The sequence below is a fragment of the Protopterus annectens genome, chromosome 2.part0 (assembly GCF_019279795.1).
Source record: "Protopterus annectens isolate FY-2018-M chromosome 2.part0, PAN1.0, whole genome shotgun sequence".
Lineage (NCBI taxonomy): Eukaryota > Metazoa > Chordata > Ceratodontiformes > Protopteridae > Protopterus > Protopterus annectens.
In genome coordinates, this window is record NC_056728.1 from 550374495 (window position 1) to 550446583 (window position 72089).

Consider the following 72089-nt stretch of genomic DNA (forward strand, 5'->3'; position numbering starts at 1 on the left):
CTTTGCCAATATCTGAAAGCCCAGGGGTGACAGGTGCAGGCCGTCCCTAGCGAAGCAGGTAGTTCAACAGAAGATGAATATGTGAAGGTGTAGTGCCTGTGATTAGTTAGCAGTAGCATATATGACTGCACACGTGGACACATGCCAGGTAAGTCATATGCACTGTGTCACAGGCAATGTACATGTGAACAGGACAAACAGTGACATCCTGTCAAGTGGGACATGGACATACATATAGTAAGCTATGCAGATGGCACTAGGAGTCCACAGAAGCTCTATAACTATGCATTGCAGGTGTGATCAGTATTCCAGGGTAATTGCAAGCAAACATGCATGCAAACAAAGCTACAGTAAACAGGGCTGCATGTAGTCCATTGTACAACAAACAAGCTGTACCAGTTCCAGTAGGTAACACTGCAAATATGCAGGCACTATGCACATGTACATGGAAATACACGGGTCAGATGGCTAGGGTCCAGTCTCAGTGCACACAAGTGTACAGACCATGTACTGTCAGGATGTACAATAACTGGATGGAAACCCATGTGCTCATACCTGCAGTAATACACATGTCAAATAACAGACACTGAGCCTTCACTCAGTGGTTCCATACTTAGTAGGATGTATGCTACCTGGCCTGCCACCACAGTATTCCTGACATATATGGGGACTCTCCCTCCTGTGACAGTTAGTTATGTGTGTTGGGGCTGTCTAGCATGGTATGAGATGTGAGCATGCAGTGCTAGGGTGCTCCTGTGTGTCCTGTACCAGTCGTGTAGTACTGCACACATATCAACATCCTCAAACATCTGCATTGCAGAGTCCAGTGTGGGCAACATGCCACTTGCAATTTACATGTCCATCATTGTGTATTACTACATTCATTACCTTATCCCCTGTGCTACCTATGTATGTAGCCTTCTGTTGACATCATTAACACCAGTATGCCAACATGTGCAGATGATACACTATGGTACTTACCATGGGTGTAGACAACAGGACATGACAATCACACACTTACTGCATCAGGCATGCTGTGATATACCCACAATTAATTCAGCACACAGTACTGTTAACAACATGATACTGTTACTACACATCTATGTGGTCACCCTGTGCATCAGCAACATGTTAACCTGTACCTGCACAGTTGTTACAGATTGCAGGAGGTGGCACAGTTTCATCATATGCACAGGGTGTGAACTTGGTATGCCTGAGTCAGCCACCGATACCACCAATTGACATGTATGTGTATGTGTGTTGGTGAGGGAAAGCAGTAGAAGGTGGGGCAATGTTGATGCAGTGTGTGCGTGTATGCGGTAGCCCTAGGTGTTGTCAATTTGCATGTGTGTATGGATGCACACAGTTCCACCTCATGGCTGCCATATACTGGTGTTTGTGGACAGCCACAGACTGTACCTGCCAGGTCATACAGATCAGTGTCTCTGGCCACGGACACGGTACCTGTGCCTTGCAGGGGTGCTACGGACCGTATCCAGTACCAACCCAGACTGGGTACTGTCATCAAAAGCAGGTGTTCGTTGACTGGACACAGATCCCTGTCGGGCCTGGCCAGAGCCACGTGCACGTGGTCTCCTGGGGCGGTCTGATGACAGCACAGACCCAGCATTGCTGGGGCTGCTGCTGGCACTATGGGGCGGCGGCCCTGTTGTCGTCATAGCGACTGCCAGCTGCTGCTGTTGCTGGCATACGGCCACGTCAACGCCTCAACCGCCCACCATCGCCCTGGCCCATGGACATGTAGTTGTGGAACCGGTCTAATATGTCCCCACAACGTCTGTCTATGACATCGGTGAAATCACGGATGGCAGCCGCAATATCACGCATACTGTCAGTCATGGCTGTGCGACATGCTGTCAGCTCCCTCAGACCCTGTCTGGTGTACCGTTCCATACGTGACTGTGCCTGCATGACAGCCCGAAACATAGCTGAGGTTGTAAGACCTCTGTGGGCACGTCTGACAGGGGCAGTACGCCCACGGATGCTCCCGAGAACCCTGGACATCTGTCTGTGTGGTACCATCTCTGGGCCATGCCCATGGCTGCTGTGTGGGGAGGCATGTGCCACAGATACCACATTACCCTGGTCAATGCCCACTGTATGCTGTCCATCACCTAGGGACATTGGTGACAAAGGGTGTATTGGCAGGACAACTGTGCGCATTGATGGGGTCCACAGCTGTGTACTGTCAATCAGCTGACCAATGGCGGACCCTGGCATACTTTCCTGTGCCATTACACAGATGTCATCATTATCAGTACCCACGGCACCTGATTCAGGTTCCCTGCTACATGACACCAGAGCAGCAACAGAACCTGTGGGAAGGAAACAGGAAACACAGTTTACAATGTCTACACATTACCAGTGATGCACACATGCACACATGCACACGTGCACACATGCACAGGTGCACACATGCACACGTGCACACATGCACAGGTGCACACATGCACACATGCACAGGTGCACACATGCACACATGCACACATGCACAGGTGCACACATGCACACATGCACACGTGCACACGTGCACACATGCACAGGTGCACACATGCACACATGCACAGGTGCACACATGCACACATGCACACATGCACACGTGCACAGGTGCACACATGCACACATGCACACAGTTTCACACAATTGTACAGTACTCAGTATGCGTGATATCAACACACAGACACAGACACACCTACATGCATACAAAGAGCACTACTAAGTGAGCCAAATAGTACTATTACTATCAACACTATTACAGGAATTGTTAATACACACTCACCAGCATGGATAGGCTGCATTGCTGTTATACCAGAGGGTCCTGCAGACGTGAAGAAACTAATGTCAGTGAGCACAACTGTGCCATTGTTACTGAGTATGATACAGGTCAGTAGTACAACAGTCGCCTTTCACAGGTCAGCTGCTAATATTGAGGATATCACACTTGCACATTAAATACTATGGTGACAGCTACAAACCAAGGACACACCTCACACATGCATTAACTACCAGTGTACACAACAGTCAACTATACATATGGCATATTACCTGCACGTTCACTGTCTTGCTGCTGCATGGCTCCAGCCTCCATCAGAATGCATGTCTGCTGCTGTTGTTGTTGCTGGCGGACTGGAGCCACTACACTCATGAGTAGTCCCTCCAGTCTGGTGAGTGGGGGATGTGTAGCCACCCCACCACCTGTGGCGACCTGTTGCCTGTGGATATCCGACGCATGCTGACGGACATGTCTGATTAAATCACTGCAGTGGTGTCGTACCTGCTCATATGTCCTATTATGCGTGCCTATGTCATTTACCCAACGGACAAGGTCTTGCCACAGTGCAGCCCTCTCCTGCTGATTCTGGCTGGTGCGGGAAAAGAGTATTGCATAATCCGCACCAGGCTCTGGTGTATCTCCTCATCCTCAGCTGTGGAGTAGGTGGGATTCATGTGGGCCATGTACCTGAGAAAGAAAATAACCTGGTATCAGCAATATATGTCAGCAGAATTTGGCACACATACTACACATGCTACTCGACTGTTATGATACAACATATCTCACATATGTAGCATCTGTCTGTCTATTGGTGGATACACATGTAGATGGCCAGGTATCAGTGCTCAGCCAGCAACTGTGCAACAGTACCTGGCACACTCCATACGACATACTACCAAACCCCAGCAGTCAGAACACTGATTCAGGTCAAGAGCACCTCCTCATTCTGGGGGTTTGTATCTAGGTACTGTATGGCCTACATCATCAACTACTGTGAGCTGACCACACACTGATTGCCCTGGATATGCATATCCCACCTCCACCACCAGCACAAACGACTATAGTGCATAACATTACAGATACAAACTTTACACTTTGTAACAGTGACATGGTATCCTTTCAGCCCACTGGGCCAGTGGCAGATACAACCCACAATGCTGACCCCTACACAATTGCTTTCTACAGACATCTCCAAGAATGCATAGATCATGCAATCCCATATATGACCAAGACACTCTCCACAAAGGGACAGCATCCTGTCTGGTGGACCCCAGCCATAGACAGATTGTATTACAGAAGATGGAAGCTACTGCAAGACAGAGCATAATTCCATAAAGGGAGGGCATGTCTGAGCAGCACTAGTAAGGATCTATTTTCCATCATACAAAATCCATGGGCAACTTTGAGAGGGAAATCAAGAGGGACACTACAGATAACCAGAAGGCCTTCTTCAGTTATGTTAGCAACCTGGTCAGGATCCATCCTCTATGCCCATAGTTAGTACACAACAACAAATATTTCACTGACACCACAGATATCGACAACATTGTGGCAGACAGGTTCAGTGCAGGTGTCACCCGCCCTCTCCCCAAAATAAGACATAGTTATCCCAGCTGACTGTAACCTCCCTGTCATCACAGATGTCCAGGTGAGAGCCACCCTCAGGACAGCAGAATACACAACATGAATGGGACCTGATGGTAGCCCCAGTTGCATGCTACATAAACTCTGACAGGAGCTAAACACACATATAGAAGTGCTATGTAACACTAGCCTGACTACAGGATATGTACCTGTACACTGGCGCACAGCAGCAGTGGTTCCACTCCACGAAGGAGGCACCTCAACATACCAATACAATACAACACAATACATTACATTACATTACAATACTATACAATATGCTATTGCCCCTGAGACTACATCAGCGTACTGTTCTGCTACCCTGACCATTGTGACACATGTGGTGTGATGGTATCTGCTGCTGTCACACAGTTACACAGGGTGACTCATATGGAATATTACCTATCTGACTAACATTCAGCAGGGGTATGTGTGACATATACTCATGGGGAGTCTTGCTTCTTAACACTGTGTGGTTTATTGCAGGGTATGTCTTATCTGTGGGTAGGAACTCTTACCTCCACATGTGCACTCTATTGCAGTGGCACGGACAACACACAGCAGACATTTAGGTTGTGGATGGTGTGAGGTGTTACTATGGTTGTTGGACATCTGTCATGGGTGTGACTTACATATGTAAATCCGGGAGTGGTAACCTCTATGTGGGTAGCATATGTGTACTCTGTGGTGTTGTCAGTCACTGTGCATTGGTAATGTGTTTGAGTGCATTGTCACAGTGTTGTACATGTCACTGTGTCCTTCTCCATATCTGTAGCTGTCATGTGAGGTCCATACCATGGCATCCATTATGTGGTGTGGAGGGGTACACCGACCTACATGTCCATAGCTGACACACCATGTCCGCTGACACATACCATGTGCAGGTATTCCAGGGGTAGTGTGCAACTGTGAATATCATTGGGGCCACTATTGTACACATTTATGACCCTGTTGACCCCTGGCACATGCAGTGGTGGGCAGCCAATCACATATCTGGTGGTTACTGGTATAGGTGATCTGGAATGTGGTATGGTACTCCGGTTTTGACACTGGTGTTCACTCCATGCCTTTGTCACCAGGCACCTGTTGCAATACATCTGTACACATGTGCCTCACTCAGAATTTATATACATCTCTCTCTCTCTATATATATATATATATATATGTATATAGATATATCTATATGTATATATATACATATATATATGTCCGTATACATATACACATATATATATATTGCTGTACATATATTGCTATAGATGTGGAGTGGGGGGGAACAGAGGGGGTGTGAGTGACAGAGGGGGTGGGACAGGCTGTGTTCCAGGTCGTCATATACAGTCATACCTGTAGGTAGTCAGATCAGTCTGTCTATGTATATGTATCTACATATATCTATATCTGTATGTGTGCATTACATAGATATGTTTGTACAATATTCTATCTACATCTGTCTATGTATTCCTACATCTCTCTCTCTATGTATGTATACATATATGCATATCATATATATATATATATATATATATATATATATATATATATATATATATATATACACACATACATATGTTGACATACATACGTATCCATATGTTAGACAGGCATATCAACATATTTGTCTACCATACTGTATACACACACTAACATACTGCTAAACATACATAACTGTGAAGCCTACTTTGTACATGGCACTACAACCTACAATCAACCAACATTGATATGTGCACATAGATGCTCTCACATACAAATGTATGTACAGCCTTCACTGATAGTTGCTGTATGTCCCCTGCCCTTTACACATCTTCATATACATATGGATACAGACCAATGACACATATGGAGGGTTCACAGTATGTAAACCTTTATAGTATTACTTTACATTACCTGTGTTTGTCACAGCTGCTTGTGTTGCCATCTGGTTCTCTGTCCTGCTGCTCTACTTCCTAGTTGTCAGCTTTCAGGTAGCTGTTGCTGAACAATTTGTTTGTCTGCTTAATTGCAGTTTTCTCTGTCTCTGTCTCTGTCTCTGTCTCTCTCTCTCTCTCTCTGTCTGTCTCTCACGTCCTTCTCAGGGTGCAATGAAAGTATTGCATGTGTGGACTGGGAGTACAGCATACTTTTGTAGGTATCTGCATATGCCCATGTGATGGCCTCTGCACCAATTGTTAGCCAGCATTTGCTAACTGCATGCAGCCAGTTGTGTACTGATTGCAGTTCTCACTGTGATTTCAGAACAGTGCTATAAAAGGTATGTGAGATAGGCGTAGCCCTTTCAGATTTTAAGGGCAGGGACCATGCTGTTATGCTGTGGACAATGTTCTGTGAGTGTAAAGGTTGGTATCTCTCTCATATTTCCAGGTGTGTTGTAGATTAACATTCCTCCATTCATTTCTCCAGTTTCCTGTACTAACTGTGTATGTACACTGACACCTACAACTACTACTACTGTTAATGTGTGTGTGTGTGCTTTCCTTTCACTTTTGCTTGCACTTTGTTGCTAAGGCTTCAATAGTTACCCTTTACAGTCACTACTTGTATGCCTGCTAGGTGTCTTGACTGTAGTGTGCTGCTGTAGCTTTCCTATTTTCCATGTACATTCACACCTTGGAATGCTTGCTATATCTGCTAGGGTGTTACAGCATGCAGTGTGGTCTGGCCATGGTGTGGGCCTTGACATCTATTAGGGTATTTGAGTATGCTGCTGAGCAGGCCCCAGAGACTTTCAGGTTCATCTGTTATGTGCCTCATGGAATGGTACATATCAGTGGGGTACACCCATTAAAATGTCTGGTATGCTGCAGTTGTGACTGTGGGTTAGCATGAGCATATGTATTACTACACTTTTTCTGCCATGCAAGTGATGAATACTTTCAGGACTCCATAGTTACCATTGCATGTGTTACACCTTTCTGCCTACTGTTTGTACATTTCACATGGGGTCTGTGGGGCATCCCTGTAAGTCATTCACTGTTGCTATGTCTAGGCTCTTAACTATTCAAATATGGTGGTGTCAGACCCGTCATGTGTACAGATATTTGCAGGTTGTCCACATTTCTGCCTCATATTTTGGTCAATATCTCATGCACACCTTTTTCTGGCAAGTCACTCTGGGCTCAAGTCAGAATATGGTGACAAACATTTAAGTTTCAGACTGCATACCCTTCCAAACATCCCACAAAGTGCAGACCCTGTTACTCTCTGAACTGTCTGCGTTTGTTGTAACATTATTTGTAATGTGTCCCTGGTTTGGGGCCTTTGCTCCACATATTTTATTACTTGGTCCAGATGTGTTCCTGTAAGAAGTTGTGGGGTATGGGCAGTGCTTATCCTGCTGTGAGTATGTGTGTGGCTTGCAGGGTGCTATAGTGACATTATTACCTACTAGCTTCCAACTAGCATGGCTGTTTCTGTTCACACACTACTATTATGGAAATCCACTAGTTTTGATAGTAATTCTAAATGGCATGCTTTGTGTACTACACATCTATATTCCCTTTACATTCATTCCTACTATTACATGATATATTTACTTTAGCACAATGTTTTTGTATAAGAGTCATGGCTTAGTGGTAAGTCATGCAGACTACTGTTTCCAAGGTCCTGGGTTCGGGACTCACAGTGGGATTTTATTTTGCTTTTGAACTGAGTACAGGACCTGTCAATCAAAGTGACTAATGCACTTTTAAGCAGTTGTAACCAGGTTAGCACTGGTTTGCGCGGAGCTCATGCATGCGCACTGGCGGTTAGCTCCGCGCACACCCGCTTACAACCGCTTAAACGTGCTTACTCTTGCGCACACCCGCGCTATTTTCTTTGAAAGAAAAGAAAATGGGGAGACAGGAAAGTGGTGAAAAAGGGGTCACAAAGAGGGTAAGACAGTAGGGAAACAAGCTTGGGATGTGCAGGAGGGATGTAGGTAAGACCCATAGCTGCCCATTTCTTCATCAGCAACAGCTGTGCATATGTATGTAATTTGGTGTGACATTTGAAACCTTCCACCCCTGAGAGAGGTGTCAGGAAAACAATAATACTTGTTGTACAGCCAATTGTAATTGATAGGTTCCATGTCCAGTAGACATGTGTGTGGAATGGGCAGCTATGTATGGGGCGTAATTTTTTTGTGGGTACAGAGTGCCCTTTTTTTTTTTTTTTTCAGGTGAGAGTGGTATGTCAGGTGAAGGAAGTCGGTACAGCTGGGGAGTTAGGTTGGGTAGGTAAACAGACAAGACAAACAAGACGCATACAGGGGCGGTGTATGACACGTGTGTTGTGGTTACGCAATTGACGGGGACGGAGGTTTGGATATCCAGAGCCCATGAGCCCACAGATGGCAACAGTGGAACTGATATCCCCACCCATAGGCAGTTGCCACTGTTCCTTCACTGCCCAGGACGAGGCTGTGCTGGGGGCTGTGTAGGCGGGGCAACAAGCATGCCCGTTAGTTGCGCCACCCATGCCTCGAGCTGGCGTAGGGGCTCGAGAACAGAGTCCCAAATCTCCCTACGCACCACAGTCCAGACGCTACGGAGGGTGAGTGGTGGTTCTCCTCCGGCCACACTTGCAGAGGCGAGCCCCAACCACTGCAGCGCTTCCACCCGCAGGTGGCACAGGGCCACCGGAGGAGGGTCCGGACTCGGCACTAGTGCCAGGTGCACTCGCCAGCTGAGGTGGGAGAGGTGGGTCCGCTGGAACCCGCCTTCCCTGTCGTACTATGTTTTGCATTATGTCATGACAGTTTGGGTTAGTGACATATAATACCATTCACAATTAGTTGTAACAGCATGCATTAGTATTCCCATTAACCAAACACCCAGATATTCACACCATTGAACAGCGTGCATAACACATGCATAATTTGAACAGAAATACACAGTCCAACAACATGCAGGGTTAATTGATGGCAACAGGCCATCAGGTGTGGATGTATGAACAGGGCAGATGCATCAACAGACATGCAAATATATATGACCCAACAGGACAAACGTCCAGGGGTGTTAATTGTGATTGCACATACCATTTTCACATGGAATGGGTTATATGTGGTTATAGGGTGGGGTGAAGAAAGTAATATTAACACCCTTGAATAACAATACATATGCTGTACATTTCTAATAGCTACAGTTATATACACACTACTGTTCTAACTACAGTTTCCTATATGATAACTATTTCAACTTGGTGATAGGACTGTTACTGCAACATCAATATACATTTTATGGTTCTTCATACACATTCATATCTAGCTTTGTTCAGCTACATCATCTTGCTACATTTGCTTTATATAGCTGTAGACAAGTGTGGATGTTTGGTATATCAGACAAACATCCTATCTGCATATTGCAGACTGAGAGCAACATATCCAGATTTTGGGATACACATTCCAGATGCAGCAACACTTTGAACAGATTTTGCTGTTTGGTTTTGAATCTCACATGCATTTCATTCTGTCTTGACTGCAGTATACTTTATTCAGGGGTTATTACTACTGTATTGCTGGATTCATGACACTTTCTCACACTCTCTCACTTGCTTTCATTTTACTATTCAGGATGGTACTTCTAGGCTTTATTGACATGTTTTACCAGTAGTTATTACAATCCTTTCCAGCAGTCTCACTTCTGTCATGTTTCAGTATTTCCACAGGGATATATTTCACACATGTGATTTCATCATCTTCTGCAGCTATACTTTTCAGCCTGCTGCAGGTTGTGTACTATTTTCTTACAGGCAGGGCATTTTTATTTCAGAATATATGTCGGACAGTTTCATGTTTAGGTTAAACTTATAGGCTGAAACACACTTTTGTAATCCAGCAATACTTGCATACACTTTCACACTGTTACTTGCAGATTTTATTCCTTACTGACTACACTGCACTCTTTTGCTGACTGTCATACTTTTATATTTCTTTACAGTTACTGGTAGTGGATTACTGACCTGCCTGGTGGCGCACCAGCCTATCGCCATAGGCTCTGCAGTTCGCAGAACGGACACTTGCAGCTGTAATATAAATGAAGTAATATTGGAATACACATTTCCATAATATCAGCTAGTTTAATTTCTTACATACATAATTAAATGTTACTTACTCAGTAGTGGGGCGTTGGGTGTTTGCCGGGCCTCCTGGATCCAAAGGTTCAGTTGGTCCTGCTTGCGTCTTTTCAGGTCCGCATGGTGGTGACGGACCTGCTCACCAGTCCTTGGAATCCCTGTGGCACTGGTGAGATCATGAGCCAACCGGTCCCACGCCTCAGCCCTGTATGCTCCCCAGAGGACCTGGCCCTGCATGAGTCGGGCCTCATGGTTATGGACTAGGAGCCAGACCATGTACCTGGACTCCTCAACACCCCACCTCTGTGCTCGAAAGCGACTATCCTCTCCTACTCCTGTCATTCTGCCTGCAGGTCAGTTCTACAATCGTTTATGCTGTGTATTCCCGCCTATGGGGCTTATATAGTCCGTTTTTCCACATATCTGTGATTGGCCATTTTGGAATTGTATCAACTTCAGTAAACCTGCATTGTCATGCTCTAGTTTGTATTCATTCCTATATATTAGCTATTATTGCATTTACAGGTACTGCTGTCATGGCTTAGTGGTTCTGTACCTTGACTATGGTGTATAGTATCCTGGGTTCGAACCTGGCCACTGCTTTTTATTTTTCATGACTGTCTAGACATGCTGAGGGGTGTGTCTGTGTAAAGGCAGTTTTGATACGGCTTGCTCAACGTTGCCCATCAGTTAGCTTGTTTGTGCGGCGCAGCTCGCGCAAATGAAATGCGCTGCTTTAAGCCTCATTTGGCTATTGGCACACATATTACGCTCAGCTCAGTTAGGGGCACATAGATTTAGCGTGTTAAACCACTGCTCAGCTATGGGCACTCATTTTGCACCAGTTAAACCACTGCTCATCTACGGGCACATGCACTCACTCTGTTAAACTGTAGCTCAGCTATGGGCACATCTGGCATTTTTTCTTCTTTTGTTACCTCACATGTCTTCAATATAAATGGGCTATTTCATTACATTTTACATAACTTGTGGTTTTATGTGTACATATTTGTCAGGGACTTGTTTCCTGCTTATTTTGCAAAAAAAAAAAAAAATTGGAGTTGTGAGGGCTCGAACCATGAATGCCTGCTCTTCAGCCAACATCTCTACCGCTACGCGATTGCTTCCTGGCTTATTTTGCATATTTAGTTCTTATATGCTTTCCCGCTGACTGCTAACTGTAGCTGCGCTACGGGCACGCCAGCATAACGAGCGCACTCACGGTTAAACATCTTTACAATTTAAAAAAATATATAACATGTTCATTTATATATATTTTATGTTCATAGTCTGTGGGGGCATGTGTTGTGTTGTGTTTATTCACATTTCCGTGGACTCTGTTGTGGGTGTTTACTTTGGGCACTTTTACACTTCTGGGGGCGTGTCCGCTTGCAGGGCTCGGCCTACGGACACGCCTCCTACTGTCTTACATGGACCTTGTTAGACTTAGGTGTGATTCAGCATGCTCTCATGAATATGCAAAGCATGCTGACATCACTCCGTTTAACTGCAGCCTCCGTGTAAGAGTTATAACTCTTACACGGAGGCTTCGTAAATCCTGGGGAATATCTATCTTACGTTAAAGCATAATACAAAGATTTGTAAGAATTACAAAAAAAGTTAGAGACTATACACTCTGTTATTGAACTTATGACTGTCTGGGATTTTTAAAATGTGCTGGGAAAGTGAGTTCCAGGTTTTGGCTATTTTGTTATATTATTATGTTATATGAAAAGAGGACATAGAAGGCTTTGATTTATTTCTTACTTTATTTCTGTGTGTGTGTGTGTGTGTGTGTGTGTGTGTGTGCATCTGTATGTGTGCAACATGGTTTTTGTGTGTGTGTGTGTGTGTGATTGTGAGTGTGTGTGTGTGTGTGTGTGTGTGTGTGTGTGTGTGTGTGTGTGTGTGTGTACTTCAAGCTTTGCTAAACTTTCAGTAATGGAGCACAATTTGTACATAACATTTATGGTTTCTATTTATTATTGCATTTTTTATTGATAAAGAGTATTGCTTGAAATACATTAGTTTAAAATATTGTATGGTTCCAATGTAATACTCTTTTTAGAATACATTTGCATATTTAATTGAGTTACTCAGATTATGTGATCACTGGTTTCAATATATAATAGAGATCTGACTGATTTTATTTTGATGAAGCCTTTGTATTAAACAGACAAAAGTCCTTACAATTTTTGCACCTAACATTCTGTGACATTATCCAAAATATTGTTTTATTAGGTGTTCTTCTTTTCAGATCTGCTCTAAGCTCAGTTTTGGTGGAGTTTTTAGTAGTCAGACATGACAAACAGACAAATAGAGAGTCAAACAATACAAATTAGTGTATACATAGTATAAACTAAGGTGCCCCAAGTAAGTAATTTGGGGGAGTTATAGCTTGTTCCCCTTTTCAATTTCTCCAAGTCTTTTGGGTTTCTATTACAATGACAGGAATGGACCCAATTCCAAAGTCAAAGTATGATTGAAGCTCATGAAATTAGTATTGTTTCATTCTTTGATGTCAGCCAGACGTGCTCTTCACAGCACCCACAATGTGCCCAGTAATGGCTCCTTTTACAATTCGTATGGAGTTACATGAATTGGTAACATATCTAAATATGATTGTAGATTCTTTTTTATAAGCTTGTTGCTCATACTAGTATTGGAACTGTCTGGGTGGATCTATGTCATATAAGCGAATCACACAAATTGCGAACACTCATAATATAGAACGTACCAGACCTTAAAGTGCTTTTTCTGAGATCGCGGTACAGTGAAGAATGGGATATTTGCCCTTTCCTCACTGTAGTGCGATCTCAGATTAGGAAGTTCAAGGTCCGGTACGGTCGATATTATGAGCGTTCACAATTTGTGCGATTCGCTCGTATGATACAGACCCTGTCTGGGTATCTTTCTTCCACATTGCTCTCATTTCTGCCTGCAAATCCTGATATTTTATGACTTTGTGTCTCTCTGTATGCAAGACACTGGTAGTCACTGGGTGTAGCGATTTCAATGATCAATGCTACTTTTGTCTTCTTTTCATGGACCACTATATCTGGTTTTCTCGCATCTATCTTTTGAACTGTTGATAAAGGGTGATCCCATGTGATGTAGACTTCACTTTTTATAATGCTTTCTGGCTCATTTTTCCAGTGTTTTTCATCTGCTTCAGTACCATAATGTTTACACAATCCCCAGTGCAACAGTCTTGCCACATTATAATGCCTTTCACTATACAGTTCTTCTGCCATTAGTATGTCACAACCAGCAACAAGGTGTGTGACTCTTTCCAGTTCTATTTAAAAAAAAACTACATTTGTCTGTTTCTCCCACATGTTAAATGGACTTGTAAACCAATGTGGATGTAGTTCACTATCTTGGGCCACCAATATTAACCTTTCATCTTTTGGTTTGAATTTGCTTCTCCTTAACCATTCCTGTGTTTGATCCTGATCAACATGAGGTTCTTCCAGAAGTTTTTTATACTTGCAGCTATCATCATCATCATCATCAGCAGCAGCATCATCATCTTCATCTTCATCAGCCCCCTTTTTCCCATTTTTCTACATGGGGTTGGGTACCATGTTAACTGTCGCCAACTCTCTCGATTCAGTGCCACACTCCTGCCTTCTTCAACACTCATGCCTGACTATCGCACATCTTCTTTCACACAATCCAGCCACGTCTTTGCTGGACATCCTCGTTTCCTCTTACCTTCTTCCTGTCTGTCCCAAATCCTCCTCACTAGATTGTCTTCTGCTTTTCTACACATGTGCCCAAACCACCGTAATCTGTTCTCTTTGATCTTTTCTGCAATTGGAGCTACTTTGGCTTCTGCTCTTATGTCCTTATTTCTTCATCTGTCCCACAGTGTGCATCCTACCACCTTTCTCAGGCATGTCATCTCCATCACCTCAAGCTTCTTCAACTGTTCTGCCTTTACTGCCCAGGTTTCTGTACCATACAGTAGTACTAGTCACACCACTGTCTTGTACACCTTACTTTTCAGCTTCTTTGGCATTCTTCTGTCATAGACTACACCTGATACACTATGCCAGTTGGCTGCAGCCCCCCCTGATTCTAGCTTTGACCTCTTCATTCAGACTACCCTTCTCCTCAACCACCCCTCCCAGATACTTGAAGCTGTTTACCTGTTCCACTATCTTACCTTCTATCTCTATTCTCAGCTTCTTCTGATTTCTCTAATTTGCTGCCATTGCCACCATCTCATCTGTGCTTAGTTTCATCCCATGTGCCTTCAGATTTGCATTCCATTCTCCTATCCTTTGCTGAAGTTCTGTCTCAGAGTCTGTCTGTACTGCCACATTGTCTGCATACAGCAGCTTTGTTGATCTTTCCCCTCCAACCTGTGCTAATGTAGTCCATCACCAGTATGAACAGCAGTGGGCTCAGATCTGGAGCTTGGTGTATGCCCACTCCCACTGGGAACTCCTCTGTGAGGCCAAACACTGTCCATGCTTGAGTCATTGGGTCCTTGTACATAGCCTGTATTAATTCTACCAATGTTTCTGGGACTTCAAACCACCACAGTACTGTCCAGATCAGCTTTCTTGGGACCTTGTCATATGCTTTCTCCAAGTCTAAGAAGGGCCAGTTGGACTCTCTCCTCATCTCTAGTTTCTTCTCAAGTATCTGTCTCAATGCAAACATTGGGTCAGTTGTGCTGCATTATGATCTGAATCCGAACTGCTCATCTCCCATCTTACATTGTACTACTATGCGTATCCGTTTATCAATCACCCTCTCCAGAACTTTCACGCAATGTGGTAGGAGTTTGATGCATCTGTACTGCCCACAGTTGTGGATGTCCCCTTTGTTCTTGTACACTGGCATGAGTATACTTATTCTCCAGTCATCTGGGATACGACTTTCTCTCCACACTGCTATTAGTACCCTCAGGGGCCATTTCTCCCCTATCTCACCCAGCATCTTTATCATATCTGCCGTGACCTCATCTGAGCCTGCTGCTTTCCTTGACTTCATCTTCCTTAGTGCTGTTCTTACTTCTACTTTCAACTCTATTTATGCATTTTCCAGATTTCTTGCCTTCTCATCTGATCCTTCACTTTATACTCTTTCTTTTATTTTTTGGCACATTCAGTTGCCGTTTTTTTTTTTTATCTACTTCCGGTTTGATTTCCAGTCCTGCTTCACATCAATATATTTCTGCTAGACTAATCAGGAAAGTTGTCTTAGATTTATTCTCCTCATGTTTCAAAACTTTCACTATGTTTTGGTCATGTGAGGTCAGCAGATATGCGTGCAGTCCCACGATTGCAGATCTATACATGTAATCAATTTCTAGGAGGCCCATACCTCCTCCAGAATGGGGAATACATAATCTTGGCTTGCACTAATTTTTTATAAATCATTTAGTAAGTATGAAGCTTCCTTCTTGTTTTCCCATGTAATCTATCCAACACATTTTGGGGCCAGTCAATGGCTCCAAAGCTGTAAGTTAGGACAGGAAAAGCAAATTGGTTTATAGCTTGAATTTTGTTCCTAGATGTAAACACTGTTTCAGGATTAATTTAAGTCTTCTAAAATATCCCTTACTAAGTTTTATTCACATTTATTCATGTTTAATTGCTGATCCTTCATCAGTTCCCAAATATTTATATACTCCCTCTTGCTCAAGTTCTTTTATATCACATTCCTATCCTAAACTGATGTTTTCTTGGTGCTGCAGTTTTCCTGCTTTAAAGGTTGCTTTTGCACACTTATCAAGACCAAATGACATTCTTATATCATCTGAAAAAGTTTTGACTATTTGCAGTTGTGCTTTCAGTTCCTCATCTGATGAGCTATACAATTTTAAATCATCGACAAAGCGAAGAAGTCTTTACACTTTGTTGTTTTCTAGGAGCCAAATTATAGCCATGGCCTAATCTGTTAAGTAGACAGCTTAATGAGTTAAGGGCAAGACAGAATAGCAGAAGTGACAGGGAGCCACCCTGGAATATCCCCCTTGGGATTTTTATCCTTAGAATAATAATTTGACCTTTATCATGGCTTAATTACAAAGTGGTCTGCTACTGTTTCATGGTCACTGTAATGTAGTTGATCAGTGTAGGATGCATCTTATACATTTTAAGCACTCTTTTATCTATGAATGTGGGATACTATCAAATGCTTTTTTGCCGTCAGTCCATGCCATACTTAAATTCTTCACCTTTTTACAGTTCTCCTTTATGACTTTATTTAGCAACATATGATCCTTTGTTCCATATGACTTTTATTGTCCTTTTGTTTTATTGCCATGATTGAGCTTTCTTCTAAACGACTATAAACTCTGTCAGCATCAATTCCCATGTATAGTTTATATGTAGTTGGAAGGCAAGTTATTGGTCTATAATTTTTAGGGTAGCTTGCAGGTTCACTCTTAAGTAGGAGCATTGTTTTTCCTGTTGTTAGCCAGGTTATTGTCTGTTCAGGGTGTGCATATAAATAGTTCTTACTCATGGCTAAATCTTCATGCAAAGATGTTGATACTTTTAACCAGAAGTTAGGCACTGCATCTGGGCCTGGTTTTTTCCAGTTAGTGGCTTTTCTTAACTTTATTTCAATCTCTCTGGCTGTTTCTTCATCCTATTTCATATTCTGTACCTTTGAACTTCTTATACTTTCTTTTGCTTCTTCTATCCCTTTAGCATCTTTATGTTCCACATGATCTTCATAAATACTTCTCCAAAATGTATCTCTTTTTTTTTTGGGTGGTCTTTCAATTCATTTTACCTTGTTTCCCAATTCTTTATAAAACTTTTTGGGTCATCAATAAGTTGCTTATTTTATACTTTTCCTTTATATTTATCTGGGCATCTTCTACGTTTTTCTGCCTGTGATGATATTTTTAGATTATTATTAGCAATAGTGCATGGTAGATACTGATCCGTTATAATATTGTGCATTACTTTTATTACATCTATCTTTCTAAGTAATTTTGTTGATCTGTTCACTCATCTATACTCCTCTAACAGTGACAGTTCTTGTCTTAACTGCTTTATAGTTTTCTGTATTCAATATTTCCATGATGATATTTGATTTCTCCCCTTCCTTTCCCTCACTATCCTGTGTTCTTGTGGTAAAACTTTATCAGTTATTAATTTAGCTGCACAGTAATATATCCTGTTTACTTCTGTTATAGCACATGGATCTCTATGGACAGTCCTAATTACTCTGTTCATTAGTTTTATCAAAATTCTGACTTTTTGGGTTTTATTGACCTTCTGCAGTCTATTTCTTTCATTGATCTTAATATGTCTATCTATCTCTATTAAATCAAGCAACTCTTCTGTTAGCTCATTTTCTTCTAAACTGAGGGCACGTTTTTTGTTCTCCATTTTCTGCGGGCATTCTATAGAAAGTTCTATAGCATCTTCCTGTGACAAATTCTCTTCAATTTCATCCTGTGTCATCCATTGCTGTGTCATATGGGGACTCACTGGCCTATCACTCCTCAATATTGACTGCTCCAGAGTTGCCACAGTTTTCTGTTCCTTGCCTTACTGTCCAGCTTCGAGTGAACATTTATACAGGTTTCCTGTGGAAGACTCCAAAATATCTTCATATGTCAATTGACCAGTTGCTTCCTGTTCCACTAGTTTCTCCTTAATTTGGATGTCTATTGCTCTGTCCTGCTGTGCTCCCCACCGGGGCTTCAGTAACAATACCAACTGAAAGTTGTTCCAGGATTAGTTAATATCTTGTTCTGCTTATTTTCAATTGGATTGATTTTAAATACTTTTCCTGTTGGATCTTGTTTTATTTATTCTCTGGTGGGCTCAGATGAGATGCCAGGAGATATTCTAAGTGATGTTTTAGTATATTTTGTATGCAATTAAATGTCATTGCCATTTTGCTATTTTACAACACCAGTGGCATTTATAATGTACAAAAAGGAATCTAGAGTCTTAGTATAAGTACAAAAAAGCATGTATTTCCTAAAAGGATTTAACTAAAGATAGGAGGATGGTTGAAACATTATTCAAATACTTAGAACTAGTATGATTTTAGTCTGTTTTAAACTTTGGCATGCTAGATATGTCATAAATAACTGCCTTTTTGATAGGTTTCCTGTTACAATAGATAAGTGCCCAAAGAGTCGTATGTTACATGAAGACCTAGTATATATGATAAGGCCAAAGCCACTGCCAAGCTCTGACAAAGAGTAGCCTACCATCTTGAATCTATGAATGAAAAAACAGTATTTTAATTTCAGAAACATGCATATATGCCTGGGAGTATCTCTTCTGAATTATTCAGGCAGTGTATTAAAATTTGGGCATAAGTGACATAATGGTTAAGGGTACAGTGTTTAGTTCTGGCCACCAGCTAATGCCTGCATGGAATTTCCATGTTCTCTCTCTGTGTCTCAGTGGGCTTCCTCCCACCTTCCAAAAAACACGGTGGGTGTTTCCTCCTCAAACTCACCAAAAAAACTGAAAGTGGTGCCCATCAGGGAAGAGTTGTATAGCCCAACCACTTTAGGCATCAGCATTGATGTTAAATATCCTCTAGATAGGAGAACATGGATCACAGACTGTGCTCTGGGTTTGGGCTAGACACTCAACAGTGTAAAAGTTGGCTGTAGGTGAGCTGGTCACACTGACTAATGTTGCCAAATGGACATGGATATTTGCCAGTGATAAGTGGGTTGAGAACCCGGCCTACTCTGACCTACACCAGAGACCCATAGTAATAATAGGAGGGATCTACATGCCCCTATTGGCCATTGTGTGCCTGCACTAAAGCCCACCAGCCATGGGTCAATAAAGTACTGGATGGCTAATATTTGGGTGACCATCTTGGATTACCTGGGATTGTTCTGTTGAGCAAAAGCAGGACATAAAGCTATTCAACCATCAAACATGAACTAAGGATTGCTACACTTAGTAAAGGTTCACTGACAGGGCACAGCTTGGAAGTGGATGACATGATGGTACAGATGAGGTTGTACATCCTTTGTATTCAAGAGACAAGATAGATAGTCAGTACAGTGAAACCACTTAGCTTGGGATCCGGAGTATACTACTCATGGGGGAGGACAGACTAGAAATGATGAAGAAATTGTGGTGAGGGAGAGACTTAAGAAGACACTGCAGTGTGCATTTTCTTTCATCTTACCTTTAAGCATCCCTGTGACTAGCACTTGCTCTAATACCTGCTGGAAAGCACTAGGAAGTCTTAAACTGAAACAAGCACTCAACTCTCCTTGTTAATAAGGAGAAATTATTCGTAGGCACTAAACAGCCTATAATTGCAAAGTACCTTGCTAAGGTAAGGGAAAACAGCTCCTATACTTTACAAAAAACAAAACAAAAACAAAACAAAAAGCACCAAACCAGGCATGTCCAAGGGTCAGCTTCTGGTGATTTCTCCTGTCCACCTGGTGAATCTGGGCATACTGGGGCAATGCAAAAATTGCCTCACATACACAGACAACCCTCTCCTCTTACCACCCAACACTACAACCTGTGAGAGATGCACTTACATAGCCAAAATGGAAGCAAAGCTCACTCCACCCAAGATTGTGCTAGACAGTCAAGAGGAGAAGGTTAACACCCACACTACACCTCAAGCAACACATAGCCCTTCTAAACCCACACCACCAACACCCACATATAGCAACACTAAATATACATATGCAGAGGCCCTTAACTGTAACCTGCCCAAGCAACAAGGACCTCTGAAGCTGAAATGCAAACAAACACCAATCACAACCAAAGTGTCACATAGCTTACAACACCAGTGTGCCACTCAGCAACAGCCCCTAAGGCAAGACAACATACCTAACACTTTAGTCATAGGTGACTCTATAGTCCGGCACACTGATGTCCCACTCACCAGGTTGAACAAGGAGAAAATTACAGTCAGCTGCCTGTGCCAGAATCCGCCACATAACACATGCACTCAAGTCACTCCACAACAAGTACAAATATGACTCTGTCATTGTCCATGTTGAAGTGAATGACTTAAGACGTACCTCCCTGGACTACATGAAAAGAGACATGGAAGAGCTCTCGGATCATGTGGCCCAGGCAGGTATGACCCTAGCCCTGAGCCTTCGCCCAGAATGATACCACAATATAAGGACAAAATGATTGACTTCAACAATTGGCTAAGCTTCTGATGTCATTCAAAGGGGATTCAATATCTGTCTGCCTGGGACGACATGATCGGCAGACCACGATGCTTTGCCAGAGATGGTCTGCACCTGTCGCCCCTGGGATTCACGTTACTGGCTAAGGCTCTTGCCACCCCTATAGTGCCTTTTTTAGGTAAAGTTCAAAGGACAAAACCACCACCGTAACAGGTACAAGCATGCAACATCTGAAGGTAATGCTACTCAATGCTAGAAGTCTAAACCTCAAAATGCACTCTCTCGAGGCACTCTTAAAAATGGAGAACATCGATATCTGTGTAGTAACTGCGACCTGGTTCAAGGCTCCAGAGAGCACCCCTGCAATACCAGGCTACAACTCTTACCACACTATTCAGCCACCAAACCAGGACCGAAACACTAAAGATGGAGGAGTGTCAATATTCACTAAGGATATTCACACCACCAGGCTAGTTGCCCAACACAACGAGTCTGAAATTCTCCAGGTGCAACTAACACTAGGTAAGACTGCAATCCAAATTGTAGCTTGCTACACATCCCCCACCATGCCCCAAGATTCTCACTACACCTTTCTAAACATACTGGAAAATATTAAGATAGAACCAAGCACCCTAATACTGGGTGATTTTAACTACCTGCCATTAACTGGGAAAACTACTTGTGTACCAACACCTTTGCCCAACGGTTCTTGGAATTCATAAATTCCAATGCCTTGGATCAACTAATCCATAGTCCCACCAGGGGCTCCAATATCCTAGACCTGGTCATTACCAACATGGGAAATCGATACTCCACACCTATGGTCACCCCCTCATTAGTCAGGTCTGACCATAAGCTAATCACCCTTAATATCCACATCCCAACCCCCCCAGTAAGGAAACATCCATAAAAAACTTCTCCAAAGCCAACTTCATGCTACTCAAGTCAGAAGTGACAAACTTCATGACACCCATGCAGACGGGAACTGAAAGTTCAACTGCTGAGTCCTACACTAAGGCACTGTACGAGCACATCCACTCACGCATGAATTGTGCCATCCCAAATAGAACAAAGATACTCTCATCCAAAAAAAGGAAGCCAATCTGGTGGTCCCCTGCCATAAACAAACTTTACAACAAAAGGAAGAAACTGTTGTAGAAAAGAGGAAAATCCTAGGATGCAAAAATCTCCCTTACCAGCCTCAGTAAGAAACTGAGATCCCTCATAAAATCCTCCAAAGCTAGTTACGAAAATAAAATTCCAAAGACAACCACAAGGCATTCTATAACTATGTCAAGAATCTAAATGGCAATGCTCAGATTTGCTCTGAGCTAAAACAGAATGGCATTAAATATACTGATCCCAAGGATATTGCCAATACCCTGGCAGATCGATTCAGTGTCAACTTCACTCCCCTCTCACCCCCTAAATGTCCCATCTCAATACCGGAAGATTGCCAAATTCTGGTAATAATGGCCACACAGGTAAAAAACGCACTCTCCAAAGCTAAGAATACAGCATCCATGGGACCAGATGACATCCCAGGCTGTGTACTACATGAACTACAATATGAACTGGCACCTCACCTAAGTGTCATGTTTAATCATAGCCTCACCTCAGGTTTCATGCCCACTGAGTGGCTCAGAGCTAGAGTTATCCCACTCCACAAGGGGAGATCCATCTTGGATCCTAAAAACTACCGTCCCATCAGTCTGATGAGCCTTATCTGCAAGGCCATGGAGCGTATTATCATGGAACTTATAAACAAAGACATTGGCAACCTTAAAACACTGGACCCCACCCAGTTTGGATTCGAGAAGGGCCGATCTTGTCTCCTGAACCTGATTGACTTCTTTGAATCAGTCTCCAGAGCCATGGACAAGGGTAAGGTGGTTCACACAGCCTATCTAGACCTTGCCAAGGCCTTTGACATCACCCCCCCACTCTGGAATCATAGATAAACTTACTACGCTGGGCATTAATCCCTATGTCACCCAATGGGTTGCTAACTGACTTACTGATAGAACCCACACTGTAAAAGTAGCCAACTCCAAATCCAGCTCCAGACAAGTGACAAGTGGAGTACCTCAGGGTTCAGTCTTGGGACCGCTCTTGTTTGGCATCTACTTCTCTGAAGTACAGGTCAACACTAAGGGACTCTGGCTAACAAAGTCCACAGATGACTGCAAACTGGGAGCCATTATTGAATCCACAAATGATGTGGATACTCTACAAAAGGGCCTTACAGAAACAGATGCTTGGTGCCAGAGCCATGGGCTCAAGCTCAATGCCAAGAAATGTATAGTTATCCCCTCTGGAAGGGTTTTTATCCCGAAAGCGCTAACCTTGGATATCTGTATTTTAATAAAAGAATTAGGTTTCGTAGCAGTGTCCTGCCTCACTTATTTCATTTACTGGAAAAAACATGTACCCGTGAATTACCATATAGGTGGCAGTACACTAAACACCGAAAGTGTGATAAGAGACTTAGGGACACAGGTGGACAGTGGTCTCACCTTCGATAACCACATCGCCACAACAGTCAGTCAGGAAATCCTTCTATGTGGCACACCTCATCACTAAGGGCTTTTCATCCAGAAAAAAGGAGTTTGTGTCCCACTGTACTCATCCCTCATTAGACCCATTATAGAATGCAATGCCTCGTTTGGTATGTACCTCTCAAGACATCTGCAACAACTGGAAAGGCCGCAGAAAAACCTCACTAAAAGAATCACAGGCCTAAAGCAGATGCCCTATGCTGACTGCCTTAAAAAACTCCAGCTATACTCTGCCGCATATCGTCTACTCAGAGGCGATCTCTGCTTAACATACAAGGCCATGTCAAACCCAGAGCTGTTGGACATGCTACACTTAAAGAAATCCCAATCCCTCAGAGCCACACGCTCCAGGGATATAAACCTTGTCATCACAATAAACAAAACATGCTGGAAGGATAGGTTCCTGACCCAGAGACTCCCCAGACTCTGGAATAGATTGCCTCTTTGGCCCTCTTCAAAAGGAACCTTGACGATTGGATGTGAGAAAGGAAATTCACCCCGGGGATCACTTCAGTCGCCCTGCTAGACAGGGGTCCAGGGAAGTAAATAGTGTGGGAAGAAATAGCCAGGGAATTGTTATGGCTAGGCTTGTAAAGGCCCTAGGGCTGATAGCCTAGTACCAGCCTATGAACCTATGACAGCGTGGGATGTCATCAGAATTAATGATAGACTCATGGTAATTAGACTCCAGTGTAAAGATAAGGCAATATTCGTGTTCTCAGCCTATGCTCTAAAGTAAGGTTGTGATAGTGAAGAAAACATTCAGGCAGCAGTTGCAGGGCCTAATAAAGCAGGACAACATGACTTGGTGTTGATAATGGGTGACCTGAATACTCATATATGGACTGAGAGAACAGGATATAAGGACTACCTGGCTCCACATGGGAGCGGCAACAGGAATAAAGAAGCAGACTCTATTCTAGACTTCTTTTTGGCAAATGGTTTGATGGTCGCTAATACATGGTTCAGCAAGAGAGATAGTCAGAAGATCACATATGAAAGTGGCCAACATGCAATTCAGGTAGACCCACCTATTAAGAAAAGGGTATCAAGGTAAAGTCGGAGATTGCAAAGTCATCTCCAGTGAAGCAATCAGTCTACAGCATAAACCACTGGCAGCCACAATCATCTGCAAGCAGTGATCATAGAATGCTCTAAGGTCAACAGCGACTAGTCTGAAGACCTGGAAGGTGATTGGAATGAAAGCATAGCACAAGAATTCAAGGAAACACTCAGGTCTGTAGCACATCAGGAAGAAGAAGAAATAGGTGGAGTAGAAGAAGAATAGCAGCATCTCAGAAAAGCATGTGTGGGAACCATAAAATAGATAAGTGAGAGAGCCAGATATGGAAATAGGGTACATAAGGAAAACTGGTGTTGGAATGCAGAAGTCCAGGAAGTTATCAAAAGAAAGAAGGAGTGCAGGAAAAAGTGGGGGATAGGAAACACAGACCAGGATAAGAAGAAATAGTGATTGGCTAACAAAGAGGCTAACAGGGCAGCTGCAACAGACAAAACAAGTCATCAGAGGCACTTTACCAGCTTCTAGAAAGTGACACAGCAGATGACACAAAGAAACTAATTTCAGGTTGCAAGCAAGCACAGAAAGATAAGATAGTCATCAGGTGCTGACTGGGGGTTCTTTTTTGGGGATAAACACTTGGCTAGGCTTGTAGGGGCCCCAGGGCCATTAGCCTAGTAACCTACTATGATCCTATAATCCTATGATCAGATGCCATTCATAAGGGACGCCAGCAGCAACCTGCTTACCAGCCAACAGGACATCAAAGGCAGATGTAAGGAATACTTGCAGCAGCTTCTCAATGAAGCAAACCCACAGAAGCTGCACTGACCCAAACACAGCCTATGATAAAAGACGAAGAAGAGCCCACCCTAGAAGAAGTAAGAACCACACTAAGGAAAAAGGATCCACGGAAAGTAGCAATCTCAGATGAGGTCATGGCAGATATTTATTTATTTATTCTTTGCTGATCTTGATATGATCAAGCTGTTGGGTGATTTAAAGGAGAAATGACTCCAGAAGGTACTCATGGCAGTATGGGGAGAAAGGTGCATCTCATATGACTGGAGAATAATCATTCTGCTGCCAGTGTACAAGAACAAAGGGATGCAGTATTTTCAATAGTCTCAGACACCTGTCACACTGCATGAAAGTTCTGAAAAGGATGATTGATAAATGAATACATGAAGTAGTGCAGAGTAAGGTGGGAGATTCATATCCCAACATATTCCATGGCTCTGGAACATACTTACACTATATATTAAACAGAGTAAGACCCTTGTCACCTTGAAGGTCGACCTAGATAATTGCATGGGCAGTCTCAAATTCTCCCCCGGTCTATGTTGTTTTGCCCTCACTCTGTCCTTGAGGCTAGGAGAGATTCTTTCGGCTAAGCATGTAATGGTCTGCAGACTGATTGCCTAGTACTTACTTAAAAACCTATGAACCTATGACTAGCTTGGGTCTATATTATAATCTTGAATGTTTAATCGTTCAAATGCATAAACATCGAACTTTATGCATCGAACTATGAAACAATCGAAACACAATAAAAATATTTGTAGAACAAAAAAAAAATAATGAGTGTAGGCAGCGGGGGCAAGCCCCCCTGCACACCCCACACCCCCCGCTACTTAAATATACCAACTCTGAGATTGCACTACAGTGTAGGAAAGGGAAAGTATTTGATGTTTAAAAATTTTTTTATTTTATTTTCGAAGTTACGGAACTTCGATAATATCATGTCAACCATATTGTATTCAATGTTCCGTAACTTCGAGATTATAATATAGACCTGAATAGCTCAGATTCAGAGCAGGATGCCACACATCTGGCCTAATGTTTGCAGTGAGACAAATAGTTGAGAGGAAGTTAGAGATGAAGAAAGGGTCCAACTGGACCTTCCTAGACTTGAAAAAAGCATATGAAAATTTCCAAGAAAGCTGATTTGAGCAGTTCTGCAATGACTCAAAGTCACTGAAATAATGACAGAATTAGTGCAGGCTATACAAAGACCCACTGACACAAGTACAAGCAATGTTTGCACTCAGAGATGGGTTTCCCAGTAGGAGTGGATGTGCATCAAGTTTCAGAGCTGACCCTACCTCTGTTCATAGTTGTGATAAGACTATATTAACAAACAGGTTATAGGGAACACATTAACAAAGCTCACCCACACTCTGCCTCAACTTGCTGTGATGGAAAGGTTAGTTTGTTTTAGCTTTCTTGTATTTTGTATTACTTTACTGCCATTTTCTATTATGTATACTGTGATTTGTTTTCTTTACACTAAGTTTTACTTGAATTCTGCTTTTAATTGCATATTTAAACTAAGAAAAAGACCACATGTGTGTCTCTTGTAAGTCCCACAGAAATTAAGTTTTTCCCATCATCCCAACCTGGTCATGTTGTGTTTTTAAACTCAACTGCCTTATGTTAATTTGACTACACGTCTCCTTTCCTTCCTGTTCCCCTTTCATTGACTGTTGTGAGTACGCACAACATTATCATTTTGTGAAATCACTCTTATTGCCCATCCCATTGTATTCCATAGCACCAGGATACAAAGTGCCCACCCCGTTCCAATTTATCTTGCTCTTTTAAAATTAGTGTCTCTTCACTTACAATAGATAGCTAAAGCATATGTTACACCCTAACATATCTAACTGCTTAGTGAACTCTGCAGGTCTTGGGATATTAACCATCTTTTTCCATCTTATCTTTAAAATCTGTAACATCTACTCCAAGACCACCGATTAGTGGAGAACCCACATTCTGCCTCTCAGTAGTAGTAGTCATCCTCAGATTAGTGCCTCTGTTTTCTCCTGGTTTAAGAAGGAGCACATGGACATTATTTCCTGGGGACTGCTGATCACTGGAAAGCCTAATATTGCTTCATAGTTGTCAGCTTGGAATTTGTGCTTATGTTTTGCTTCTGGTGAGTGAAGGAGTGGAGTGCATTGATTCCTTACTGTTTCTGGTTGGCCAGTAAGTGTCTGTGCTTAACATTCCTGATTGGTCTGGTTGCTATACAAAGCATCTACCAGAAAAAGGCTACAACAAGCCTACAGACCCTTGCATCATTTGGGACAAGACTGTGGATCACCATAAAGGCTGAAGCCTGCTTCTCATCTCAAGATTGATGTGTTACTTCTGTTGAGAGAAGATGCAGGGGAGCATTGTATCCCAGCAGAGAGAAGCTGTGATGAGACAAGCACTAGTAGTAGCCAGGCAGTAGCCATTAATGCGACTTCCCACTTTTCATCATTCTTGACAAGCTAATTATTTATTTTCAGTAAGTACAACTTGATTTGTTTCTAACTTTAGAATATATGCCTAAATACCTCATCCTTAAATTTTCAGGGTCCACTTATTAGTTTCATCTTGAGTGTATGGCAGTGCCCTGTATAGACACAGACATGATGAGTGAGATTTTTCCTGTAAAAGCGCAACTGAAATTTTACCAATACCTAGTTGCACACACGACAACTAATTTGCATTGACAAGCATTGCACCCCCCCCCCCGAGTTGCAAACCGGATACTCTTGACATTGCTTTATATTCTCACTCCACCTGTCTAATCAATAAAAGAGGGTCTGTTGACATGGATATGAACATTTACACAATCTCCGTTACCAACTTGGTGGATATGGACACCCTGAAACAATGTAGAAATTGCCTCATGTTTACTGACAACCAGTTAATTCTCAAACAAACTGATACGGTATGTGAGAGATGTATTTACACAATGTCACTGGAGGCAATGCTCTCACATAAAAGTACTCCTAATGTCAATAAGGTTGTCAGTAGTACACACTCTGCACCCATCACACACAATTCAAAGCAGACATACAGACCAGCATATGCTGAGGCACTTAAATGTAACCTTTCTAACCCCCAAAGACCTCCTAGATGAAGTACATGTAATAAATATCCTCAGCAGCCCCGAATGCACTTTTTAAAAACAACACCCACATCAGCACATACAGCCACATCTCATGGAGCCTCTACTTTTAAGCCCATAAGGTACTCCACCACACAATCCAACATTATAGTCACTGGAGACATCATTGTGAGACACACTGATGTCCCACTCACCAGGCTGAGTAAGATGAAAGTCATCTTAAAGAAAAACGCTGTAAAGTACTAATAAAGGCTGTCCTCCTTATCGAACATATATAATCCAAAATGCGATAACCAAGTTACATACACAAGCTTTTATTACAAACCAAGCAAAATAAAAACAGATTTAGCTCTTTCATCTCCTAGTAAATCAAAAACTATACATATAAAATTGTAAATATTATATATATATATATATATATATATATATATATATATATATATATATATATATATATATATATATATATATATATATATATATCATTGTACAAAAATTACTACAATGCATATTACCATTACACCAGCTTTAAAGTTACTTTCATTAGACCCAAAGAAATGCAAATAAAATATAAAATATAAAATATATGTATACTATTCCCAGGGTGTTACACAACAAATAATTCCATTGTATATTATCATAGACTGATTTATATTTAACTACTCAACATGAATAGGTGGTTTTATTTATGACTTTTATGAATTTAACAATGTATTTAATTATTAATTCATTCATATATATATATATATATATATATATATATATATATATATATATATCTAGATGGATTTTTAAATATGAATTTTAGGAAAAGAAATGCAATGCACTGTAGTATTTTTTGTACAATGAAATATATATATAATATTTACAATTTTATATGTATAGTTTTTGATTTACTATTATTGGAAAACGTGAACCTGTGCTTTATTTTTATGCTTGGTGTTACAGAATTTAGTGCATTTAGAAACTGTAGTAGGGTGTTTTTATTGTGTGTGAAATAATTTACTATTTATTGATCTGCATTTATTTATGTACTTAATGTTATATTTAGCTATTTATATCACAAAATACCAATAGTAATATGAACTTTATATATTATAACCTATTGGACCCTCAGGGGTTAAAAGTAGTTCATTAATTGACCAACCAATGGAATGTATTTCAATATTATTTAAACGATGGAAGTATGGTAAAGCAGATGATTCTGATGAAGTCTCCGCCTTAGGAGATGAAAGCGCTAAATCTGTTTTTATTTTTCCTTGGTTCGTAATAAAAGCTTGTGTATGTAACTTGGTTATCGCATTTTGGATTATATATATTCGATAAGGAGGACAGCCTTTATTGGTACCTTACAGCGTTTTTCTTTAAAGTGGTTGGTGGTGACTAAAACTAAGATGAAAATCATGGTCAGTTGCTTATCAGGGGCTAGGATGCACCACATTACACACGTACTCAGGTCATTGAACCACGAGTACCAGTATGACTCAGTCATAGTCCATGTGGGTGCAAATGACCTGAGACGTACCTCCCTAGACTATATGAAGAGAGACATCATGAAGCTCTCGGAATATGTGTTCCAGACTGGTATGAGCCTAGCACTGAGCAGCATTTTACCTTCTCCAAGGATGATGCCACAGTATGAACAAATGATGACTGACTTTAATAATTGACTTAGTTTCTGGTGTCATTCTAAGCTGGTGCAATATTTGTTAGCATGGAAGGAGATGGTCAACAGACCACACTGCTTTGCCAGGGATGATCTGCACCCGTCCCTGCTAGGTTTTCAAATAATAGCTAAAAGATTGTCATCCTCCATAGTACCTTTTTTAGGCAATGTCAACTGAAAGTTCTTCCGACATAGCAAATCAAAACCAAGAAAATCTAAAGTATTACTGCTCAATGCTAGGAGTCTAAACAAAAAACACCACTCCCTAGAAGCTTTCTTCACCCTAGAGAATGCTGACATTTGTGTGGTCACTGAGATATGGTTTAAAGCTGCAGAGAGCACACCAACAGTGAAAAATTGTAATACCTTCCACACATTTAGACCAGCTACTACACAGGCAGGGACTAAAGGTAGAGGTAGCTTGATTTACATCAAAAATAAATATACTTCAAGGCTGGTCAAACAGGACAATGCACTTGAGCTTCTCCATGTTCAAATTACCATAGGCAAAATTCAATACCACTTCCTTGCAAGTTATAGGTTCCTCTCTATGACCCAGGAAACCCATAACATCTATTTAACCTTAATAGAAACACTCACCATCCAACCCAATACCATATTCATAGACAACTTTAATTACCCCACTATTAAGTGGGAATCACATATGCCACCAAATGTATTGGTACAGAGATTCTGGGATTTTGTAAACACAAACTCACTAGACCAGATCATCAATACACCAACCAAGGGTGCAAACGTACCAAATCAGGTCCTAACAAATATGTGAGAGTGCTGCACATCCCCTAGTGTAATGTCTTCCCTGGTAAGGTCAGACCACAAAATGGTCTCCTTTGAAGTAAACATAAAACCTAGGCCTCCAGATAACCCTGGAATATTCAGGAACTACTCTAAGGCTAACTTCCTGCTATTAAGTGATAATCTGGAAAAATTTCAAGCCTCCATAAACCCTGGGAACACTGCTGCCTATGCAGAACAGTTTATAGAAACCCTATATAAGCATGTTAATATAGAGGCAGCTGAACCCACCAGGAAGAAGTACAAAACTAACTCATAAAACAAGCTGCCATGGTGGAATCACAAAATAAATAGGCTCTATAACAGAAGGAAGAAAATCATTGCAACAGTTAGGAGGTACAGCACCCAACTGGATAAAAGCACTCTCGTTAAACTAAACAAACAACCCAGAGGACAAATAAAGGCTACCAAAGCCAAATTTGAGGTAAATTTGGCCTCCCAGGACAGGGAAAACCACAAGGTATTCTTTAATTATATCTGCAACCTCAAAGGCAATACACAATTGTGTGCAGAGCTCATTGTAAATGGAGCCACCTATACTGAGCCAGAAGATATAGCAAACCTACTGGCTGACAAATTCTGCTCCAAATTTACCCCTCACCCCTCCACTCAACCTTCCCTCAGGAAATACCATCAAATATAACTCCCCCTGCTAATACTATGGAACAGGTCCTTAATGCTCTCGCTAAGGCCAAGAACACTGCATCAATGGGCCCAAACAATATCCAAGTACTAAATAGCATAAAACATGGCCTATCAGGCCTTCTGGAATCACTTTTTAACTGTAGCCTCCAAACAGGCTTCATGCCTCATGAATGGAGAAGTGCAACAGTCGCCCCTCTGCACAAAGGTGGGCCATCTACATAGCCTGGAAACTACAGACCCATAAGTCTCACTAGTCTCATATGCAAAGCCATGAAAAGAATTATCATGGAAATGATCAATAATGATATAGTAAACTTCCAGACATTGGACCCAACCCAAACTGGGTTCGTCAAGGGCAGGTCACACCTACTAATCCTGGTGGACTTCTTTGAAAAGGTCACCAAAGGAATGGATGAGGGCAAAATAGTTCATATTGCCTACCATGACTTGGCCAAGGCATTTGACACAATATCCCACTCGAGCATTGTTGACAAACTCAAGAAGTTAGGTACAAACCTTTATGTCACCCGGTGGATAGCCAACTGGCTCACAGACAGAACTGGGGAATTCACCTCTACAAAGAGGCCAGTCACAAGTGGAGTTCTTCAGGGATCAGTCCTGAGACCACTCCTTTTTGGTATTTACTTCTATGAAGTCAAGGCCAATGTCAATGGCCACTTGCTGACTAAACTTGGAGATGATTGCAAATTAGGAGCTGTCACTGAATCCAGCACTGACACAAATGTTTTCCAGGAAGGGCTGACACAGACATACAGCTGGTGTCAGAGCCATGGACTAAAATTAAATGCCAAGAAATGCATAATAGTATCCTTTGGGAAGTCATCCACCCCCTGGTAACCATCATATTGACAACACACCCCTTAGAGTTGATCCAGTAGTCAGGGACTTAGGAAGATACATAAGACAGTAATCAAGCCTTTGACCATCATGTGTCTACAGTAGTGAGGAAATCATTCCATGTTGTGCAACATATAAACAAAGGTATGGCATCATAGGTCCAAGGAAGTCATTGTTCCACTGTATTTGACATTGATCAGACCTATCATTGAATACAATGTCCCCTTTGGTATGTATCTAACCAGGCATATCCAACAATTGGAACATCCGCAGAGGTTCTTCACTAAAAGAATGCAGGGCACAAGTAACATATCCTATGCACACCACTTCAAGGCAGTATCCCTGTATTCTATCTCCTACAGGCTGTGAGGGGGGGTATATGCCTGGCATACAGGGCATTGTCAGACCCCACTCTGATGGACCTCCTGTATAGCCACAAAACAAACAGCACCAGAATTATAGGTTCATAGGGTTCATAGGTTCATAGGTTGGTACTAGGCTATCATTCCTAGGGCCTATCCAAGCCTAGCCATAACAATTCCCTGGCTATTTCTTCCCACACTATTTACTTCCCTGGACCCCTGTCTAGCAGGGCGACTGATCTGATCCCCGGGGTGAATTTCCTTTCACCCATCCAGTTGTCAAGGTTCCTTTTGAAGATGGCCAAAGAGGCACTCTGCTTGACATGTATGGGCAATCTATTCCAGAGTCTGGGGAGTCTCTGGGTCAGGAACCTATCCCTCCAGCATGTTTTGTTTATTGTGATGACAAGGTTTAGATCCCTGGAGCGTGTGGCTCTGAGGGATTGGGATTTCTTAAAGTGTAGCATGTCCAACAGCACTGGGTTTGACATGGCCTTGTATGTTAAGCAGAGATTGCCTCTGAGTAGACGATATATGACAGAGTATAGCTGGAGTTTTTTAAGGTGGTCAGCGTAAGGCATCTGCTTTAGGCCTGTGATTCTTTTAGTGCGGTATTTCTGCTGCCTTTCCAGTTGTATTCTGCAGCATTTCCAGATGTCTGTTATCTGTTCTAAAGACTTAGATCTTGCATGTAATATAAATATGACCTGCTGGAGATACAGGTATGTATCCCAGAGACTGCTCTGTCTCTGGAACAGGCTCTCTATCCATGTGAAGCAGAGTGCCTCCCTAACCCAATTCAAGTGTAACTTGGACAACTGGATGGGGAACAGGAAACTCATGCCTGATTTGACACCTATGTCTCTAATGGACATAGTAGGCCTGTAAATGGTTCATCTCCCAGGCCCCTGCTCATAAATGTTTCATCTGTCAAGTCCCTGCTTACACTTATCAAGGATACCAGAACTTGTCAGAGATGTGGGATGCATGGCTAGGCTTAAAAAAGGCCCTTGTGTTTGTTAGCCTAGTAAACACCTATGAACCTATGGAGATGATGTGGCACTACATGCAGACTCTGAACAACAACTTCAGCAAATGCTAGGGGAGTGGAATGCACAACTAAAGGCACATTGGCAGAAACTGCGTACAGACAAGACAGTTGTCATGTCAGCAAATGGCAGAAATTAGAAGAAACTGAAAACTGAGATAGAAGGGAAATATTGGAACTGGTGAACAGATTCAAGTATCTGGGAGTGGTGGTGGAGTAGAATGGAGACTGAATGAGGTGGTTAAAGCTAATATACGGGGGCTACAGTGTAGGGATATTGTGACAGAAGAATCCCAAAGAAGCTGAAAAGTAAGGTGTACAAAACAATGCTGCAAACAATATTATTAGATGGTACAGATACCTGGGCAGTGAATGCAGAGCAGTTGTGGAAGCTGAGGTGATGGAGATGAAGTGCCTGAGAAGGGTGGCGGGATGCACACTGTGGGACAGATGAAGAAATGAGGACATCAGAGCAAAAACCAAAGTAGCTCCAATTGTAGAGAAGGTAAAAGAGAGCAGATTACGGTGGTTTGGGCACATGTGCAGAAAAGCAAAGGACAAGCTGGTGAAGAAGATTTGGGAGAAACAGGTGGAAGGCAAGAGGAAGTGAGGGCATCCAGAAAAGAGTTGGATGGACTGTATGACAAAAGACTTGTGACAGTAAGGCATCACGATGGAAGAAGGTAGAAGGGTGGCACTAAATCAGGAAAGATGACGACAGCTGGTGCGGCGCCCTAATCCCATGTAGAAAGAAGGGGGTTGATGATGATGAAGATAATGATGGTGATGTGCAAAAAATGTATGGAGTATCACAGAGTCAGTGCTGATGGCTACACATACAGTAAGTGGATGGGCAGTATGACTGCATCATATAAAATGTGTAGAAATGAAATTATGAATAACTGTGAGGGCACTCATTTCATGTGAGAAAAATACTGGAAGAAACTAGGTAGCGCTACCTTTTGAGATTGATTCTTGGCTGTTTTTTTCAGCAAACCAGAGTCCCTAATTGGCCCAAGGACATTCTCTCATCTAAAGGTTGTATGTAGCTTTACTGTACACAGTACACAGATGGGCAAGACTGACAGCTGAGGATAGTGGCCTGTGGCTTCGAATTTGTAATGTGGGATAATTAATTATTATGTCAGAGTATAGGTGTGACAGAGGGGCTTTTTTGTATTTTGCAGAAAACCAAATAAATCCACCATCACTGAATCTCCTACTGTCCTGCAACTTCCTTCTTCATTGCTTCTCCCCCACTAACTGACATCTATAAAATACAGATTTATGTACTTAATTACTGTACTCTACACCTTGTCCTCTATTCTTCTCCTCCTACTGTCCCATTCTTCTTCCTACCATGAATCAATAATATCTTGCAACATCTCTCCAACTCTGTCCACCTAGCCATACTGCCACTTTACACTCTCCACACATTGCACCAAACCTATTTAATATTGCCACTCATCTTTATTCCAAATGTAGGCTGATTAATTGCACTACAACTCAAACTAAAACAAAATTAAGTGCAATAATCCTCTCCAAGAAACAAGTATGCATAATTCCATAAAATACTAAAATCCTTTTAGGAGGAGATATACACCCTAATCCTGGCCCCACCTATCCCAATGAATGCAATGATAATTCTGTCCCACACACTTTTATAACTGAACAACAACCAGTCCCCAACCTGGTGATCTAATTTTTGCTGTAATAAATGTTAGAAGTATAAGAAATGAAACTACTGAACTGCATACCTGGCTTTCCCAAAATAAGGCTGATGTTCTCCTTATGACTGATACTTGGCTTAAACCCAGCAAAAACAACTCTCAAGTTACACCTCCTGGTTATAATATCATCTGTAATTACCATATAAAGAGGAAAGGTGATGATATTGCTTTAATATTTCCCAATATCTACCACATTTCCCCTTACAGAAAATCAACACCAAAATTCAATTCCGCAGAGTTTGTTATTGCTTTCTTCAAAATAACAGTTATAAAGTAATATGTATTACCAGTGCAAGAAGGTGGTGGTATGCATATGTTGCTTTTGGGTCAAACCCCCCCCCCCCCAAAAAAAAAAATTTTTCTCCAAATCCTCTTTCATGAAAAATAAATGAATAAAATCTTGTCCCTTAATAATACAGCAATTGAAGTCACTTCTCACAGAAATAAGGATGATAGTGAATAATAATCTCAAAATGTACCTGCATTAGCCTTGAGTCATGGCAGGCCTTAGGCATAGGTGAACTAGGCAACCGCCTAGGGCGCCGTACAGGCCGGCCTCATAAGGGGCGCAAAATCGCAAAACAAACCAAAGTTAAAAAGTTAAACTTTCTTTACTTTTTAACATTGCGCCTGATGCCCGTTTGTACACAGTAGCATTGCGCCCTCCCCCCACGACTGACAACACGAGCACACAGCATAGAACGCCCCCTCCCTACGTTGTTCTTCCATCCCCCCCCCGCGTGATGTATGGTGAGTCATCTTTTTTTTTAAAACCAGCTGCCTAAATCACGAAAGTTGCAGCTGAATTTCTTCTGCTTTGTCTTTCTGTAGTTAGAATAAGGCTGTACAACTTGCCATTTTTTTGCTTTCCCGGCTGTATATAGAAACATGTGCACATGGTCTTGTTCGGTTGGTAGTGGCAACAGATTTCATTTTATTGCTACAAATGATAGGTGTATGTGTTTGTGTGTAAGTAACTGTTCGATCATGATCTACCTAACCCTCGTTTTACACTCGCTAAGCTGTTTTATTTATTTTTTTATGTAAAACTCAATAAACAGTTTAATGAGTGTAACCGAAGGACTAGTTAGATCATGATTGCACAGTTATGCACACGAAATATGTTGCGGTCGATAACTGTTTAACATAAGGTAAAAAAGTGCCCTGAAATAACTGTAGCCTGCTTGAGATATTTTGCTTGTTATGCTGCTTTCTCTTGCCTCCTTCTCTGTTTTACAACTAGCCTCTCAGTAAGTTGCTTTTCTGTTATGCACAGTAACGTAAACGCAAGAGAGATTTTTGTGTGTAATGCTTCTGCTGCTTCCTCTCCATTAAGGAGAGATTTTATGTGCAATGCTTCTGCTGGTCACTCACCATTAAGGAGAGATTTCTGTGTGTGTGTGTGTGTGTGTGTGTGTGTGTGTGTGTGTGTGTGTGTGTGTGTGTGTGTTTCTGTGTGTGTGTGTGTGTGTGTGTGTGTGTGTGTGTGTGTTTCTGTGTGTGTGTGTGTGTGTGTGTGTGTGTGTGTGTCTGTAAAACGTCCCAGTTATGTATAACAGGCAGTTAGACCTAACCCAGGCTCAAACCTATAGCTTGCATACAGGAGCCTGCATTCTCTACCCACATCAGCACTTGTCATATTCAGGAAGTTCAGTCCATAGCTCTCAAATGTCTACATATTCACAGAATATTATACTTGGCTTATACTTTTTGTCTGTTCCTGTTAAATTTTGTGGTTTTCTGGCAAATCAGTGAGGATGGAATTCACTAAATCATGATAGCCCTTTAAGTTTTAGTCTTCCTATCTTTTTTGGAAACACATGGCTACACGACATAATTTTAGCAATGTTCTAAGATTATACAAGCAATATTTAAAACATGCCCCTGGTTTTGGTCCTCCCCCCCAATTTTTGGCTTGCTCCAGATATCTTCTGCTGTAAAATTGAGAGATCTAGTTGTGTCAAGTGGATGGTGCATTGGTAGTGTTATTGCCACACAGCAAGAGGTTCTCTGGTTGGATTCTTGGCTGGGGTGCCTTCTGTGTGTAGTCTGTATGTCCTCCCTGTGTTTGTGTGGGTTTCTGTGGCTGCTCTGGTTTCCTTCCTCCCCTGTTACAATGACATGTGCCTGGAGCATTTCTCCCTGGGCCTTTGATGAAAATTGGCTTTGTTGCAAGTTGAACTTTCCTGGTAAACACATGTTAAATAGAGTTTGCTGAGAGCTTCAGGAGAAGAGTAGTTTAGTGATGCTTATTCTGTGTCTGTTTGCATTGTTAGTACCACAACAGGAAGTAGCCTTACTTTTGAGGCAGAAGGCTGTGGGTTCTACTCCCACATTATGCCAATGGATCACTGATACTGCACTGTGTTGTACTTTAAAGGGAGTGGATGCTGCAGTCCTGTGAATGTCCTCCTTTGGAGCAATTACCTAGTAACTATGAACCATTTATCATGTTGCCATCCATTCCCTATTGCAACAGTTACTAGCTTATCATTCTTTAATTTAATATAGACCATTTATTCTTCAAGGGCAACAGCCACTTTATTTGTAGATGAAACAATGAAATATAGAGTGGTTTCCTAGCAACGACCTCTTCATTAGTGATAGATCCCTTTAATGTAGAATTATTTAGATTGCTTACTTCTGCAGAGAGTTTGCATGTGCACTGATATTGGTGACTTGTAATGCCAGAAGTTTGAGTGGTGTTTTATGGTTGAAATTTTCTGAAATGGGTAGTGTCATTGGTTCATACATTTTGTTTCATTGCTTACTAGAAGACTGTTTAAAACTACACATTTAAAACACAATCTAACAACTGGTGCTGTATTGTACAAGGAATATAATTTAATATAATCATGAAGGTGAATCAAAGAATGTATACACATATGCATGACCCTAAAAATGTTCGAAACCAGCCCAGAGAAAAGTGTGAAAGGCTCAATCATCGGCAAAGTTTAAGCTTTACTCTTGTTACCAAAGCAATGGATAAAGGTAAAACAGCCATGTGGACCTGGCCTTTTGGCAAAATCCCCTACTCAGGTGTAGTACAACAGATGATTAAAGTAGGTTCAAACACTTGCATCACTAGCTGGATTGGTAACTTAAGCACAGGATGCAGGGGATCAAAACAGGGGAAGAAACCAGTCACCAGTGGAGTCCCCTAGGGTTCGGTACAGATCCTTTTTCTGTTTGGCATATACATCTCAAAAGTAAAAGGAAATACCAAGTGGCCTTAGCCAGTTAATTTGGAGATGACTACGAGCTAGGAGCAGTTACTGAATCCCTAAATGACTTAACCATCATGCAGGAAGCTTTGCCCCAAGCAATTGATTCATTAATTCCTGGAAAATTTTCCAGGAATTAATGAATCAATTTCTATATCAAGTATATTAAAATAGAAACATATATTAGGTTTATATCTACTATTTATTGTTTTTAAGCTTATAAATTATTGTATAAATGCAAGTTGATTGTGGCATTTTACATTTTTATTGTTTGTATTAGGTTAATATTGATTTTAGTGACTAAATTGATGAGGTTTCTTTAAGATTTAATTATGTACTAATAGGGGTTTATTACAAAAGGCTGGGTTATGCGTAGAAAATGTTTTGATTTTTTAATATTGTTCTGAGGAAGTCCCTTATCTGTACAGGGAAGAAAGTGCTTAACTTTGGATTAAACTTATACATTCAGCTGTTTGGGCTCCTGGCTATCCATTTTCTTTGAGTTATTGTCCCAAGCAATAACTGGTGTCAAAATCATGATAATGCCCTTGGAGAAGTGGGAGAATTGACTACACTGTTTAACATATTGGAACTTGTGTGTACAGTGGCCTAACTTTTGACTAACATGTGCCCAGAGTCATAAGAAAGCTTTTCTATATTGCACACCTTATAAACAAATTGACTGTGACTAGATCTAGAGATGTTGTTGTCTCACTTTACAAAGCTTCTGGTTTTATTTCCATTCCTGCTTAACACTGATGCTTCTGCTAGTAAACAGGGAAGTTATCTTAGACTTATTATCCTCATGTTTTAAAACTTTCACTTTATTCTATTTTATGAGGTCAGCACAGATTATGCAATCCTATATATGGATCTTTACATGTAATTAATTTTGATGAAGCCCATACCTCCTTCAGAATGGGGAATACATAATGTTGTTATACACTGATTAGTGTCTCTGCCTCCTTACCCCCGTGCCTGTACTGTGATAGCGATATTTACGTTTGGAACTATTTAAACTAATAAGTATTGCACAGTCAATATTTACGGCTCACTCTAGGCTTATTTTATTGTGAAATTGAAGTTTTCTGCATGTAATTCACAATACAATAATAAATACATTTTTATATGAAGACAAAAATACCGGACCAAATTATAGTTTTGACTGTGTCAGTACATGGCAACTGTCTTTAAGAATTCTAGTCCATGTGGAGATTGGACTGTCTGCCCCAAAGATTACTGGTTCATATATTAATGCAGTTTATTATATGGAGTGCAGTTGGAGGCTTATTAATTGAATTTGAAGGAAGGTAATACTGATAAGTGTTCTACACATTGACTAAATGTAAGAGTTGATGGTACAGTGACAAAAATAGTAGCAAGCAAGGGAAGTTGATGGCATTTTTAATCTGTAGGACCTGATAAGTTAACTTTATATAGTGCATCAAATTAGTCTTTGATGGGTGAGGCTATTATTGCTTATGCAAAGCAGTGCATCTGTTACATGAATAAAAGGTGAACGTTGTATTTCTTTGGTTCTGTTTACAGGCTTGTATACAAGTATTGGTCTCTCGCGCATGCAATATGAAAGAGGCACCCACACTGAGAATTTACACACTATAGCAACTTTGATACGTTTATTTCATTAACTTATTCTATATTGTGGTTTATGTGCACAGTCTGTACAAGGATTGTAACTGGAAGCAAATTATCCAGTGAATGCTAGCGTACAGTTGAACAAAATGTTGCTGTCAGTCATAAAGTTTATGATTATGTGAGAAAGCACTTTGGTTTACCGTCATGTGTTATTATTTAGAACAATGCATGTTAATAGAAGTCATGTTTTATTCCTGCTGACATTGCTTTGAGTATGATTTAAGTCCTGTATTTCTGTAGTAGCTGCTTTGATACAAGCAGTTGTTAATTATATGACTTTTAGGCTGTGTTACCATTATTCCCCTTCTCTAAGGTGTAGGGCACATTGTCTGCTTGCTTTGTCTGATGCATCTCATCAGTTGATTTTTATTTCTGCTTCATGACTGCAGTATCGCTTTGCATTTACTGAGAATGGTGAGCACCTTAATGTACTTACTATATACTCAGCGGTATTTTTTATCTTCAGTAACCTGTTCGCTCCTTTTATACTAAAATGTTGGTGCCAAAAGAACTTCTAGGCTGTGTTAGTCTAAAAAAATAAGCTGGTGTTACCTTTGTAATAGCAGGACATGGTACGAAAATTAATGCATAGTGTCAAAAGTTCTGTTCTACTGCTTTAGATTTGTCTTTCAGTTTGAACAACACTATGCTGGTTTGCCAAATGATCTATTACTTATTATAGTGCGCTTTTTAGTTACAGCAAATACCAATATACTATAAAACTTGTGTGGCAAATGATACCAGCCTAGAAGTCAACATTCAAAGCTGTAAGAAGACAACAGTACTAACTATTAAAATGTAAGCAAATACCAGAAAATAATAAATTTAACAGAAACATTTCTGGCCACTTGATATGAACATTTAATGAATTTGGAATGGATACATATTCAAAATAAAATGGTAAATCAATATTAATGTTTCTAGTTCATGAACCTCACCTCTGACCTATATAAACTCCACAATTGTTTTGTAATGTCAGTTGTTTAATAGTGAAATCCTACAATAAGAATATAATAAAATTGTCTACCTTAACATTTTGCAGATTTTAGTGAACTATTACGACTTGATAAGCTAACAAATACTATTTTCTCCAGTTTTCCTGCACACCTTTGAAACAAGCAGTAGGCTTGATAGTCCCAATAATTAATGTGAATTTCTTTCCACACGCTGATGTAACGTGCCTTGTAGGATGCAGTTCTTAATGAGAATCACAGAAAGACTTCATTGTTATGTTTAACCTTATTTATGACAAAACATGAGATAGTGATTGGAAATGTGCACAGTAAAGTGTTATACTTCCATCCAATGCTTATTCACACCATTTCCTCATAGCTCACAACAAGGAATCTGTCGTACTCCAAAACACCACAAAGACCATAAATAAATGTGTGTGTGTGTGTGTGTGTGTGTGTGTGTGTGTGTGTGTGTGTGTGTGTGTGTGTGTGTGTGTGTGTGTATGTGTGTGTGTGTGTTTACGCGCATGTACCTGTGTTTCGGTGTCTGCATGTGTGCCTTTTTGTGGCTGAGACAGAGGAAGACAGACATGCAAGCAGGCAGAAAGACAGATAGACACAGGGTTGCATGACAAGTCAAGAAAAATAATTCTAAAAGGTTGTGTCATGTAATACATCTGTAATAATACTTGCAAATTTCATTGTAAGTCAGCAAATAGGTGTTGTTTAAATTATCTTGTTGAGTATGCATTTGGAGTTAACAGAGCATTTAGGAAATAGGTTGGAAAATTACAATGCCTTTAAGTTTGCTAAAATAAAGAGAATGTTGTGGAACCAGAGCAGATTGAAATTATTTTATTGATATGATGATTTGTTCTGGGTAACAGGACTAGTCTAATGGCCACTTTCAGCTATAGTCCAGGTCACTAGCTATGAGAATAACAAGGAAGTGGAAGATGTACATAATAACTCAAAAATGCATGCACTAGGTACCTCGCTGAAACTGTTTCTGTAAAGCAGATTACATTTAAGGTGCAGCTGGTCTAGAAAGAGAAACACAGCAGTGATCCCTTCTTGGAAACTGCTGCATGACGCTACAAATAGTCATGAAGTTCCAAAGTATTTGTAGTGGAGATGACTGTGATAATAGAAATTGCATAGTCTTACCCATTTAAAGTTTGAGACAACCACTGCCATACCCACATCTAGTAGGGGGATGAGTATTCATTTCTCAAGTGAGATTTTACTTAGTCTGATTAGCAGGTATTATATTCTGGAGCAAATTCTCAGCAATTATGAGACACAGTTCTGAGCTTTCTCTACATGGTCAGCAAAGGAAAGGATGGCTGTCTGACCATCTCCATAGATATTTACCCCATTACACAATCTCAACCGCTTCCTATTGTCAATAAGCAGCTGAGTCTGAAGGTACTAGTTTAACCCTTTTATAGTTACTAAACAACAGCAGATTGCCCATTTTGCAGTTAATGTTTATTTCTATTTTTGACAATGACTTATTTACCTTTAGATGACCTTCAGTGGTCTTAGTCTAGAATATTTGAGCTAATAATCATGACAGTGTTTATAACAAATGTATGATATATGGGGCCTAGAAAAAAATCAGTGGAGTATCCTTTCCTGATAGAGGAACTGGTGAGACAGAGCAATGCCGATTAAAATACCATCAGACTGCTGTTTGGTCTAGGACATATATATTCCAAGTCCTATGAGACACTCATTATAAGTTAATAGGTGTATACTAAGATAATGACCAGTGGGTCCTTTATAAGCCTAGCCAAGCATGCACATTGTATCCCAGACGTTTATATGCCTTAAAGACTATTTTAAGGTGTATATGTAAGCTAGGACAAGAAACATAGGTGCAAGACCCAGGGTGTATTTCTAATTTCCCATCTACTGGTCTAGGTTTCTCTTGAATAGGGTTAGAGAAAAGCTCTGCTTCACATAGTTAAGAAGCCTATTCCAGAGAAGAGAAATTCTGTGAGATACACACCTGTCCCTCCAACGTATCCTGTTTAAGTCCGCAGAGAAGTTTAAATCCCGAGATCAAGTCATTTGAATCTTATTCATTTTCTTGATATGCAAAAGGTCCATCATAGTAGGATTCAAGGACACCTTGTATGCCAGGCATAGATTGCTTTTCAACAGTCTGTAGGAAGCAGAATATAGAGATAGGGCTGTAAGGCGATCTGCATAGGACATGTTGTTTCCACCGTCTACTCTTTCTGTGAAAAACCCTTATAGACATTTCATTTGTTACAGGTGCCTAATCAGGTACAAATTAAAGAGGTCATTGTACTCAATTATGAGCCTGATGAGTTCCGAATACAGTGAAACAATGACTTCCTTCGACTTAGATGGCATGCCCTTGCTTATAGGTTGAGCAATATGGAATAATTTCCTTACTATCTTGGACACATGTTGGTCAAAACCAGGTTACCATCTACATGCATACCCAAATCCTGACTTGTTCTCCCGTTAGGGGTATGCCATCAATGAGGTCATGTCCTAGGGTGAGTGACTTCCCAAATGGTACTATTATACATTTTGTGGCACTGAGCTTTCAACCATGGCTTTAGCACCTGTCATTTGGCTGTATGAATGCTACACTAGCAACAGATCAAGCAGGTTTGTTAAGGAGGATTCAGCCTTCAATTGCAGTCAACTACACTACAAGGTGTCTGTTATAGTATGACTGGTTTTTCATGCATTTAAACATTGAAAGAACTGGAGTGGGTTTTGTGGGAGTGACCCATCTGTGGACATGGCTCAAATAGGAGTGTTCCTTGAGTTCGGTGTGGGTGGGGCTTAAGGGGTGCCAGAGCAATACTTCGCCTAGTGCCGGCCCTGCCTTGAGTTACTATAATTGTTTATTTGTGCTCTTTTTGAAGGAGTGTGCAGATGCCCTCTCTCCTTTCCCTCTTTGATTACACACACACAATGTAATTAACTAGTTTACAAAGTGAATAAAAGTTCCATGTTTTTTGCAGTTTGTGAAATCTTTGGCCATAAATCCCAAGAAATGCACTCTTTATGACAATCTGCATATGCATGCAATACAGGCAGAAATAATAATAATGAAGTGACCTAGGAAATGAAAGATAGGTAGATTAAGATAGGGTTTTGAGGTGAAGGACAGTTTAGATTCTCTACGTTTAGGTACAAACCTTGCAGCTATAATAAGAATAATCAGCGGTATAAGAGGTTAATTAGGCTAAGAAAAAAAAAAAGATATAAAGTCCTACCTGTCCCCCCCCACACATACACACAGCAGCACATGCCCAGCCATTCTAGTGTTCCATTACTTGGCAATTCCTCCCCAGTTACCATAAACACAGTTTGTATCTGTCAGTGTGCATCCTGTTTTTTTTTATTTACTTCTGCAATGATTATAGCTATTGAAATAAAATAACGCAAACATTGATAACCATTTGCTAAACAATACAGCCTCACAATGAAAACAGACATAGCATGAGCAGTAAACTTCTCACATTCATTGAAACAGCATTAATACCCACATGCAAAGAAAATGCATCTGACCAGTGGAAAATTAAGTTTATCTTCTGGCTGTTTTCAAACTGTAGGCTCCTTGCACACATTTTTAGGGACATGCATACATGCATGTGTTCTTTGATTCATCTTCCTGATTGTGTTCGATTAAATTTCTTGTATAATATAGCTCCACTTATTAGAATGTGTTTTAAATTTGTAGTTTTGAACATTCTTACAGTAAGCAATGAAACAAAATGTATGAACCAATAATGACAAAACTACCAGCTTTAGAAAATTTCAACCATAAAAGTCCACTCAGACATCTGTCATTACAGTCCACCAACATCAGTCAATAAGCACAATCTCTGTAGAAGTAAAATCATCCAAATAATTCCACATTAAAGAGATCTGTAAATATTGAAAAGGTTGCTACTGGCAGACAGCTTTACATTTCAGTGTTTCATCTACAAATCCAGTGCCCGCGGCCCTTGAAGAATTAATTGCCTATATTACGTTACATTAAAAACAATTGGTAAGCTGGTAATATTGCAATACGGAATGACTGACAAACCAACAACAAATAATTATGCTACTAACACTGCTTTCAAATTCTACAGCACAAACAGTGACTGCCATTTGCTAAACAAAACAGTTACACATTGAAAACAGACTTAGCATGAGCAACAGCAAAATTCTGTTCCTTTGAAACTCACGATTCCATGAAAATGCAGGGAAACTCACTCCCTTGAAAAATGCACTAAACCTAATAATTCCCTGAAAAGGTACTGAAACTGAAACTCACAATTATGTCAGCAGTCTAGTTGTTGGTGTAGAAGATTCAGGTTCTTGTCTCCAATGAAGGTCACAATTCCTTCAGCAGTATGATAATTGGTGTAGAGGATTCAGGCTCTTGTCTCTTGTAACCAAGATACAGGGTCAAGCCTGATTAAGTTAATTGACTAACTTGCCCCCCCCCCCACACTAGAACATTACATACCATACCTCTCACACACACACACACACACACACACACACACACCTGCTCTCTCTCTCTCTCGCACATCAACACACACACACACACACACACACACACATACTTCTCCACTGTCCAGATTTTAAAAGAAAGTACAGATTTTTTTCTCATATTTTTGAACTGTTCCTCATAAAATTTGTGGTTTTATGGCAAATCACTGGGATGATCTGAGGATTGCAGTCACTAAATAATGACATACATTTGAGTTCCAGACATCATATCCTTCAGAAAATGCATGTTAACACAAATGCTATTATTCTAGCAACAATGTACATTTATAAGAGGAATATTTAAAATCTGTCCCTATTTTTGTCCCTCCATATGTCAGGCTTTGTCCAGATTTCTTGCACTTAAGAGGTTGAGAGGTATGCACACAGACCCCTAATCTCTTACACAGCAACACACATACACACCTTCTCTCTTATACAGCAGCACACACACACACACACACACATACACACACACACCTTATCTCACATATGAACAGAACAGCTAGTTTAAATTACATACACACATAAACACACTTTCACTCTCAAACAGAAACAAACGTAACCACTAGTTTAAATTGTACTCTCTCACACAGCAACACAATCACATCTTCCCTCTCATACAGCAGCACACACACACACACACACACACACACACACACACACACACACACACACACACACACAATCTTGCATACAAACTGAACAGCTAGTTTTACTTTCATACATGCACGGACATTCTCTCTCATACAGAAACAAACAGAACTACTAGTTTAAATTATACACACTCACTCTCACTCACTCACCCTACATACATATGGATGCATACAATGTCACACACACATGCGCGCGCACACACACACACACACACACACACACACACACACACACACACACACACACACACACACACACACACACACACACTCGCGCACACACACACATTCAGAACAGCTAGTTTAAATTCCACATATTTTTACATCTGCATTGGCGTGTGACGCATGCATGATTCTCCTTAAAAAAGAAGATGCCGCTACCTTAGCTGAGGTGTCAGCACATTGTACCGGTGTGTGCTGTCACAAAAAAGCCCTGTGTATTACTGTCTTTTATATCTCTCCTGGTGACAATACAGCTATACTGGAACATATCTTACATTGGATATACATAATATTTCCACAAGAAATAATATCACTAGGTGATGTGAATATCAATTGCTTGTACATAAATTCTAACTTCCCTGCATCTAGCATGAATATACATGGTTTCACACAACTAATTAATAGCCCCACATATTATAGTAAGACATCAAATTCTCTATTGGACTGTATCCTAGTATCAGACCTAAGCAAATATTCCACCACAGGTACAATGTCAGACACTCTCAAGTGATTATCTCCCAATCTATATGACTAAACATCTCCCACATCCAGTTAAACAGCATACTTATAAAACAACACACAACCTTTCCAAGTTTAATGCAGAAATGTTCATTAATACACTATCATCTGTTAACTGGAACTTCCTAAAAATCCTCCCCTTAGATGATGGTGTAACTGAATTCAGTACAACTTTCTTAAATATCCTAAATAGCCTTGCATGTACTAGAAGGAAGAGACAGAAAAGAAATAATGCAATTTGGCTATCCAAAAAGAGTAGAATGCTAATGCAGGATACAGAAAAAGCATGGAAAAAATTGCAAAAATATAAGACTCAATATTTTGAAAACTTCAGAATGCTTCACAATCTGACTAAAAAGCAAATAAGTGAAGACAAAAACTATACTATAATAACTTTCAGAATAATACTAAACACAACCCTAAACATTTTTGTATATCGAGTAAAAAAATATTACATCCAGGTCAAAAATTCAACCCAAACCTCTTTCCAGATAACTCACCACTCAAAACTGCAATACAGTTCAACCTTATTTTATAGATACTATGGCATCTCTAACTAAGAATCCCTCAACATCTAATCCCTTCCCGGTCCAACAGCCACATATCACCACATCCACTTTAACCTTCAAATCAGTGCCCACATCCTATATAAAACAAATCATAAACAAACTTAAGACATGTACTTCTTCATCTTCCAAGCAAGTACCTAAAAATCGCAGCCAATAGAATTGCATATCCTGTCTCAGTCCTTATAAATAGTTGTATCCAGGAATCCCACATTCCCTCTCTCTAGAAAAAGTCACACATTATCCTTCTGCACAAAGCAGGAAATGCAATAGACATTAATAACTTTAGACCTATAGCAATCTTATCTCCCCTCACAAAAATACTAGAAAAATGTTTTCAAAAACAATTGCTAGACTATCTTCTGCAGGTAGAACTCCTATCCCCTACACAACATGGCTTCCATCCTTCCCATAGTATTAGCACTGCCCTTCTAACCTATATTGCTATTGTCAATGAGATGCCCGTGCCATGGCCCAGCAATCAAGGAGCTTCAATCCTCACCACTAACAACAGAGAGGGCATCTCATATATGAGGAAAGGATAACAAATACACACAGTAAAGTGCAATTTCCCTTAAGAGCACACAGAGATAACAGTCAGTCCAGGGCTAGTTGCTCCCTTGCTCTCCAGGTCCCCAATAAGACTCCCCACTGGCACAGCTATAGGGTCCAAATCTCAGCTTAGTGGGCAAGCTAAAACCTCTAGCACCCTCTCTGTCCAGCCAGTGCTTCGTGTCCCTGCCCAAGTATCTGACACACACACACACACACACACACACACACACACACACACACACACACACACACACACACACACACACACACACATACATGCACTTTGAGAAGAATTTATACAACCACACAGTCACTCCTGGGGAAGGCTGGCACAGTTACTCCAGCTGTGCCTCTTTCTTCCAGACTATAGGGTAGTTCCACTTGCCACCACCCACTAATACTTATCAGTTACTCAAAGGCCCTTAAAAGGGTGTCCAATTATTACTGTGCAATATTCTTATCCAATTGGTAGTTGTGACTAAACAGTCAAGGCTTATTTAGAGTGACTTGGACAGTAAACTCTATAAATATGCAATGCACTCTAGAGCTTAAATTATTTATGCACAAAAAAGCCAGTTAAAAGGTTTTAAAATATTTAATAATAAATAATTAAAACCACAAGACAATACTTTCTACTACACAGTGCTAGTCAAGAATTCAGAGATCACAGAGAAATACTTAAAATAATTCAGTAGTACAGTTCTGACATCACAGAAAAACACTTAGTCTAATCTTTCTAGTTTCTAGCTATTTCTAAAAGAACATACAAGTCTAAGACAACTTACATATGAGCAAGACAGTGCTGTGAGTTGGATGTTCAAGACAAAAATGCTTAATGCCTATTGATTCTCTCTGTTTAAATTGCTATTGCAGTCCTGATTCCTATTACATCATATTTTACACGTTCCTGGTATTCCCAGGCTGACAGAAACTGCATTTACATTCTTTTACACCTAGGCAGAAACCATAGCAATAAAGGACATTCCATATGTAAATTCGGGTCATTAACTTTAGCCTTAAAACAATAGGCAGGAAGCCTTCATCTAGCCTGGCTGGTGCCGAATTGTAAACATCAAAGACAGTCATTAAATAATTTTAATGTCAAAGGACAGATAAGAAATGTTTGACTTAGCTTTCTTTACAGCAGAGGGCAATGTTGCTATATTGTTTTAAGTTCAACCTTTCACAGCATATTCTATCATTTAAGAAAACAAGCCTGTATTTCAATATTCATATTTACAAAGGACAGAATTATGTACCAAATTCTATTTGACTAGGCTGGCAGCCTTCACCCATCTCTATCAGTCTTCACAGTCAATAAAGCTAGAGAGAATGGCAAACTAATCTCTTCCTTATTTCTTGACTTGTCTAAATCTTTTGACACAGTTTGTCACAGCAAACTCCTACTTCATTTGTTCTCACTTGGTCCCTCTCAGCCCACCTGTCTGTGGTTCAAAAGTTACCTGTCCAATAGTCAGTAAAATGGCACTCCATGCTTTCTCCTTACCTCCCAGTCAACACCGGTGTACCACAAGGCACCATCCAGGGTCCCCTCGACCCCTCCTCTTTAACATTTTCACCAACACTCTCTGTACTTCCACACAACAAGCCACCCTAATACGATATACATATGATTCCACTCTCGTTTGCCCATCTGACAACATGGTACACCTCCAAAAATGACTTAGGAAGTGTTAACAACCACTAAAACATGGCTTCATAACTCACAACTCATGCTCAACCCAAAAAAGACCAAACTACTACTTTTCCTCCATATCCCACTCTCATTGAAAAACAAAATTTAAAGTCCTCTTTCTTGATAATACAACCATTGAAGTCACTTCTCTTAGCAAACTATTAAGGGTGATAGTGGATGATAATCTAACATTTGCTCTGCGTGTACAAAATTGCATAAGAAAAACTCATCAAAAAATAGGGATGCTTTACAAGAGCCAAAAACTTTCTCACTGACACAACTAAAGCTACACTTGCCAGTACTTATCTCTCCCCTAATCTTCTTTATGGTACTCCTGTCCTTACTAACCCTCAGGCTTCACAAAAATGAAAACTTGAGCAATGCTATAACAAAGCTGTTAAATTTGCAGAACATAGCCCTTTCAGAATCCACCACTGTATATTACTGAAAAGCCTAAATTGGTTAGAACTGTCACATCAACTAACATATACACAACTTGTTACCACCTATACAATTATCCACCATCCATATGCCTGTCCAGCACTAAAAAACATTCTACATAACTATGTTCCCAGTCAGTCATTCCAATCTGGGGACGAAAGACTCCTGTGTGTCTATAAGCCTAGCAGATCTGCTGGGCATTGTCTGTACTTGTACAAGGTTGCTAAGGCCTGGAACTCCTTGCCTGCATCCATCAGGTCTATACTCTCCTTCACATCTTTCAAAACCACTCTGAAAGACTTCCTAGCTAAAATCTGGCTCTGTTCTTGCTCAAAACCAGGATAAACTATATCCCTAAATGTGAACAAGTGCATTTTCATTCCTTATACCTTCTTACTCCCCCTTTTTCACTAACTTTGTTACTGCTAATTATCTTCCTAAGTTTCTCTCTAAATATACCATAAGCCTGTTTTCCCTTACTTCATATTGCAATTCTTGTTTGTATTAGACTAACTTACCTTTAATTTATCTACAAACTGTCTAAAATTTCCCTAAATACTAAATGATTGTCATTTAACTTGTATCGATTTTTAACCAATGTTTTTATATTATGTCTAATTTGTTAGAATTATTTAAACTGCTGATGTTTTTGTTTTAATTTTGAAGATTGTATAATTATTTTTATTAAAATGTTTTGCATTAATTTGGAGCTTTTCTCCCTGGGCATCCACTGAAAATGGGCTTCTACCCAGTTGGACTTTCCTGGTAATCAAATGTCAATAAATAACTATATAACTAAATAACTAAATAAATAAATAATGTTTCTAGTAGGGTTCAGGATGCCTTGCAATGCACTATTACAGCTTGTCAAATTACTGGGTCCTCTTCAACTATATCTTTGTCAGGGTTTCCTTTGATTTACTGACAAATCTTTTAACTGCAACACAAACCTGTATAGTCTTGTTATACTGATTTGTGTGGTGCGACACTTGCATAAATGTGACAAGTACAATGTCACACCACACAAAGCATCGTAGTGGTCTGCTATCAGTTTGTATATTTCAAGGCACTACAGAGTCATGAAATATAAATTAGCATTCTGTCATGCTACAGTACCCCCATCTCTTTTCAACACAGTGGTGAACCATGATACATCCTTTCCAGTTTAGGGTACACAATAGCAGTGTGCTCCCAGGTGGTCAGTGAGCACCACTCCTGTATTTATATACACATTGTGGGATTGTTGATCAAAGGGCAGATGTATGCTTGTGTCTTGTCTCTGTGTTGTACAGGGTTTCATTTCAACATTCAGTGCATACTACAAGGTTAACCTTAGCATGAGTCACCATGGTAACATGATAATATGCAAATGCCATGCCGAATTTTGTATGTTTTTGACTCAGTTTGAGTGTTAGGTTATACAAGGCCTGTCTTTGCACTTTAGGCCCACTTTTGACAGAGGTCAAGTGCAGCTGGATGGTTATTCTGCCATGTAGATTCTTATGCAGGTCTGTTTTAAAAAAAAATCACATATAAATATATACACCTCATACAATCTTACAAGTGTGCAACATATCCATGATGCTGAGTGCATGCCCCTGCTCTTCTGAAAAGGATGGCTTATGAATTTCAGGCATTGTTTAATGCTGTGTGCCACATTGCTTAATGATGGTACAACGATGCAGTCTGTGTTGCATGTAATATTAATAAAATATAATTAATTGAAAATAACTGCAGCTGACCATAGTCTGGTTGTCACTGTAAAGCACTGATGCCTGAGACATCAGGGTTTTACAATGATCATGGCCTACAGAGTGCATATGAAGTACTCCAAGCTGTTCCTCATGATCAGACCAAGTAAAAACTACAGACAACAGACTGTTGTCTTTTAGACTGTATAGTGTATGTTGTATTCATCATCCCTTTAGCCTAGTGAACTTATGTTGGAAATTTATATGGCTAAAATATTGTGTAATATTGCCAACAAAAACATTTTCATGTTATCCATTGCATAAAGTTACTAACGTGTTTCACAGGCTGTACAACTGTTTTTTAATCACACACACAAAAAAAAGCTGTAATATGTCTAGAAAAGGTCAGAGGTATTATTTCAGTATAACCTTTGCTAGCAGGACATTGAAGATATTTTGACACAGATGTAGAAACATGTACAAACAGACTTGTTAAGTCACAGTTAGTGTTACCAGATGGGAAAATAAACTCCACAGCTCTATTATACTGAGGCAGGAGGTTAGCTGTCAAACAGGGAAAGGGATGTCATGAGAAGCAAAAATAATTGGATTTAATTATAAATTGTCGTTAGCCAGCAACTCTGAAATGAGAAAAAAATATAAGTACTATATTGTACCTTTCGTTTTTAAGAATATAATCATGACCTTTGTGGGAAAGAACAATTATAGTCTCCACTTAGCCTGTCTAAAAAGACAAGTTAATAGTTGTACCACAGCAGGACAGTTGTGATGTTTTGACCTTTATCTTTTTTGGTGATTACACACAGACAAAGGCAGAGACTCTCAGGCAGGAGGCAGAGGGTATGCCATTTTACTAAGTCTACATAAGTCTGTAGGTAGCATCAGTTATCTCTACTTCCTTCCTGACTTGCACCCTTTAGGCATGTAGTAGCCTTCATTCTGTGCCAGTTGTGTTAGGAGGCAGAAATTTAGTGGCTTCATTTCTGAACTGTATACCCCTCTACCCTACAACGTGAACAATATTAGTTCAGCCTATAACCATAAACATGTACAACAATCTGTGTCACCCACTCTGACAGCCTGTGCTCCTACTTATTGGAAGGCTTTCAAACTTAGGTAATTGACAGCTGTCCCCCTCCCACAGAACTGTGGTAGGCTTATTGGATGATTTTTTGCAGTTACAGATGCAATACATCTTCATTTTAGCTGTGCCATTTATTGACTGCTCTGTCTATGAATCAGCACGTCATTCCATTACCCGTAAGTCCTTCTTCCTCTTCTAATTTCATATTCTGCCTCTTTGTGATCCATGCATGCTCATTTTGAAATATGTTGGCACTATTTTAGGCTTTATTTCCTTAATTCATTTTAACATTTATATATTTCTTCAACATGCCATCCACTGAGACCTGTGAATAACATATTCTGTTACACAGGCTACCTGTCTGGCACCCACTCCTACCTCAGTCAACATTGTTTTCCCTGCAATGAGTTTTTATGAGTTTTCCCACAATCTTTTCTTGAGTATGTTGACTGCATCTGTATCCCCCATTAAACATCCACAGTGCTATCTTACCTGATTTGAATTTTGCCATGCATGCTATATAGTAAATGCGGACAAGAGTTCCACTGTCAGTCTATCTTTCCTTCTTTGTCTTTCATCTTCTGCCTTCTGTGTCTTTAATGCTCCTCAACAGTGGCAGATTATAATATGGGTGAAATGAGCAACTGCCCTGGGCCCACAGCTTCAGGTGGGTCCCAAGGCCAGCCAACAAAATAATTTAATTAAAAAAACTTCTTCTCAGCATAGCTAATTATTTTAGTATGGAAAATAACAATCATTTGCTTGGTTTTCTTGTGTTTTATATAAACAAGTTACATGATAGAAACTGCAAGTATTTTCTTTGTACTCACACTGCCTGCCACTTATGAATGTGCAAGATATGACAGAGCTGCTGCTTTATTTATTTTTGTTTTGTTTTACATTTACTATAATAAATAAATAAATAAATATATAAGCAGTCCCTGTAGTCCACTGAACAGTTTTGAGACTTCCTGTTTGATGGTTTTCCTTAACTCATTGGGAAAACAATAAGCAGGAAGCTAGCAATATTAAGCTAGAGCAAGGGATGGATATGTTGTTATAGGTGGCTGCAATAAGGTGAGATACGTTTTTTTTTTCTTATCATGGCAGGCAAAAAGCTATAATAATATTCATAACTGTTGCCCAGGGGGACTGCAGACTGGCCAGGAATGAAATCAGCTTTTTCTGGCTGCAGTTTGTGCTTCAAACAATGTTGAAACGTTGGCTCTGTGGACTCTCTCTGACTTTGTCTCATGTTTTGGTCTGTTATTCATACATTTTTTGTCTTCTGTAAAAGCACTGACTAACTAAGGACCACTAGTTGGTGGTGCAAGCTAATCGTGGATGAAAGCACCTTATTCTCTTGTGGGTTCATTGTTTTAACATCTGGTTTCACAGAATTAGTGTGCATTTGTATGAAATTCATTGGAATATTTATTCTGTGGTGACTCTGTAAAACAAAGCTGAAACTGTCTCTAATATTACAGAATGTCCCTGACTTCATCTTTTATTTTTTGGTCTGTGCTTCATCAAATGTATGGCTTTATGGCAAATCATTGAGGATTACAGTCACTAAATGTGGGTGTGGAGTGTGTGGGGGGGGGGGGGTGCAGGCTGGCTGTGGATGAAAACAATTTAGCATCTTGTTTTCCTATTTTCCAAGCTGGCTTTACAGGTCTTTGTGTTTAGCAAAGTTGAAATTGTCACTGGTAAAGCCGAAAGAAGAAGAAGAAGATTGCAGGATAGCCCTTACTTTGCTTTATGTTTTTGGTCTGTGCCTCATACAATTTATGTTTTTATAGCAGATTACTGAGGATTACAGTCATTAATTTGGGGGTGGTGACTGTAGATGAAAACTATTTACCCATTTGTTTGTTTTTCATAAAATTTGGCCTTGTAGGACTAATTTACATCTGTATGAAAAACACTGGAATGTTTATTCTCTGCCAAGTTTTTGTGTGAAGCAAAGCTGAAAATGTCCCTGATATCACAGAATGTCATTCACATTGGTTATATATTTTTGGCTGAGCTCACAAAAATGTTGGTTTTACACCAAATCATTGAAGATTACAGTCAGTAAAGGGGTTGAGGCAGGTAGCTGGCTGTCGAGAAAAAAAACAATTCATAATTTTGTTGTCTGTTTATTTTAAAATCTGGGTTACAGGACTAGTGTACATTTGCATGAAGTAGACTGAATGGAAGTTAATGTAGAAGACAAGAGCTTTGAGCTGCTATTCAGCTGCCTTCTGTGCTCAGAGTACAGAGTTTGATTCATTCTACCTTCATTTTTCTACTTTGTGACCCTGAGAAATTCACTTAACAAGAGAGTAGACTCATGGGTCACCAATGAAAAGGGATAATCTGTCCAGTGGACTTACCTGGTCAACAAATAGGTAACATGAAATTAAATGACTATTTATTTTTTTTGCAAGTCTTTGATTGAAGCAAAGTTGAAACTGTCCTTGATTTCACAGAATTTTCCGACTTTGCTTCAAGTTTTGGGTCCATGTCTCATAAAATCTGTGTTCTTCTGGCAAATCACGCAGATTGCAGTCCTGAAATGATGATAGATACTTGACTTTTCAGACTTCTTATCCTTCAGAAAATGCATGCTGAAGTTAAATAAAAAACATTATTCTTGCAACTTTTGAAGTATAGAAGAGCAATATTTAAAATCTACCCCTGATTTTGAGCTTTTGCCACATATCACTTTTGGGGTTTGTCCCAGATTCTTGTGCTTAGAGATTAATAGATGTTGGTTTGGATTCATGAATGGCTAATTTCCACTCTGCTATTGATAGCTCACTATTTTGTAGTCATTAAACAGCTCTACACATTGTGTAGATCTGCCAAATAACACTAAACAACACAATATGCTAATGAAAGCATAAGCAGCTGAATTACATGCTGTTTAGCCAATCCAAGATCTGGGATCCATTCAGGAAGCTACAAAGTAGCCCTTTGTCATGAACGCCAAAACCTACTGGAATACAATCACCATCATAGTTAGAAAAAACAATATTAGTGGGTGCTGCTGCTCTCTTGCATGTGTATGTGTAACAGGTTCAAATCTATGCTACTGATGCTGATGATAGACATCATCCAAGGAGAAGAAGTGTTTTCAGACCTGATTTAATGTATCACGGACTGCAAAATATTGAAATAGTAGAGTGATACAGAGTTGATTGGGAAACACTACAGGAAATCTACAACCTCTGCCGCTCCCACCTCAGACCCAGGGGGAATCGAAAACCTATACCAGTGGAAACTAAGGTATGTGTAACATTACGGATATTAGCTACTGGTACATTCCAGAGACCCACAGGGATATATTAGGGTGTCACAGGCCTCAGCTTTCAGAATATTTTACCAATATTTAATGCTGTTCTACAACATGTAAGGAAGTACATCTATTTTCCATGTACACCAGAGGAGAGATCAAGAACAATGCAGGAATTCTATGCTGTAGCACACTTCCCTAAAGTCTTGGGGGCCATAGACTGCACTCACATAGAAATATAATCCTCATCTGGTGAACAGGGAAGGACATACATCAACAGGGAGGGGTTCCACTCATTAAACTGCCATGTTATCTGTAATGTCCAAGGGATCATCCTCAATGTCTGTGCAGGCAGCCCAGGCAGTTGCCATAGCTCACACATATGGCACACCTTGTACCTGTATACAAGGTTTGCTAGGGGTGATGTTCCACAAGCGCATCTCTTGGGTGATGCAGGTTATGTACTGGAACTGTGGCTCATGACACCCATCAGAAGTGCACACAAACCAACAGAGGAAGGATTCAACAATGCCCATGCTCAAGCTAGAAACATCATATAGCATGTGTTTTGCATGCTGAAGTCACATTTCCTCTGTCTAGACTCATCAGGGGGTTATGACTCAGGCATATGTGCAGAAATTCTCACTGCCTGTGCCATGATTCACAATATCAAATTGATTGTAATAGATGCAACAGGGAAAGCAAGGACCAGGACCACCCATTCCTGGACCACAGACAAGGGCAGGACCTCCAGTACATACGGCTCTGGATTCTGAGGGAAAACCCCAGCTGCAGACGTAGCCATCAGATATAGGCATGCACAATATACCCTTGCCCTGGTAAGAGGCAAATGATAACGCATACACTCACTAGTGAAGGAATACACATAATGGCTTAAGCACATACAGACATTAAAAGTGATGCCATCTGTCACTTGTTCCTCTGTAACACATATAAGGAGAAGACTTGGGGTTTCATTTAGATGCTTTAATACACAGAAACACATCAGGATGGATAGCAGCATCTTTAAATACAAACAAATTAGTTAGCAGGCGACCTTATATACATATGTGCTTACATCTGAACAGCTAAGTATAAAATGGCAGACAGGCTCACAAGTGCTCAGTATTTATACACTTGTGCAAGCCCTCAGCTTCTTAAAGGTATATACACACTCATTGATCTACATCCTCCCTCTTAAAACGGTTGCCCTTTATACAAAACACTATCAGAGTTAGATATGCATTGCTACATACATTGGAAACAAAACACAATGTTCATGTCCAAGTTGCTTCATATCTGCTACAGGGTTTAGAGATTTGACTATAGCTAGTAACATAACAGTTACAACCAAAGTTAGCAACAGGGACAGTCTGCGGTGCACAACTCATATCAGGAACTTCTGGATTCATCACAGGAACATAAATGTCCTCTGGAATTTCCTCAGGAATTGGAACACCAGGCAACTCATTCTGAGATAAAGAATCTTTCTCATAGGCTATGTGCTGTGGTATAGACTTGGACACCGGTCTCAAATGTTTCCGATTCCACCTAAAGATTGCTCTGATTCCACAATGTACGATCTCAGCTCTGGACCAATATTATTCATGACACCAATCCGATCATAACCTCTGGATATTTGCATCCTTGCCACTTCTCCTTCGCGTAATGGATTGAGCGGTTTTCTGGTTTTATCATAGTAGGACTTCTGGGTTAAACGCTTCTTCAACAGATTGGCTTTTACTGATCTGTTGTTCTTGAGACATGAAACCAACAATTGACTTCTGATTGGTAATGTGGTTCTGGTTTGTCTCGACAGAAGTCTCTGAGCAGGTGAACCAAGATGTTCATCATGAGAAATGTTTCTGAGATTTAAGAGGTTCACTAAAACATAACTATTGTCTCATTTTGACTTCTCTTGTAACTGCTTTGCACTTTGAACTGCACGTTTTGCCAAACCGTTTGATTGAGGATACTCTGGGCTACTCATGACATGAGTAAAGTCCCAGTCTTCAGCAAGTCTTTTGAACTGCTGGCCTGTAAACTTTGTGCCATTGTCAGAAATAACTTTGTGCAAACTACCATGGACTACAAAATGATGCTTCATCTTAGTAATGACAGTACTGGATGCTAGGTTAGGAAGTAGGTCACTCAAACCAATTTGAGTAAGAGTCTACTAACACCAAATAATGCTGACCATTCCACTCGAAGATATAGGTGGCTACTATTGACCAAGGTATGTCAGGAATCTGGTTTAGATGAAGTGGTTCCTTCTGATGATGTGGCTTTGTACTATTACACACAGAAAAAGATACAAGTGCTCTCTAAATGTCTTGTGTCATAGAAGGCCAAAATACTATCTCTCTTGCCCTTTTTTTGGTAGATTCAGTTCCTGGGTGACCTCAGTGCAAAATAGTAATGTACTCTGGTTGTAAAGAATTTGGAACAATTACTTTCAGACCTTTCATCATGATATCATTGTCAGACAAAATCTTATCTCTGTATGGAAAATAAGGTTGCACTTCTTGAGATAGACTAGATTGGTTTGACAACCATCCTTGTTTGATAAAGTGCTTGAGCCTTTGTAAAACTAGATCTGTGGCTGTATGATCTCTCAGCTCATCAAGACATTTGGAAGAAAAATGTCTTACTTCCATGACTTCAAAATCAAGGTTCTCATTTTCGTGCTGTTCTGTGATATTTCTGGACTATCTGGATAATGTATCGGTAAGATAAAGAAGTTTTCCTTTCTTGTAGACAAGAGTAAAGTTATACTTTTGCAGTCTCAGCATCAGGTGTTGCAATCTGGCTGGGGCTAAATGCATAGTCTTTCTCAGGATAGTGACTAGATGTTGGTGGTCTGTTTCAATCTGGATAGGTCTACCATAAACATAATCATGGAACTTCGAACATGCAAACACAATTTCCAAAAGCTCTTTCTCAATCTGAGCATACTGAATCTCAGTTTGGTTAAGAGTTCTCGATGCATAGGCAATAGGTTGATCCTCTTGTAGAAGACTGCACTAAGACCAAATTTCTAAACATCACATGAAAGTGTAACTAGCTTGTGAATATCATAGTAATTAAGAGTTGGTGGACTAGCAATTCTCTGTTTCAGGACATCAAATGCTGTTTAGTGTTGCTCTAACCAAGACCAGGATACATCTTTACGTGATAGCTCTCTGAGCAGTGCTGATAGTTAGATCAAATCTGGAATGAACTTGCCTAGGTAGTTGGCCATCCCAAGAAAACATTGCAGGGCTTGAACATTGCCTGGATCTTACATCTCGAGAATGGCTCTTTGCTTTGAAGGGTCTGGTCATAAGCCTGTACTAGGAAATAAATGACCAACATAAGTAACCTCTTGTAGCCTGAATTTGTATTTATGTGGGTTGAGCTTAAGATTCACTTGACGTGCCCTTTTCAGAACTTTTCTGAGGTTTCTGTCATGCTCTTAGGTTCATAGGTTCATAGGTTCATAGGTTCATACTAGGCTATCTGCCCTGGGGCAATTATAAGCCTAGCCAGATTCTGTGTGGCTTACGCCACCCCTTGATTTGAGTATACTGTGCCCTTTTTAAGGTTTAGTTTACTGTGCCTCTGTCTAATAGTGACACGGGAGTAATCCCTGGGACAAACCTATGATTCCCCATCCACCTATCGAGATTCTTCTTGAAGAGATTCAGTGAGGTGCTCTGCCTCACATGAACTGGAATTCTATTCCAGAGCGAAGGGAGCCTCTGGGTTATGAACCTGTCCCTCCAGCAAGTTCTATTTATTTCTGTGCTGAGGTTCAAGTCCCTCGAGCGTGTGGCTCTAAGGGATTTAGATTTACTGAGGTGGAGCATGTCCATTAATTCTGGATTTGACATAGCTTTGTATGTCAGGCATAGATCACCTCGAAGTAGGCGGTATGCAACTGAGTAGAGCTGGAGATTTTTTAACCGAGCAGCATATGGCATCTGTTTGAGACCCTTGATCCTCTTGGTGAGATACTTTTGGGGTCTCTAATTGCTGCAGGTGTCGGGTAAGGTACATCCCAAAAGGGGCATTGTATTCTATGATGGGCCTGATGAGGGATGAATAACGGGGCACGATTACCTCTCTTGATCTAGATGTGAAACCCTTCGTGATGAGGTGGGCTATGTAGAAGGTCTTTCTAACCACTTTGGCAATGTGGTTTTCAAAGGAGAGATTGCTATCAACTTGGGTCCCCAGGTCCCTAATAACTTTCTCTGTACTTAATGGGTTTCCGCCTATGTGGTAATTTGTGGGCACATTGTTTTTGCCAAAGGGTATGACTATACTTAATTGGCATTTAGCTTTAAACCATGGCACTGGCACCAGTTATCTGTCTCTGTGAGACCTTTTTGAAGGATGTTTGTGTCAGCTGGAGAGTCGATTATGGCGCCCAGTTTGCAGTCGTCTGCAAACTTGGTGAGCCATAGTCCTTCCACGTTTGCCTGTACCTCGGAAAAGTATATACCGAACAAGAGTGGTCCCAGGACAGAACCCTGTGGGACGCCACTTGTGACCGGTTTCGAGTCTGACATGGCTCCAGCAACTCTCACTCTGTGGGTTCTGTCTTTGAGCCAGTTTGCGACCCATCTTGTGACATAGGGGTTTATATTTAAGCTGGATAGCTTATCTATGATGCCCGAGTGGGGTATTGTGTCAAATGCCTTTGCAAGGTCCAGATAGGCTGTGTGGACTACCTTCCCTTCATCTATGGCTTTGGTGACTGTTTCGAAGAAGTCAACCAGGTTCAAAAGGCAGGATCTGCCCTTGACAAAGCCGAACTGGGTAGGATCTAGTGTCTGTAGGTCCTCAATGTCTTTGTTTATGAGCTCCATGATGATCCCCTCCATAGCCTTGCAGACTAAGCTAGTCAGGCTTATGGGGCGATAGTTTCCAGGGTCCGTAGAGGCTCCACTTTTGTGGAGTGGGACCACTGTTGCTGTACACCATTCTGTGGGCACATATCCTGTAGTGAGGCTGAGATTGTATAGATGTTTTATTTGAGGGATTAGTTCCTCTTGAAGTTCATATAGGATGCAACCTGGGATGCCATCTGGTCCCATGGAAGCAGTGTTTTTTGCTTTGGAGAGGGCAGCCTTCACCTGAGCATCAGAGATGTTTGGGAGGCAGCCCTCTGCCGGGATAGATACTTGCTTCATCATGACCTCCTACTAGATACTTGCTTCATCATGACCTCCTACTAGTATGTTGTCTACTACAACAGCACAGGGATATCCAGAAAAAAGTTGCTCCATTGCATGTTGAAAGACTTCCCTTGCACAATTTATCACAAATGTCATTCTCAAAAATGTGTACCTGCCAAATGGAGTACTGAAAGCAGCGATCAATGATGATTTTTTGTCAAACTGAATTTGCCAAAATGAACTCTGCATCTAGAACAGAAAAAAAAATAGTGGCATTTGCCATTGAGGCTGCAACGTCTTCAACTGTGTGCATTGGATGATGAGGTCTTTTTAGTGCTTTGTTCAAATCTTGTGGATCAGTACATATTCTGATGTCATTTGAGCTTTTCTTATGAGCCACCACCATGGAAGATACCCATTCAGTTGGAGTTGTAACTGGACAAATCACACCTTGTTGTACCATTTTATCTAGCTTGGCTTTAATTCTATCCTTCATGGCTATTGGAACTTTCTGTGCTGCCTTGATAACTAGGCTGACTTCTGGGTCTAACTTCATGGAGTACACAACTGGAAGTTTGCCTAATTTGTTTTCGAAAAGATCAGCAAAGGTAGAAAAAATGTACTGGGTGAAATTAGAGTATTTGTCTTTCAAGCTAACTTGATGGACTTCCTTATTAAATGAAAGCAGTCTCATTTTCAAACTGTCTCTGAGCCCTAATAATGACTGGATGTTCCTCCTGACCACATAAAATAAGTAGTAACATCTTCCAGCAGAGTAACATGAAAGCACTACTGAGCCTTTGGTTTTAATTTCTTCACCACCATAAGCAACAAGCTTTGCACTCCTTACCATATCAAGCCTTTCACGATAACACACTCTAGCAAATGTTTCTGCTGACATAACATTGTACTTGGAACCTGTGTCATCTTTGAGCTCTATGTGTTTGCCATTTATCCAAATAGTACACAATACTTCACTCTTTGCCCTTAAATCTACTGCATTAACTGTTTCATGAAGCACTGACACACCATCAACATAGAGAGTAGGCTTGCCACTGTCTAACTGATCAAATCATTGCTTAAAATGTTCCCTTTTAATAAAAGAATGTGAGCCTTTTGATTTACAAAATCTTTTGAAATTATTTAATTTATTACATTTGTGGCACTGCTGAACAAATCTAAGCATTTCTCCCTTTTAGATTCATGATTTCCACCACAGTTATGACAGTTGGCAATGAAACTAGGTTATGGCCCATGCTTTGAGTTTGCTGACTCACTCTTATGCTTCACTGAGGCTGGAATTTGCTAGAAATCTCTGACATTTACCAGTGATTGCTGCAGGGGTTATAGTTGCTGCCATGTTGTTGGGCCTATTTCTTTTAACCACATGCTGCATACTACCAACATAAGCTTTATCACTGTGCCTCAGGGGCGGCCCGTGCTATCGGACTGCCGGTCTGCAGCCCCCTCAACCTGATAGTACAGATAAAATAAAAAATAAAATGAAAAAAAAAATTTAAATTTCGCGGACTTCTGCTGAGACAGTCTAGTGCATGGAGCATGAGCACGGCAGTCCTGATTGAGAATCATGGACAGGAGCGCTCCCACAAGTCTATGCAGTTTTAAACTGCATAGACTGCCTGGGAACTCACTGGGGAAACGCGTCGGGGTCGGACTGCAATGTCGGCAGTCAGGGGAAGGATCGGATTGGATTTTGCTGCAGGGGAAGATCTCACGACGGGCAAGGTAAGGATCTGGATTGGAGTAGAGTTTGCGACGGGCAGGGTCGGATTTGCGCGGGATTTCCTTATTGGATGTATGGTGGCTGCAGTCTCGTCAGGATTTACGTACTGGATGTATGGTGGTTTTATACTACAGGACCAGGTAAGTGAAGTGTGTGTGGTTTACTACAGGACCGAGTGTGTGGGTTTGCTTTTACTACAGGACCGAGTGTGTGGGTTTGCTTTTACTACAGGACCAGGTGTGTGTGTGTGTGAAAATGCCTCAGGTGGGATGTACTGGTGATTAGACTCATGGTGGTGTGATAGGGAATACCTCAGGCTTGAACCCTGTACCTTGTATGCAGGTATTAAAGACCTGAATTCCCTACCCACCACCATTTGTAAAAAAATTGCAGATTTTTGCCTCATATTTGATCTGATCTATTCCTCATAATATCTGTGTTTTTTAAATATTGAAATGCTTGAAATTTGATGGTGCAGTGGTAGCATTGATGCCTCATAGCTATAGGTTCTTGGGTTTGGTTCTTGGCTGGGGTGCCGTCTTTGTGGTGGGGGGGGTCTGTATCTTCTCCCTGTGTTTGTGTGGGTTTGCTTTTGTGTCCTCCCATGTTACAAAGACATGTCTGCATTATTTCTTCCTGGGCCTCTGCTGAGAATTGTTTTTTTTGTTCCAAGCCAAACTGTCCTGATTAACAAATGTTAAATAAAATTGACAGGCATTTGAATTTCAGACTTCAGGTTTCTGAATGTTTAATTCCTTGCATATTTGATGGTGCAGTGGTAGTGTTGTTGCCTCACAGCTATAGGTTTTCTGGTTTGCTTCTTGGCTGGGGTGCCTTCTGTGTGGAGTCTGCATCTCCTCCCTGTGTTTGTGTGGATTTGCTCTGGTGCCCTGTCATTTTACAAAGACGTGTCTGCAGTATTAATCCCTGGGTCTCTGCTGAAAATTGTTTTTGTTCTGTCAGCAGTAAAATTGACAGGCATTTGAATTTCAGACTTCATGTTCTTCAGAATACATAGTAACACAACTTTTTTTTTCTAGCAATTTTCTAAGTTTATAAGATGAATATTTTAAATTTGTCCCTATTTTTGGGACTGTATTCCCCCATTATTGGCTTCGTCCAGGTTTTTGTGCTTAGGTTGACCGCTATGGCAAGAACTGAATTCACTGAATATGTTTGAGGGCTGTATTCCCTCATTACTGGGTTTGTCCAGGTGTTTTGTACTAAGAGGTTGACAGCTATGGTGAGAACTGAATTCACTAAATGATAGCCATTTAAGTTTGTCTTCCTCTCTTTTACAAAGCAGCTGATGTGGCGTAGTAGTATGTTACTCTGACTGTTTTGCTCAGGGACTTTGGCAGTAAAATGTATGGTGGTAACACAACATTTTATTCTAGCAACTTTCCAAGATTATACAAGCAATGTTTAATGTGTCCCTGGTTTTTGGGCTTTTGACCCCCTCCCAAATACATTTTGGCTTTTTCCAGGTTTCTTGTGCTGTGAAGTTGAGATGCAGTTGAGTATTGAGTAGATTTTACAAGGAGCTGAGAGCTGCAGGGGAACAGAAGTTTAGTGCTTTGCCTTGTTAATACTATAGCACAACAGGTTGTGTACTTGCTTTTGATGCAGAAGGCTGTGGGTTCTACTCCCACAAGGGGTGGATGCTGCCGTACTGAGAATGTTCTCCTTGGTGAAGATATTAACTATGAGTCTATTATCAGTTTGCCATCCATTTCCTCTTGCAATATTATTACTAGCTTATCATATTTTAATGTAATATAGGCAATTTATTCCTGAGGGGCAACAGACACTTTATTTTTCGATGAAACCATGAAATATAATGGTGATTGCTAGCAGCAACCTCTTCATTAGTTACAGATTTCTTTAATGTGGAATTATTTAGATGACTTTTACTTCAGAGATTGTGCATATTTACTGATGGACTGTAGAATTGTGCATATTTACTGATAAAGGTGGACTGTAGAATTGTGCATATTTACTGATAATGGTGGACTGTAGAATTGTGCATATTTACTAATAATGGTGGACTGTAGAATTGTGTATATTTACTAATAATGGTGGACTGTGGAAGTCTGAGTAGACTTTTTTATGATAAATGTTCTCAACTGGGCAGTTTTGCCATCATGGGTGCATACGTTTTGTTTCATTGCTTACTGGAAAAATGTTCAAAACAAATTTAAAACACCCTCTAACAACTGTACTGTATTGTACAAGGAATATAATTTTAGTACAATGAGGAAGGTGTGTCAAAGAGCACATGTATGTTTCATATGCGAGGGGCCTATGATTTGAAACAGCCCAAAATTAATCTTTGTCTGCCACTGGCAAAATGTATTTTCTTTGAATGTGGGTTTCAATGCTGTTTCAATGAATGTGATTTTCAAGGGCAGAGAAGTTTTAATGCTAAGTTTTCATTGTGAGACTGCATTGCTTTGTTTAGCAGATGACTTAGTGTTTGTGCTGTAAAATACTAAATAAAACTTTCAAATGAAGTCCAACTCATCATAGAAGTAAAGCAGTATGCACATTAGTGTTTATGGTAAATGGAGTGAAATAGCCAAGTAATGGTTCATTGGAATGGCTGCAGAGGCTCCATTCAACCATGATTTTGTCAGGGCCAGGGGGGAAGGGCAGCAAACTCAGACAGGCCCAGGTGAACTATACCTCCCAACAGTCCAGATTTTCAAAGCATGAATAGATTTTTGCTTCTTATTTTTGGTTTGTTCTTCATAAAATGTGTAGTTTTCTGGCAAATCATTTAGGAATTAAGTCACTAAATAATGATACACTGAGTTTCAGACTTCATAACCTTCAGAAAAATGCATGTTAAAGTAAGAGCTGTTCTATCAACTGTCTCAATTTATACAAGAGCAATTTTTAGTACTGTTTATATGTGCCCCCAATATATTTGGCCTTGTTCAGATTTACTGCATTAACAGGTTGAGAGGTACATGCAAATAAATTGCTTTATAGAATTAGGCATAGCCAACCTCTCAACTGTCCCCGATTTTTGGCTCAAGATGTTGCTCTTCCCCCTAATAATCCCTCCACAAAATAGCAATTTTGGAAGAAAACATGGAGGGTTTACAATTAAGAAATAACTGTAATAATCAAAGTTATAGATTACTTAGTTGAAATGCATGTATATTCTTTTATTTTGTCAGCTGCTCAAGGTAGCAGTACTAATATTAAAGTGTCCCTTCTTTGGCAGGTTCCCAGCTGTATTGTGTGTCTATTTTATATTTTTGCATCACATGTTTGGTCCATTTTTCATAAAATTGTGTGTTTTGGCAAATTAGTGACAAATCACTAAAGACTGAAGTTAGAAAATGACAGACATTTGAGTTTCAGATTTTATACCCTTCAGAAAATTCATACTAATGCAAGACCTATTCTATTATCTTTCTAAGTTTATTAGAGCAGTATTTAAAAATTGGCCTTATTTTTGGGCCTTTGTCCCACTTCTGTATATGGCTTTGTCCAGATTTCTTGCTCTTGAGGTTGAGAGGTATGACAAATGTGTCAGGGTCATCACAGTCAGCCAGAGACATTTCAAATTGTGACATACTTGTTGCACCCCACTCCCCCATGTAGTGACTCTGGATGTGTCCAAGCAAGGCAAGGAGTAGTTGTGTCTACCTTGGATGGGGGGGACACACTGCATAAGTACTACAGTGGCTTTTCATCTGTCCTTGATTTTGCAGAATGGTCTGGTTTCTGTCATATTTTGGTACTGTTGATTTATGCCTATTACTCAGATTTATGCTTATTACTCAAAGTGCCTGTTGCTCTGTGTTTAAGTAGCAATGCTTTAATGACCATAAGGTAAGCTTGTCTGAGATCGTAAGATGCAAGTAAGCTTTAATAAGCATACTGTTAAAGAATTGCCAACATTGAAAGCCTTTCTGTTGTTGCCATTCAGAGAATACTTGACTAGATAATGTATAAGCCTTGGGTATTAAAGGACAGGATTCCATTATTTTAAAAAGCTCATTACACTTGTTGGAGACTTCCAGTCATCTCTACAGACTTTACCCGTACACTAAACAGAATGCCAATCATGTGTGGTCCATAACCTGTACAGTAATCCTTTAAGCAATGTATCTTGAGCTTGTTTCTTGTTTGCTTTTCATTTTTTACTTTGATCATGTTTTCCCTATGAAACAAGTTGTCAGGCAGCAGGTCTTTTTTGGATAAGAAACATTTTTACAAGTGGGGGCATCACAGAGATTTCTACTTTCAGCATGTTACTTGGTACTTTAATAAAGCTGAATATATTATAATTAGAACTACAGTGCAAGGAGAAGTGGTTTGAGTTGAGTGCTTCTGGTTTTTCTTATACTTGATTTTGACTGGCATTCCAGTAATGTATTTAAAAAGTAATTTATTTTTTCATGCCTCACAACCTTTTGTTTCCATCTAGATATTAAGTAAGCTGTCATGCAGCCAATACATTGAAATATTTTTATTCTTCTACACTTATTTTTATCTTGATTGGACTTTCATAATGATGGTTTGCCACCCAGGGCAGCGTATTTAATTAAAGTTAGTTTTTGTGGTTTTGTGCATGGCTCCTCCCCTTTCTAGTTGACCACACCCCTTCCCCTTGACCCCACCCATTCAGCTGTCTCCTGCAGCCCCCCTGTGATTTGAAGTCACCAGCCACCACTGCTGTGCCTTCTAGAACTATTCTCATTTGTAAGCATATGTGTGTGCTTTTCTGTGAGCTTGTATATCTGACAATTCTCCAGGGGCGGCTCGTGGCATCGGACTGCCGGACTGCAGCCCCCTCAGCTTTGAAAAAGAAAATGTAAATAAAGTACCTTTTTTGCAGCAGAGATGTATTTTTTTGTTTTAAATGAAAATTGTTGGTCTCTCCGAGTCTGCGACTCGGAAGTATGTGCATGCGCACTTTAACCGCCTTAGGTTGCAGCGGTTTTAAATAGATTTTTTTTTTTGTTTTTATTGCAGCCCGGGGAAGTAATTGAGGCATCATTGTGATGCCCAGAAGTCTATGTGGTTCCAAACCGCATAGAATTGGAAGGGGCTCGGACTGCGACGTCCGCAGGCACATCATGACGTGCTTGCTGGGTTAAATGATGCTGATTGGTTGTCGCTCTCTTCCCAGGCTTTATGCGTTGGGAAAAGAGCGAGAATCAATCAGATACTCAATTGTGGGTTTGCCTTGTGGATCAGTCGTGACTGTCACAGTCACATGGGATTTATTTTATTAATAATTTTCTTTTAATTTGCGATTGCATTTTATTTATTTTTTTTTTATTTGGGCGCCGGTATACTATTTTGTCAGCTGTGCTGTTGCTGACTTGCTGTGCACCCTGTGCTGAAGACAGTGAAGATAAGAAAGAAGAACAGAACAGAAGTCAAGAAGAAGTGAAGAAAGAAGAAGGAAGACAGAAAAGAAGTTAGAAGAACAGAGTGAAGAACTAAAGTAAGTATACTCTTTGGCTCCCTGATGGGTGTATGGCTGACTCATTGACTTACAGAGCTGCTTTATTTTTGTGAGGGGAATGATAATAAATACAAACGCTGTTTTTTATGTTCATGCATCATATTTCACACCAGAGTGCAAGAGTACAGTGCTCTGTAACTGAAACCTTAACATTAATTACTGAGGACATACTCGTGCAGTACCTACAAATATTTCCTTCAAGCAGTGTGGTTTTATAAATTTGTATAAAGTAAACCGTTTGCGTTGTTTAATGTTCCAAATCAGACTTTTATGTAACTTACTAACAGCCAGGAAAATGACTACAAAGAATTTGAAAAAAGAGACTACATCTTCCTTTATAGAAATACTGTCAAAGCTGTATGTCATAAAGAAATGTCTGCTATTAAGATGAAAACAAATAAAATGACTACACAATATAGTTGCTGAATAAACCCACTTCTTGCACTGCAGTTCTAATTATAATTTATATTTTATAATTAGAACTACAGTGCAAGAAGTGGTTTGAGTTGAGTGCTGCTTGTTTTTCTTGTACTTGATTTTGACTGGCATTCCATTAATGTATTTAAAAAAAAGTAAGCTATTTTTTTCATGCCTCACAACCTTTTTTGTTTCCATCTAGATATTAAGCTGTCATGCAGCAGCCAATGCATTGAGATAGTTTTATTCTTCTACACTTCATTTTGTCTTGATAGGACACTCATAATGACGGTTTGGCACCCAGGGCAGTATATTTAGTTTTTGTGGTTTGCTACTACAGGTATGTGTGTGTGGTAGGGAATACCTCAGGCTTGAAACCTGTACCTTGTATGCAGGTGTTAAAGACCTGAATTCCCTACCCACCACCATTTGTAAAAAAAAAATTGCAGATTTTTGCCTCATATTTGATCTGATCTGTTCCTCATAATATCTGTGGTTTGTAAATATTGTAATGCATGATATTTGATGGTGCAGTGGTAGCATTGTTGCCTCACAGCTGCAGGTCATCAGGTTTGATTCATGGCTGGGTGCCTTCTTTGTGGGGTCTGTATCTTCTTCCTGTGTTTGTGTGGTTTGCTTTTGTGTCCCCCCATGTTACAAAGACGTGTCTGCATTATTTCTTCCTGGGCCTCTGCTGAAATTTTTTTTTTGTTCCAAGTCAGACTGTCCTGATTAACAAATGTTAAATAAAATTGACAGGCATTTGAATTTCAGACTTCAGGTTTCTGAATGTTTAATTCTTTGCATATTTGATGATGCAGTGGTAGTATTGTTGCCTCACAGCTATAGGTTTTCTGGTTTGATTCTTGGCTGGGGTGCCTTCTGTGTGGAGTCTGCATCTTCTCCCTGTGTTTGCGTGGATTTTCTCTGGTGCCCTGTCATTTTACAAAGATGTGTCTGCAGTATTTCTCCCTGGGTCTCTGCTGAAAATTGTTTTTGTTCTGTCAGCAGTAAAATTGACAGGCATTTGAATTTCAGACTTCATGTTCTTCAGAAAATACATAGTAACACAACTGTAACACAACCTTTTATTCTAGCAATTTTCTAAGTTTATAAGATGAATATTTGAAATGTGTCCCTATTTTTGGGACTGTATTCCCCCATTATTGGCTTTGTCCAGGTTTTTTGTGCTAAGGTTGACAGCTATGGCAAGAACTGAATTCACTGAATATGTCTGAGGGCTGTATTCCCTCATTACTGGGTTTGTCCAGGTGTTTTGTACTAAGAGGTTGACAGCTATGGTGAGAACTGAATTCACTAAATGATGGCCATTTAAGTTTCAGTCTTCCTCTCTTTTACAAAGCAGCTGATTTGGCGTAGTGGTATGTTGCTCTGTTTTGCACAGGGACCTTGGCAGTAAAATGTATGGTGGTAACACAGCATTTTATTCTAGCAACTTTCCAAGATTATACAAGCGATGTTTAATGTGTCCCTGGTTTTTGGGCTTTTGACCCCCCCCCAATACATTTTGGCTTTTTCCAGTTTTCTTGTGCTGCAAAGTTGAGATGCAGTTGAGTATTGAGTAGATTTTACAAGGAGCTGAGAGCTGTAGGGGAACAGAAGTTTAGTGGTGCTTAAAGGAAGTTGGCTTGCCTTGTTAATAGCACAACAGGTTGTGTACTTGCTTTTGATGCAGAAGGCTGTGGGTTCTACTCCCACAAGGGGTGGATGCTGCCGTACTGAAAATGTTTTCTTTGGTGAAGATACTAACTATGAGTCTGTTATCAGTTTGCCATCCATTTCCTCTTGCAATATTACTAGCTTATCATTTTTTTAATGTAATATAGGCAATTTATTCCTAAGGGGCAACAGACACTTTATTTTTTGATGAAACCATGAAATATAAAGGTGTTTGCTAGCAGCAAGATCTTCATTAGTTACAGATTTCTTTAATGTGGAATTATTTAGATGACTTTTACTTTTTCAGAGATTGTGCGAATTTACTGATAATGGACTGTAGAAATGTGCATATTTACTGATAATGGACTGTAGAATTGTGCATATTTACTGATAATGGCAGACTGTAGAATTGTGCATATTTACTGATAATGGTTAACTGTGGAAGTCTGAGTAGACTTTTATGATGAATGTTCTGAACTGGGCAGTTTTGCCATTATGGGTGCATGCGTTTTGTTTCATTGCTTACTGGAAAAATGTTCAAAACAAATTTAAAACGCCCTCTAACAACTGTACTGTATTGTACAAGGAATATAATTTAGTACAATGAGGAAGGTGGATCAAAGAGCACATGTATGTTTCATATGCAAGGGGCCTATGATTTGAAAACAGCCCAAAATTAATCTTTATCTGCCACTGGCAAAATGTATTTTCTTTGAATGTGGGTTTCAATGCTGTTTCAATGAATGTGAGTTTCAAGGGCAGAGAAGTTTTAATGCTAAATTTTCATTGTGAGACCGCATTGCTTTGTTTAGCAGATTACTTAGTGTTTGTGCTGTAAAATACAAAATACAACTTTCAAATGAAGTCCAACTCATCATAGAAGTAAAGCAGTATGCACATTAGTGTTTATAGTAAATGGAGTGAAATAGCCAAGTAATGGTTCATTGGAATGGCTGCAGAGGCTCCATTCAACCATGATTTTGTCAGGGGGAAGGGCAGCAAACTCAGACAGGCCCAGCTGAACTATACCTCCCAACTGTCCAGATTTTCAAAGAATGAATAGATTTTTGCTTCTTATTTTTGGTTTGTTCTTCATAAAATTTGTAGTTTTCTGGCAAATCATTTAGGAATTAAGTCACTAAATAATGATACACTGAGTTTCAGACTTCATAACCTTCAAGAAAATGCATGCTAAAGTAAGAACTGTTATTCTATCAACTGTCTCAATTTATACAAGAGCAATTTTTAGTACTGTTTATATGTTCCCCCAATATATTTGTCCTTGTTCAGATTTACTGC